The following is a 63,099-nucleotide window of genomic DNA, read 5'->3' on the forward strand; positions in this document are numbered from 1 at the left end:
TTCATTTGGTTTGAATTGCCTACACAGACACTCATAATATCTGTAAATAGAGTTACTATCATTTTTTTTTCTTTTTAATCTGCTTAACTTTGTTGTTGTTTTGTTTTATTTGACTCGTGAAGATTTCCAGTATAATGTTAGAGTGGTAAATATGGACATTCTTCTCTTGCTCCCAAATTTAGAATAAACAATTCACTTCTTAATTATTAAGTGTGATGTTAGTTGTAGCATTTTGTAGATGACATTTATCTATAAACTAATCATTTCCTTGTCTTCCCAGTTGCTGAGAGTTTTATCATAAATAGATATTGTATTTTGTGAAATGTCTTTTATGTATCAATTGATATAATCTTTTTTTTTCTTTTTAGACTTTATTATACAATATTAAATTGGCTGCTTTTCTTATATTCAATCGTCACTGTATATCTGAGGTAAACTCCATTTGAATATGGTATATTCTTGTCTGTATATATTGTTACATTTTATTTGTTTCCATATTTTAGGGGTTTTTGGGTATAATAATTTGGGACATTTGTTTGTAGTTGGCTTTTTCGTATTGTTTTCATCTTGTTATTGAATTAGTGTTGTAATGGCCTCATAAAATGACTTGGCAAATGGTTCTGCCCCTTTTCTGAAATTGTGCAGAATTGATGTTATTTTACTTTTGAATCTTTGTACCTGATATGCAGCTGTTGAGCCAGAAGCCAGATCATGTATGGCATTGCGAACCTTGGTGAGAAGTTTAAAGACTAAGTAATGGAAAAGTTGAGAACAAAGAGTGAAATATTCTGATTTGCATTTAATTCCCTTAGCTCCCATCTCCTTATTAAAAATTTAAGCTATTATCATGACTTAGAGACTACATAGAAAAAATAAATAAAAGTAAATGCTTGAATTCTTGCTGCTTGTTGAGGGATGCAAAATAGCAGCTTCCCTGAATCAGGCCAACTTTACTCTGTGATCTTTGAAAGCATGTAACGGCCTGAGGCTAACACTATAATATATTCGAGATATGGGTAAGTTCAGGTTCCTTAATGACCTACCCAGGAGCAAACTTGTTGAAAATTATTACTTTATAACCTCTTTTAAAATCATTGATAATAACCAACTTGTTACTTCACATCATTTATCGGATGATGGTGGAGGCAAAGTTCTAGCTCCAATAGTTTCTAGCTCCTTTATCCCTCTTTTCCTGACTATCGCCATAGATTTGTTTCTCTACTAAAAGATGTATGAAGGTTCCAGTCACATCGAAAATCTATCACCAAACTCGAAAGCACCTTATCCTGATAGGCAGCGAGATAAAATTACAATTCAAAAGAAATGGAACAATGGCATAAAAATAATGAAACCAATAGCTTCCAAAAGGGGCTATTAGGTTTGGTACAAAAGTAATTGTGTTTTTTGCCATTACTTTTAAAGGAAATTAAAATTATAGAGTTCCTATTACCATCAGTCTGCATGACAGTCACTTACATAATTATTGTTAGAGTAATTATAAGTATTATTAGCCACCAATTACCATGTTCATTATATTAATACATCCAGTGGAGAGGGAAAACAAAGCCATTACCTTGCCAATTTAGTGAGAGATTCTGGTCTGACATGCTGATTGCTGTATAAGAAATAGTCAGAAATGGGGGAAAAAAGCATCTTTGCTTCACTACAGGCTGAAAAGCTGCAGTATTTGGGATGTGGTAGAAAAATCTGTCATAATATCTGTGTAGTATAATGAGGAACATTGGAACACGGAACATTTGCCTCACGAGGTAGATTTCATATAAGAGAAGAATTGGACAGCTATAGATGTTAATAGTAGTTATATAAGCAGTAAGTCAGGCATTCTTCAGAGCTTTTAAACCTAAGTTTGTGTAGGTTCATCTTAATTCTTATAAAAAGTAGACTCCTTTGATCCAATATGAGAAAATCTGTTTTAGTGATTCTAGCGCATGGTCCAGGAACTCTATTGTTGTTATCCTAACCCTGCTAAGATAAGGTTCAGGGTATACATTAAACACTAGATGAGTAAGGATGCACTGTCTTCCAAATTTGTATCCCAGTTCTGGTATCATGTACTTTGGATAAGTCACCTAAAGTATTGGGGTGATTGCATTCTTAATCTGGCAAACCAATCTACTGTAAAAATGAATTTATTTTGCTAAAAGTTGCCATGTCATTATATATGACGTAATGCCACAAAGTAATTTTAAACAAAGTAAGGGCAGAGTGGTGGGGATAATGGTGCCATTTTAAATAATCAAGAATAATCCTTCTTATGCAGTGACATTTCAGTAGAGAACAGAGAAGGGTAAGCTGCATAAATATTTAAAGAAACAGCATCCCAGTCAGTGTGCAAGTACTAAGACCCTGAAATAAGAGCTTTTCAGCAAATGTAAGGTACAGCAAGGAGGCCAGTGTACTTAGAGGAAAATAAACCATTGGGAGAGTGGCAGAAAATGAGGCCGAGAGAGAAGTCAAGCACAGTATGGCCTGGTAGGCCATGATGAGGATTTCATTATTTTAAGCATAGTTCTCATGAGATTAGAAACCATTTGATAATTTTAAACAGTGGATTGTCATGATGTAACTTTTTTTTTTTTTTTTGAATCAGTATGGACACCATGTGGTGAATAGACTGCATGGACAAAGGTGTCACAGAGTGACAGTTGAGCAGAATATTAGGGTAGTTCAAAAGTGTAAAAACTTTGTATTTAAAAAGTATATTGGATATATAAATCTCAAACTTTCTGGGGGCTTTCAGTTCCACAAAGACCTCATCTCATTTACACTCTCAAAAAGAATTTCCGGGCATATCCGGAAGAAGTCTTTTCACACATTTTTCTTTAATAAAGAAAAAATGGGAAAAAGGGAAAGCATAAAGAAGTCCATGAGGCTTTGAAGTAGGGATGAAGAAAAATTGAAAAGGAAAATTGATGCTTCTATTTCCCTATTGAGAATCAGAATCTCATTTCAAAAAGTAATGAATGTGTGTAAAATTATTTCCACCATAAAACCTGAAATGAAGCTTGGTTTTGATTAATGTTTTATTAGTGTTTTAAAGGTCTCTGTAGAATTAGTACTAGACCAATGCATGTTTAAAACTTGGAAAGCAAAAAAACAATTTGGAATTTTCTATTCAATAAAAATATCATTAAATCTTATAACATTTTTATTTCTATATCTACTCAATTTCTAGAATGAACTGTTGCAAATCACTTTAGATTATAGCCTATACTACATCTTACTAAAATTATATCATTGCAAATAAGGATAAATCAATTTGTCATTTTTCCACAGATGTTATTTATTATCACTTAAGATTAGATAAGAAAACAAAATTTAGAAAATAATTTATGCCGGAAGGTAAAGGAAATGAAACATTCTTATAAAATCTTGGGAAAGAAGTAAACAGAATTCTGTTCTCCTAATTAGTATTTGTGACTCACAACAGGAGACAAAATTAGATGTTTTTAGAAGAAAAAAAAAGTGTGACAATATTGAGTATATAAGATGGAGAGTCACTTCATGCTACTACTCAGGGATTTTAAGAAGATTATCATCATATCTTAGCTCTTTACTCTTAAGAAATATGAGTTCAACATAAGTATAACTAGATAACTCCAGTCTTTTACTTTAGATAATAAACATTAATATAATTTCTTTAGAAATAAGACACATCATATCTCCTGCTCACTACATATAGACACCCTCCAACACACACACACACACACACACACACACACAGACTGAACACATATCCAATTCCAAATGCATGATAATTTTCTTATTATGCATTTGCAAATGCATTCCTATATGTGTAAATACCCTTAAAACATAAATAATGATCATTTATTAAATGTTTACTGCGTGTCTTATTCATATAATCTCATTTAATATTTAAATGAAATAGTTACTATCTTGAGGTATGCTATCTTATTATTCCCAATCTACTGATGGAAGCACTGAAACACACAGAGATTAGCTAATTGAGAATACAAACATAAAAAACTGATTTAAAAATGTAATGCTAACAGTCTACCTCCAAAGCATTTGCTTATAAACATATTTTACCACTTCTATGGACAGTTATGTGTACACTCCTCAAGGTTGAGACATATGTATGCAGCAAAGTAACCTTTAGAAAATCTGGCCTAAAATAGTGTATTTCAAGACACAGAATTGAGAGCCAAGTTCAAGAAGTCTTCTGAGTATTTCATTTAAAAGTCTACCACCACAATATCCACTCTAGCCTTTGGCCTAAGTACATGCATCAACCTTTAGAAAAAATAATTTGTGAGTTTGCATTGTTTATTCATATTTCATGGACTAGTAGGAGATATTAAATCTTACGATGTGTTGGAAAAAAAGAATTATGTACCAGGTCACCTGGTAAAGTTGAAGTTGATAGAAACTAGATAATTTGAATCAAACAGACATATCTATCTTCTGTTTATCTGTGAAAATAAAATTATATAAAGCACATCACATCTTAAGTAAAAGCCCATTAACCTTAGCAATTCCACCATGGATTAATTAGTGTTTTATTCTGTACATTATAAACATGGATTTTATTGTAATTCACCCAAATTTCAAATAAAACACAGAAAACAAAGTAACATAATTTTATTTTTTATAAAGACAATAAGACAAAACCTTAGCAATGTATTTCCTCATAAACAGACATTTTCAAAAGTGTATTGATTTCAGGGTAAGCTATGCCTAGAAACTTCTACAGCAAATACCTGTCATTAGAACATTCTCTTCTTATCAGTTAAGATAAATAAAATACCTCTCTTTCCTGGATCTTATGATTACATTCTTTTTTTTCTCTATCAGAATACCTTTGTTCCAGTATAGTCACAGTGGATATTATCTAGTGTAAATACTTGCAAAATTTTCCTCAAATAAAAAATGTTTTGGTAACAATGAAGATCATCTACAAAATCCATTTGAGGTTACATGCATGCAGAATCATGCCAAAAGGAATCCCCCGCTTTAGTGCATCCAGCAAATAGCTCCAAATATAACTCTCTGGTCTAGGTCTAAGTGTAGATGAATGAGAAAACATAAAGAGGCATATGAACCAAGCCTTTGTACTTGAGAACTGAGGATGGCTACCCTATCAAGTAACTGAAGTGGTATGCTAATTTAGTGTGTTCACTTCCACAGCATGAATTAGCACAGTGTGCTCACTGCAACAGCATTGGACTCTCACTTAACTATAAATATGCAGTTACCTACTATGCTCTTAGAATTCCTATGTTCAAATACTATGAAACATGTAAATGGAATCAGGGTATAAAAAGGTACTCAACTGATCTATATATGAAATGTATTCAACACATATAACATATCATAAATATACATATAGTGTATGTGTATTTTGATGAATTAATATTAATGAACATCATGAAGGCATGTACATCCATGTGGAGAGATGTGAACATATGAGGTTAGTTATATGCTAAATTTACCCATCCACAAATAAGAATGTGTACAAATGCCAGAGAGCACAAATGTGTATGGAATTCCTATAATAATGCCTACAACAGGCCTATGCAAACAAGAATATGCACAAGCACAAACAATGCACATATTTGTCCATAGGAACATACATGAAAAGTTATTAGGTTTCAGTTAATAGATGTCATGTCAATGGGTAAAACAAATGCATCATAGGAATATCTAAAACTTATTTGGAGACTCAAATACCAAAAAGCCTTTAGGTGCAAACTCCCTAAATGAAGTGATAATGAAAGAGGAAATGACAGAGTGTTTTTTTGTTGTTGTTGTTGTTGTTGTTGTTTTTTAATGTTGTAGAGAAAGATCTGCTCTAATTCCTCATTCAAAAACCAGTCTATGTATTCATCGTGGAAAAAGTGAGGGTATCTCAGTGTTTATACTGCCCCAAACCTCAACCACCTTCTTATTCCCTTACTCATATTAAGTCGAATACTTACAAACAGGCTGTTTTTCCTCCAAAGAGAATAAAACGTGAGAAGGCGTATTCTCTTTCAAGGGTATTAGAATTAATTATGTCAACTTAATAATCTAATTTACTTTTTGGACACACCTAGCTGATCTCAAGTTCTGATGATTTGAAGAACATTTATCATCTATCACATACTTTTTCAAACTTGTAGTTATTAATTCGGCTAATATTCATTAAAGCACCTACATGGTCAATGAGTAATGACTGGAAACACATCTAGTAAATAATTCATTTTTATTTATGACCCATCTACTTCAGCAAGATCTGTCAAAATCACCCAGACTTGTCATTCTTAGTGACTCTTATGTCCCGAGTGTCAGCATCACATTTTACTCATGACCCACTACAGGGTGCCTTCTCTTGTTCTCATCCTGGATAGAGATGTGGCCCAGGAAGGCATGCTCATTCCGCAGTTAACCAGGTATAGAGGTCAACCGCTTCTTCCAGGAGCTTCTTTCAAATCATCCTGGATTTTCTGTGAACAAATATATTCTGTTTTTTCCCAAGATTCTATTGTGTCTACAAGCCAAGAAAGGAAATGGTGTTCTCAAAATAATTAAGGAATTTACGAGTGGGAGAGAAAAGAAAGGGAGAAAAGGGAAATGCATTCACACCACACTGATTGATGATGCAAATGCTATAACCACTCTACAGACAACTTCAATCAATAATTTTAATATTAAACTCAGGGCTTTTCAAAGAGAGGGAGAGAGAGAGAATACTACAAGTTTAAGCCCTAGAAATTAAGGTTTATGGAAGAATCCTACATTTCAGGATCATTTATACCTAATAGAGCCAGATATTATAGCTTGCAGGAAATAGGAAGCAATGATTCTACCATATGATGCTTTCCTTTTTTTGCACAGCCCTAATTAGCAAATATCTAATTATGCGAATTCAAGTTTGCACTTTCAAATATTGTTAGCTAGTATCTCATACCAGAAAATTTCCTTTTTGAAGGTTTGAACATCCATACAAACATCATATTTTTATTAAAATTAGCTTAATATCATTTTCTCCATCAAGCCTGTGCACAGCTAAGACATTCAGATATTCCTGACTCTATGCTATGGTATGCTATAAAGAGAACTCACATTTGTATTTGTTGCGGTAATGCATTTATCTGTATGCTTCCTTCATTAATCATTGTCTCTCTTTTTTAAAACTTGAAATTCCATCAGGGCAGGGCCCCAGTCTTTGCAGGAGAGCCTGCATGTTGAAGTTGTTAAATGCATGGATTCCAGTAACTCATTTCCAGGTCCATATCTCCCCTCTTCCTCTTACTAGCTGTATGATTTGGGGTAATTTAATTGCTACTTCTCTATCTCAATTTCCTCAACTGTGAAATAATGATAACTGTAATGTCTATTTCAAAGAATCCTGAGAATATTTAATACATTTTTTTAAATCACCTAAAAGAATGAATGGTGTAACTGAAACATACTGGTATTCATAACTATTACTTTTGCTTACATTTGGATCCTCAGTAACAAGTAGAATGCCAGGCACATATCAGAATCTCAAAGAATATTTATTGAATGATTGAATGGCTGACTGAATGAACAAATAGGAAGGAGGGATCATAGAGATCCTCTTGATCTGTGACTTTCAAATTACTTTAGACTTGGACACCCTTTCTCCAATAAAAGTATATGCACATTATATAAGCCCAACAAATAAATTATGTAAAATAATAAATATTTTAGTTGAAGATGAAGGGATTATAGAATCCATAGTCCTGGGCTGGGTGCGGTGGCTCACGCCTGTAATCTCAGCACTTCGAAAGGCCGAGATGGGCAGATCACCAGGTCAGGAGATCGAGACCATCCTGGCTAACAAGGTGAAACCCTGTCTCTACTAAAAATACAAAAAATGGGCATGGTGGCAGGCGCCTGTAGTCCCAGCTACTTGGGGGGCTGAGGCAGGAGAATGGCGTGAACCCGGGAGGCAGAGCTTGTGGTGAGCCGAGATCGCGCCACTGCACTCCAGTCTGGGCGACAGAGTGAGACTCTGTCTCAAAAAAAAAAAAAAAAAAAAATCCAGAGTCCTATCCTCTTGATATTCATTTACCTCTCGGCAGCCCTAGAGTTATTTCTACTAAAGAGTTAGGGCTAGGTCTCTTCAGAAAGTAGAAGAAAATCTCTGTTTTAAGCCAACTGCTTAAGACCCAATAGGTTAGGAAACGAATGCTAAAAGAAGTAACCTGTGCATGTCCAAGTGTGTGTCAGAAGTGGGTGTCAATTAAAGACTCATAAAGTCCACGTGAAATATTTTGATTGCATTGACCTACATTTCAAAATTTACCCAGGAGTGCCTTATCTACTCTGCTTAGAAAGTCCCAGCCATAGGCCTATTGCTAAATCTTTCAGGAAAAAAAAAAAAAAAGTTAAAAAAAAAGATAGTCTAAGAACAAAACAACACAGCAAACAAAACAAAATGCTTATTTTTGGTTCTTATGGTTCTCTGTCCTCATGCCAATACATGCTCCCTTGCTGCTCCCCTGCTTGTTCCCTTGCTGTTTCAGCATCTAAATTAATTTATTCAACAAATGTTTGAGCATCTTCTATGAGGCAGCTAGCTCTAAGCACTTGAGATTAATTTGTGAGGTGATGGATATGTTAATTAACTTGATATAATCATTCCACTACTTGTGTGTTCATATATAGAGATACATCACATTGTACCTATTACATATCACAATAATAATTCATAAATTAAAAATAAAAATTTAAATTAAAAAAAGACAAAATCCCTGTCACCATGGAACTCTATATTTTTTAAAGAAAGCACATGCAAAATAAAAGATTTTGGGGGCACCGGCAAAGAAGGATTAAAGAAAATTTCAAGATGCTATTTAAGAAAAGTTCTTAGATCCTGATACACAGAAGCAAGTACCATTTTTAATGTTCATATCTGCTTTTTCAATTAGTTTATGTAAGATAATATACATTGTATTCTTGTAACAATCTTTATTGAACAAAAATAGGCCATCTTTCAGCATCTTTTATTCTTCATCATTCGACTGTTAATATTATATAACACAATCCAAATGAACACATAGTTTGGGGAAGTTTAGGACTATACACACGACTAAGAAAATGTCTCCTAAGTAAACAGTATATGTTTTCTTCACTCTCTAGGTCTGGCCAGTTCAACCTATTCTATGGTACGCTATGGTGTCAATAATTATTTCAGCCTCTGCTGCAATTAGTGCTAATTACAATACCTGAGCTATAAAAATAAAAGATTTCATTATAGCAAAGTTCACAAATATTGTTTTAGTTCGGTTATCCACATTGCTCATCTAAAATAGTACATTTTCTTTACATATAACTGTCTTAGACTTGTAATTGAGGACATTTTATGAAACAGATCTGTATCTGAAACAGCACTATGATGCTAAACATCTGCATAAGGAATGAAAAAAAGTTAGCAACCTAGTTTTTTCAATATTCAGATACTTGAGATTACACAGAAAACCACATCCAGATGAATGACTGAATTATTCACTTTTCTTCTGAGAATTTTGGCATTGGATAGACACAGCACTCATTTAAATTTAATGCATTTTAGGAACAGGTTCAGTTTACATATTTAATGCACATAAAAGAAAACACAAAGCTAAAAGAAATTTCTAATTTGGAAACAAATACATCAAATACATAGCATTGATTACTATTTTAAAATAACTATAGAGAAATACAATTGTTGGTTCTGGTTGCATCTCTATTAAAACAAGTTATTCCATTGGAAAATATCTTTTTTCTTAATAAGAATCAATTACATATTTTTCAAAATGTAAGTAATCTTTCACTGCTTATCATTACAGGTACATAATAGAATTATACTCTCTATAATCAACATTTAGGTTGATATTTTATTCCATATAAGGACGGTTGGGATTTAAGTGTTAATTCCTTTAAAACAATATCTGTTTATTTAGTTGTTAATTAAAAGATGTAAGAAATGGCCCCTTTCTCATACACAAATTCACAAATGTAAGAGAAACATTTTTAACTTATCTGATTATATTTTAAAGCAATTAGAAACTGAGATAAATAAAATGTATTCATTAAGGTACAGTCATAGAATATACTAAAAAAGAATCTCAAACTTAGCTATTAAAAGGAACTCCTAAAAATATTTTTAAAGGTCTCCTGCTACAAGTTTCTTTTTGTTTTTTAAAACAAATGATGCAATGAATATAACATAGTAAACTTTGCTGGATGTATAATGCCATATATATTTAAAGGAAAAAAATACATTGGCCGGGTGCGGTGGCTCACACCTATAATCCCAGCACTTTGGGAGGAGGTTGAGGCAGGTGGATCGCCTGAGGTCAGGTGTTCAAGACCAGCCTGGCCAACGTGGTGAAACTCCGTCTCTACTAAAAACATAAAAATTAGCCGGGCATGGTGGCAGGTACCTGTAATCCCAGCTACTCGGGAGGCTGAGGCAGGAGAATCACTTGAACCCGGGAGGCAGAGTTTGCAGTGAGCCGAGATCGCACCATTGCGGTCCAGCCTGGGTAACAAGAGTGAGACTTCATTTCAAAAAAAAAAAAAAAAAAAAATCATATGGATCCAAAGCCCACTTGATCAAGCCAGGAATTAATAAAAGAAATTTAGAACATAGAGAAAATAAACAACTTTAAAATGAAGCTTGATAAAAACGTGATTAATATCAACCTGAGTTCTTACCGTTCAACATGTTATCTCTCATGACAATTTCAGAAAATAACAGCCTGATTCTCCTTTTTTTTCATTCCAAAGATGCTTCAAAACATGCTGTGCTAGATGACATGGTGAATAACTTTCCATAGGACCCACAGGGCCTACAAGGGAAGTTGGGCCCCAGGGTGGAGGTGGGAGACTGAATATAAATTAAAAATAAATGATCTGCTTCCCTGTCATGAAACTATGGAGATGGTTAGGGCCACTGAGCACAGTGGGAAAATTCCAAGGAACAGGACTTGCTAGACTAGCAGTATTCTAGTTTCTATAATTAAATTATTTTTAGAAATATGAAGGAGTCAGCAGAAACTTCAGACCTTGATCTTTTATTTTATCCTGGTGACTTCATCTGAAAGCTCTATAGATCATCCATAAAGCTAATTATCTTTTTTTCTTGGGTAGCTGGTTTTATGAAAAATGCAAATGCCCCTTGATTTACAATAGGGTTACATACAGATAAACAAATCCAAAGTTGAAAACATTGTAAGTCTAAAATGCATTTAAGATACCTAACCTATGGAAAATCATAGCCCACCCTAACTTAAACCTGCTTAAATGTGCTCAGAACATATACCTCATCCTGCAGTTGGGCAAATTGTCTAACACAAACCCTATTTTATAATAAAATGTTGAATATCTCATGGACCATGTATCACTAGCCCTCCAAAAAAACAAAAAACAAAAATTCAAAATTTAAAGTATGTAGAAATTATGAAGTTTTCACGGAATCATCAAAAAATCATTAAGTTGAACCACTGTGGTTGGCATCTGTCTGTGCTAATAAATGACACTGAACCATTCTGAAAATAGAATTGCTACATAAATACATGATAATGTTACTTTTACAGCTAATGATATTTTCCAATTCTCCAAAACTTTAAATCTATTTCAATATGCCATTTTGATCAGAGGTATGCCATTAAATCTCAGAATCTAAGTTCATCTATTGATTACACATTTCCTTTAATATATTTTTATTAATTATCTTCTAGGATACACTGATCCAAATGTATATATTGTGGTTTGACAGATCCATCCTGTAAAACCAATGGTTTAATATGCATTCTACAGTTGCAAAAAGGTTTTAAACAAAAGAAATGATTTTTCAGTTTAGACAACTTAACTGTAGTCGTTAACTGAGTCTGCAACTTTGAATGTCCTATGAAACCTATTAACCAGATAATTATTCAAGGGTCAATTCCACTTGCTTGTGAGCTACTTTCCAATTATTCATGAGTGCAATTATTTGATTAGTGATATTCCTATAGAAAATCAGAACTCTTAAGGATTAACACTGCCATTGATTTATTTCAATAACACATTTGTTTTCAAAAAATATGCAACTGGGTTTATTGAATCAACATGGCTATTGTACTTTCATCAAACCCCTGCTTTGTAATAGGTATTACCTGCTTTCATATTTGTATTTTAGAACTCACTCTTCATTCCCTACTCCGCTACCCAACTTCATACCAAAAATCCTGCCAAGTATTTCAGACAATTTGGTTATTAACTTGGAGTAATTGCAGTAGACATACATAAGAGATGTGTCTATAGAATGCCAAAATATTTAATCTTGTCAGAAATTTAGTCATTCATCCAAATATTTTGTCTATATGATGCCAAAAATACTTAATGAATTATGTTAGCTGACAAAATTCTTGACCCAGAATTATCTTAGCATTGTTTAGACAAAATGATTGTTAGTAATTCAAAATAATACCAATAGCAATAAACACCATCAAAGAAACAACGTATTTAGGTTGGCACAAATTCCAACCTTGAGGAAAGTGACTTCAGTTGGCTCATGTGGACTAAACCCTTATAGATATGATTGTAATTTGGATTCTAAGAATGCTGAGAACCCACAATATTTTATTATCCTCCAGTTGATTTTGGTAACTACATCATAGAAGTACTAGATATCCAAACGAACCAGGAGAATTACATGTTAGATAGCATTTGAGTTAAACCAGACCAATTTATATGGGGCAATTTACCGATGACAACAAAATTTTTATGACTGTGGATATTCATTTCAATTAGGTTATTGCTTAAGGATCATAATTGGTCTGGAATCTTTGAAAATTTGTAGACTACTTTATAAAGTTACATAAAATTGTGAAAAAGTTGCATGCTTTAGAAACTTAGTATTTCCATCAAGCTTGTGGTCTAAAAAGAGTATGAAGACAATAGCAAATGGACGTTTTTAACACAGTTTCTTAGTATTTACAGTATTTTTTCTTCTCTAGCTGCCATCCCTTCAAAGCTGGTCAATGGTTTTTCTGGGGCTTTTTTCACCTCACATTCAGAACAAGGAGGCATTTGCAATTTCTGTTAAACAATACAGAAAAGACAATTAAAAGAATCAAAATAAATACATGTTAAGGTAAAAATTGAAAAGTCTAACAGAATAAGAATGAAAATTCATAGATCTCAACAAATACCTTAGAGAAAATGAACACTGGACAGAAATGAAACAAATGTAAAGATGTTAATTATATTCCATAAAACTACAAAACAATATTTTGTCTAAAAAGAGCAAAATGTTTCAAAAACTATTTTGAGAAAACTTTGCCCAAACCATTCAATTCTGTTTTAATCTAATTCAAAGTTTGAGAATAAGTTATATCTAACTCAACATTTTAGTATTAAGTGAAATAAATATTAAGAATGTCAATGATACAATATTTTTGGTCAAGTATAATAAATTACAAATAAAAATTCAGAATTAAGCTCTCGACTTGTGTTTATTTTGTTTGCTTTTGTAAGCAATATGTACTTCTTTTCACCTCGTCTGCTTCCTCAAATCCTCTTTAATCTACTTTGTCCAAAAAGAAATATAGGCCTGTTTGATCATCCTTGTTTATTTTTGTTTTATTTCCTGGTCTGTGAGAGGGAGGGTGCAAGTGAGGGAGAACTCCCTTCTCCCTTGACCTTCTGAAGGCCTCACATAGTCAAGCCAAAAGCTTAGTAGAAAGCAGAGCAGCCTTGGAAAAGCCCAGGGGCACCAGGTGAAGACACTATATAGTATATAGTATTAGCTATATAGTATTAGCAAGTACAACATCCTGCCCCAGCTAGAGCAAGAGAGAAGAATGTTAAATACAATGGATTCAAGAAGTGCTTTTTGACATAATCAAAATAAAACAAACACATACCTGTGGGATAGGCTCAGTTTCTGCAGTGGCATTACTTGGAGGACTTTCTTTGTGCGTCATTGAACAGGTTCTGCCTTCCTACAAAAATAGTAATTGAAAATACATCAGTGAAGTTAAATAAAGAAAGCGGGGGGGTAAAAACACTCTCTTGAATTCTTCCTGTTGAGAAGATTCTATCACTTTGATCCATACTGAAAAATCAAAAGCTTCGGACAAAAATCTTCACCACAGCAGTGGGATTTCAAGGAGAGATCAAACATTCCTGGCTGGTGTGGGGATCACAGTGGTGCTTATGGCAGTCAGCTACTACAAAGAAGTACGATTCCAGTGGAAAATTATTTCCCTGGAAAACATTTAAAAAGAAGTAAAAGATTATAAAACTACTATATCTGCAATGAATCCAGACTCTGTGATTCATACATGTCAATTATTTGAGTGCCTGTAGGAACATCAATATTGCAAGCTAGGAAGCAATGTAACTAATATGACCACCAATCTGTCTTGCATAAAATCCTCATCATCTTTTTTGAAAGATAATATTTCTGGAACTAAGATCCCAGGAATTTTACTGGCCAGAATATCTGATCTTACTTATTAGCTTCAACAGTTTAAAGGAAGATGAAGTGTTAGCAATGAAAAAAAAAAAAAAAAAAGATCCACTTGGGCTTCACTTCCATTTTAACCAGGGTTAAAATATTCAATCCTCCCTCCCTCCCCTCTCCCTCCCTCCTCTCTTCCTTCCTTTTTTCACTTACTGATAATTTTCCTCCTTCCTCTCTTCCTGTCTTTCTTCTTCTTTATTATATACATACTTTTAAATTAACAGCAACATACGTGGTGTAAGAATCTGCATTTGTGTGTGTGTGTGTGTGTTAGATTTCTCATAATCTTTTCCATGTGCAAGACAGAGCCTAACAGTTTAATAATTTGTGAACACTAGGCCAGGTGAAATGGTTCACACTTGTAATTGCAGCACTTTGCAAGGCTGAGGTGGGTGGATTGCTTAAGCCCGGGAGTTTGAGACCAGCCTGGGCAACATGGTGAAACATCCTCTTTCCAAAAACAAAAGCAAAAGCAGCTGGGTGTGGTGGTGGCACATGCCTGTGGTCCCAGCTACCTGGGAGGCTGAAGGGGGAAGATCACCTCTGCCTGGGAGGTTGAGGCTGCAATGAGCTGTGATCATGCCACTGCACTCCAACCTGGGCTACAGAATGAGATCCTGTATCAAAAAAGAATATATATATATAAAATTATATATAAAATTCAAGACCACTGGCCCACTGATATCAAAAAAATAAGTTTCTTTCCAAGCAATGAACCAGGGGATAGAGAGCTAAATTGACTTTAAACTCTGAAAATTCTGAGTAGAAGATAAAAAGGCCTACAGAAGATTAAACCTACTCTAATTCAGATTTTAAAGGTTATTTTACATGCTCCCTCTATTCTCATATTATATTGCTCTTAATTGAACACAAACCATGTATCTGTACATTTCTTTGCCCATGTGTGTGCTACCCCACTTCCTTCACTGCAGGCCCCTGAAAACCAACTACTCATTTCTGCCATATTTCATCTTTTCTACTGCTAGACAGACTCAGTCACCCTTCTGGGCTGTAAAAGTAATGCTTATAACAACTTTAGCACTTACCGTTGTTTTTATATATGTAATCATGCCTGCCTCCCCAATATATTGTGAATAACTTTAAGACAGAGACAACATTTATCGCCACTAGATCACAGCTAGATGCCTACCAAAAAGTGGTCGATATGTAATCTCTAAATAAATAATAAATAATTTTAAAATATTGGCCATGTAATAGTTCAATACTTTAGAATTTTTTTTTTATTATACTTTATGTTCTACGGTACATGTGCACAACATGCAGGTTTGTTACATATGTATACATGTGCCATGTTGGTGTGCTGCAGCAATTTTCACAAATGCCTGCTTTCTTTGGCCATATTTAGGCACATTTTATACACAATTGGTTCTTCTAAATAAGCCTACAGTATACAGAAAAAGTGAGATTGTCACTATAAGACTAAAAATAGCTGAATTCTTAACTAGCTTATTCTAAATACTTTTAAACTACCTAATTCTAAATATTTTTTAAGTATTCTAAATATTATGTATTCCTTTATATACATAGAGGAGTCTTCTACCCTGCCTAAGGAAAAATATTTTTATTTTTTCTTGTGGTATAATTTATAATTGGAACCTCACATTTCTCTAGGAATATTATAATTACTCTGTTTTGCTGTAATAAACCAACTGGCTGTTGTTTTTATTATTCTTGCATTTACCCTTTGGAAAATTAACTAATTGTAAAAAATCAAGCTCAAAAAATGTAGTTCATAGAGAAAGTCATTTGAATAGTGTAGGATTTCCCAAAATGCACTTGGTAAGAGTGGAGTTCATGTCATTTAAGTTTAGGGAAAAATTGATTTCAACATTAAACAGTTGTATTTATTGTAGTTCTTCTCAGAAACCTCAACATACAATATCTTAAAGTTTTGATCTTGAATGATCTGATCACATAATCACAGGAGATGACTGCTAAAAAACCACTCCAGGGTGATAATTCTGTCCTACAAATATGGGGTTTGCATTTTTAATCGGCATGCTAGCAATTCAAATGTACCTATGAAATTTGATATTCACTTCATAATGCACAATATGTTATAAATCTCTAAGAAGGAGATATAATGTACATATTTCTTGAATATCTTTGACTTAAAACTCTTTATGAATAAAGCTTCACTGAGGTCATTGTCATGAGGAAGACACTATGGGATTTGCTATGGAATATATTTCATTAATGTTAGCACAACCAACTATTTGAGATAAGTCTTTGATCATCTGAACAATGAAAACCTACTACATTTCAACATTAAAGAAAATATTTTGTGGCTAGAAGACAGCTGTAGCTTTTTTGATACTTTTATCTCATAATGAATAGTATCTTTAAATTTACTCTTTCTGTGCTTCACAGGCATTGTGGAAATTTCATAAGATGGTTCATAAAATTGTTAGTGAGTCTCAGAGACACACCAGAGATAAGGCCACAGTACTATACTGCATAGGTTTTGTGCTTTAATAAAGCCTTTTACTACACTTAAACCTTTGCTGAAATAGAGCTCAATTTGGTGAGACACAAAGGGTGGGTTTCTCATAGAGTTCCCTCACTCTGTTGCAAATAGGCCCTGGAATATCAAAAATTCCAGAGAACTGTTGTGAAGGAAGGCAGGACAAATTTGGCCCATTACCAACACTGTAGTATAAAAGTAGTTTTGACTATTGGTTAAAAGTGCTTTGGAGTGAAGTAGACTTTGGTTTATGTTTTAGCTCTGATACTTATCCATTGATGACCAAGTTATTTTTCTCTGGGCTTCAGGTTCTTTGGCTGTAAAATGGATCTATTTCTTTATGGAGTTGATTTAAGGGTAAAATAAGAAAACATAAACAAGTATTCAGCATAGATTAACAAATAGTAATCACTCCTTTTCTTTCTCCTCATTTGATTATTGTTATCACTATCATTAATGATTACAAAACAATACTTATGATCAGTTGATACTGACATTATTTTATGTCACAGAATCAACAGCGATGCAATTACCAAATATAGAAAAATAAGAGGAAAGGTAGAGAGAAGAGAAGGAAAGGAAATAAAGAAAGTGCTGAGTAGAGGTACTGCAAAACATTTCTTACTAATGCTTCTCTTTAACAATGAAGGTAAAATATAACAAAAAAAAATTAGGTGGGAAATTAAAGAAAGAAAAAAAAAACAAAATTAAAAAGAGAAATAAGCTTTCCTGTATTAGGCTAACTTGTTTGAGACACAGCAACAGGCACAGCCCAGACCCAGGGAACGTCTTGATAATACTATCTAAGAAGCCAGGACACAAAGGAATGTGCTCTGGAGACTCTCCCAGCACTCTCTCAACATAGCGAGAAAAAAAACAAATTTTCCTTTGTTTTATAATATGAGTTTATAGATTCTTGTTCTCTGTAACTAGTAACTTCAAGTATTTTGTTTATGTAAAAAGTACAGAGAATGTCACATGAAGCCTGAGCAGGCCTGAACTACAGCTGTCTAGGCACCATAGTGAAGGTTATAAGATAAACCAGTGCAAGGCTCTTTAAAGCAAAACCAAGATAACAGACATCTGGTTTGCTTGGCAATGGTCATGTGTAATCCTAAGTTATGAACTTGTCACAATTTAATTAATTGTTCTGCCTCTGTATCCTTGTTTTTGCTCAACTGTAACTGTAAGCTTGCTTCAAGTTAGCCCACCCTCTTTTTAAAGTGTGTATAAAAGTCAAGTGCTGTCGTTGTTCTGGGCCTAGTGTTTGTATGTTAAATCTACTGGGTCTGAGTGCACTCAATAAAGATCCTGCTGTATCCCAAGGTCTCTCTGATCCTCCTGATTCTGCAACAAATTTTTGATACTAATGTTTTGCTTTGGAAAGAAAAAATGTTTGAGAAAATATAGGTTTCAAGATGATACCAAATTGTGTTTATATATTTAAAGATTTATCCAATAAAACATGGGTTTAGAGTTATAATGTGAATCACTGAATATAGAATTAAACCAATGGACTTACTTCTAGGGAAGTTCCCTTGGAAACAACAGAATTTAATTCTTAAAAGAAAACCTCTTCATTCAAAAAAGCTACGCTACATTACACAGTAAGAGGTGGGGTCACTGAGAGAAAACAGGCATTTACTGCAACTATAGCTAAGATCTAAAGAGAGTAGCCAATGTTATCTAAAGAGTAAATATAATTTTTTAGACAACTATTGCAATAACTTTTGCTTATGCAAATATAATTTTGTTTTTCCCTTTATGGCCACACAAATGAAACCTAGACAATCTAATAAATTATCTTTGTTATCCTTAAATTGCCTCAACACTGACAGTCAAATTGAGCTTCTAAAATGGTTCTATACTTTAATCATTCATTCCACAAACATTTACTGAGTTTCTATTATGAGTCAGGCACTGACAGAAAATAGAACAATAAAAACAGTCAAGGACTTTGATGTCAGTGGAGGTTATATTCTAGTGGAGAAAGCATAAATACATACATAAACAAGAACATATAAAAGAGAGTATCAGAGAGATTTAAGTATAATGTTGGAAGATGCCTGCAGGTAACCTCTGTAAGATGAGAGCACAGGCTTTGAGGTCAGGCATATCTATGTTCAAGCTCCAGTTCTTTCACCTACTAATTATCTATCAGGGGAAGTTCTGCAACCTCTTTGGACTTTAATTTCATCAACTGAAAATAGGGATATTAATATACATCACACACAATTTCTATACATTTTAAACATAAATTCAATATGTTAGTGTATTTGCGTGACATATTTTAGATGCATAAGAATCATTTGTTTAATTATTTCAGGTGCCTAAAACCAGTTACATTTTTTTTCTTTCCATTGCTTTTAAGTTTATATGCTTTTCCATCATGTGTGATTTAACATGTAAAATAGACACATAAATATATGTGAAGTAAATTAAGGATGATAATTCTGTTTCAACTTAATTGCTGTTTACATATTTACTATAGATTATAACTGTGTCAAGTGATATCAGGATACAAAAGAGGTATGTTTCATAAAACACATTGATCATACCTCAGTAGGTTCATAACTTATAAAATTGCATGACATGGCCATTGTTAATTGTGCTGAAAATGTAAGATATACACATCTGTTTTACCTGAATGGTTCAGTGTCAGTTTACATGAATAGGGCTCTGTGTTTCATCAGTGGAATTTTTGGACCCTGCCACAAGAAAAAACTTCAAGGTCACAACTAAAGGTGATTCAAAAGAAGGGAAACTTTCCATGATGTGAACTGAAGGGCAATAGGAAAGTTTGAAGGGAAATAGAAAAGTTTGAAGGGCAGTAGGAAAGTTTATTCTTTTTAATTTTGTCAGGCAATTTATAACTTTAGTCTTCAGTAACACACACACACCCACATATACACACACACCATTCATAGTCACTCACAATGCCATTATTATCAAACTTATATATGAAATTACATATCTGAAACATATGATCTTTAAATTGTTTAATCTATGGAAAAAATTATTTTACAACACATATTCTAAAAATTTCAAATGCTAGTTATGGACTTAACTGGGATATTTTGACAGGCAGGATTCTAAGATAGTCCCCATGTTTCTCATCCGCTGGTGTGCAAACATTATATAACACCCTCCTCTTCAAAGGTTCTCACAGGCAGACCCTATGAATATGATGGTATATATAACTCCTGTGATCAGGTAGTTGGTTGGCATTTTAATAGAAATGGAGATTATCTAGATGGACTTGGTTTGTCAGTTGAACCTAGAAAGATAATAAATATCTTATTTTTGCTTTGCCTTTGCTTTGATTATTAAACTGCAGTCTATTTACTGGCTCCACATTTTTTGAAGGTGGACACTGGATAATTTGTAAACAAATACACTTCTGGGAGATAGGTAATATTTAAATAATTTTGTGAACATAATATATAGATAAATTTAGGTGAAAGGATAAGTTAATCTTTTCCTCATTTGTCTTTCTCCTTAACTTCTTTTTGCTACATATACTGCTGGCTCTTTCATTTCTTAAAATTCTGTGTTTCTTAATGCTCTTCTCTTAATGTTTTATTATCTAATCACTTTAGTTCTCATTCAACTGAATCCTTAAGTGAGTAGATTCCCATTTGGATGTTTGCATAGGTATGCAATTTTAGATATTAGATATTAGATATTATTTTAGATTTTAGATATTGACATATAGACATGTATACCATCACTTTTTATTTTCCTTTATTAATTTTTTTCAGAATATATATTTTCTGCTATTTTATGTATATATTAGTTTATACACCTACACACACATACTGCCAGGTGATTTATAATTTATAATTGCCTGACATACTGTGTGTGTGGGTGTACAAACTAATATATACATAAAATACATATATTGTGTATTACCTACTGGGATAACATGCTCAAGTGATCAAAGTTGTTATTATTTCCAGGTGTTGCATGTGTAGCTGGAGTATGAAAATTGAAAATAAATAAATGTTAATTTATGAATTAGTACAGTATAACTTATCAGGTATCTGTTATGTACCAGATGCTGTAATTGATTTGATATATATTTCATGTGATTTAATCCTCATAACAATACTCAGATATTTTTGTCTTTTTTACACATGAGGACAACAAGATTAACAGAGCTACATAACATCCTCAAAGTCATAAAGCTATTGCTGTTACAATTGAGGCAAAGTCTCTTGCTGCAAATTTGGGATCTTGCAAAGATTCATATTTTCTTTCTCCCATTTTATTATTTAACTATACAATATTTTAGATTTTGACAGCACCTCACAGGTTGCAGTCTCAGGTAACAAGACAGTTTGTGACAAAACCAAAAAATGTTTCTCATAATATACTTTTGCAATATTCTACCAAGATCCCTAAGTAAATGGTTGGTACACATTTGGGCCTGATGAATCACTGAGATGTATTATCCAGAAAAGAAGACAATATCACTCATGGCTAATTAGGGCAATCATTGATTTCTTCATGAAGGAGGAACTGAGGCTTGAGTGATGAATAAAGTTTTTTGAGGTAAAGTCATGAGGACAAAAAAGCAGAAGTAAACATTCTGTAAGTGAGGGAGATGCATCAAAGGTAGCAATTTTGAGGTAAGCTGAAATGGGAAATACTGAGAGTAGAGTAGGTACAGTTCAGGAACTCTGAGGTAGCTCAAGCAGCAATGTTTACACTGAATCTGGCAGACATTAAGTGACAATTACATTGTAAATATCCTGCAGTAACATGCCTATGTTTCTAAGAAGTCAATGCTTCCTCTATGTTGGAATCTAAAGAGATTTATGAACAGCACTCTACAGTGATCATTACATACAATACTTGTCCAAACATGTCATCAGTACGACTCTCTTCCTCCAGTGAAAGATTTGTAATCTATATGATTTTTATAAGTATCCCTCTCTGACTTCCAGATCTTGTCAAGGCAGCATCATTTTTCTTCTCCCACATGGCTGACAAGAAGTTGAAACTTGGCTACTTTTGTTAGAAGTTAAGTTTTAATACTCAAATATTTGGAGTTAGAGTTCCAAAGATTATTTCATGACTCTATTACTAAATTAAATTATAAAACTGAAAGAAAAATGCATAAAAGTTCATTTTTTTATTTTATTTTTTATCATACTGTAACTTCTGGGGTACATGTACAGACTGTCCATGTTTGTTAGATAGGTATACACGTGCCATAGTGGTTTGCTGCACCCATAAATTCGTCATCTACATTAGCTATTTCTCCTAATGCTATCCCTCCCATAGATGCCACCCCACAACAGGTCCAAGTGTGTGATGTTCCCCTCCCTGTGTCCATGTGTTCTCATTGCTCAACTTCCACTTATGAGTGAGAACATGTGGTTTTTGATTTTCTGTCCTTGTGATAATTTGCTGAGAATGATAGCTTCCAACTTCATCCATGTTCCTGCAAAGGACATGAACTCATCCTTTTTATGGCTGCATAGTATTCCATGGTGTATATGTGTCACATTTTCTTTATCCAGTCTATCATTGATGGGCACTCGGGTTGGTTCCAATACTTTGCTATTGTGAAGAGTGCTGAAATAAACATACTTGTGCATGTGTCTTTACAGTAGAATGATTTATAATCCTTTGGGGATATACCCAGTAATGAGATTGCTTGGTCAAATTTTATTTCTGGTTCTAGATCCTTAAGGAATCTCCACACTGTCTTTCACAATAGTTGAACTAATTTACAGTCCCACCAACAGTGTAAAATTGTTCCTATTTCTCCATATCCTCTCCAGCATTTGTTGTTTCCTGACTTTCTCATGATCACCGTTCTAACTGGTGTGAGATGGCATCTCATTGTGGTTTTCATTTGCATTTCTCTAATGACCAATGGTGATGAGCTTTTTTTCATATGTTTGTTGGTCACATAAATGTCTTATTGGATTAAAAACTTAAACATAAGACCTAAAACCATAAAAACCCTAGAAGAAAACCAAGGCCATACCATTCGGGACTTAGGCATGGCCAAAGACTTCATGACTAAAACACCAAAAACAATGACAACAAAAGCCAAAATTGACAAATGAGACCTAATTAAACTAAAGAGCTTCTGCACAGCAAAAGAAACTACCATCAGAGTGAACAGGTAACCGACAGAATGGGAGAAAATTTTTGCGATCTATTCATCTGACAAAGGGCTAATATCCAGAATCTAAAAATAACTTAACAAATTTACAAGAAAAAAATAACCTCATCAAAAAGTGGGCAAAGGATATGAACAGACATTTCTCTCAAGTTCCTTTTTAAAATGACTCAGTCTCTCTGTGCCTAAAACTACATGTAATCAGAATATAATTAACTTCCCATACCAAAAATATAATTTTATTACTTAATGATAATGAATCTCAACCCAAAGGATAATAGACGTTCAGAGTTTTCCCTTTACATGTACTCACCAGAAACAACAACAAGGACAATACCTTTTGTACTTTTAATTGCCATATGTAGATTCAGTATCTCAACTCAGAGGATTTGAGGATTATGGTATCTCAGCTTTGAAAATGAAACTTGCAGATGATAGAAACAGACAACCTTTTTGTGGGTAAGCTGTAAACAATTTTTCATGAAAACAAGTCAGCACGTTATAGTCTCCCTTTCTCTTTCAAAGATAATGGCATTTACCCCTTTTATTTCATTGCTGGATTGTTGAATTAGACTTTAAACTCTAACCTCACCTTTTTCCAACCCAAACAAATCAGCCTCCAGAAATGTCTTCCTAAAATGGATTTTATCATTCTAACTCACTGCATAAAAATCAATCAAAACAAACAAGAAAAAATATCTCCCACACACAAATATGTGACTTACCATTGCCTATAGAATAAAGCATGAATTTAGTTAAATAGTACTCAAGATCATTCATAATATGGCTACACTTAGAGCCCCTTAGCAAATGTCATTGTCACAGGTTTTTACTTACTCTTCACACTTGATGAGCAAGTGGATAACTTTAAATCTTTGCTCAGGCTTCTTTTTGCCCCCAAATGATCATAAAATATTATTTTATAAACTCCCAAGTATCATTTAATAAGCAGTTCAAGTTATAAATCCCCGAAGATGATAAATTTTGTGTTGAAAAGCTCTATGCAGTCATTTTATACTCCCAACTCTCCTGCCTCCCCTTTCCACTGAGAACATCACTGGACAATGCCAGAGTGAATGAAAATTTGACTCATCTTCAAATAGCCTTTTGGTGATGCATAACTAATAGGAAGAGCTGGGAGATTTTCCAGTCACAAAATAAAAGAAATAAAATCCCCCAAGAAGACAAAATGTTGTATAACATTCTGAACTAGCTTCCCTAGAAATCCTCCTTCCAACAAATGCTCATTTGGAAATCTGGAAGGTTTTTACGGTTACTATAAAAAATCAGATTCTGCCAAATTTTCATTGTTGTTCCTCTTACTATTTGTGTGCTAAGCATGACAAATGAAGAGGCAGACAGAGAAGATGGATGAAATTAGAAGGCTGGAGACTGTTTTCTTAAACAAATAAGATGTGTCATAGAACGTGGTCAACAGATTAACTTTGATGAATCATAGTGAAGGTGTATGAGTGAGCATGAAAATAATGAATCTTTGCTTGTCACCTTCTCTGACTCATAGATAATCTTTTGACTATGGCTGTCAAATACATACACAAACACAAAAAGTTTTATCACACTGATGTATTCTTTGCCTCATTCCTCTTCCTGGATTAATTATTGAAATTTCGTTCTTTTAATTCTTCCTGGCAAAACCTGAAATGGAATTGTGACTCTTGGAAAGAGACAAATAGTGCTGTTTCACATAAGAGATTTCATGACAAAGAAGAATAAGGTTAAAACCCATGGGTGAAGGAATCTATGTTTAGTCAATATTTAAATTCTTAAATCTACTAGCTTTGTGGCCTTGGATGACTCAATTTTCCTTAATCTCAATTTTCATATTTTTAAAACGAGGAACAAGTTTGCTCATCAATATTTGTAAGGAATAAATGAGGAAATATATTTAAAACACCTATCTCAGTGCCACTCAACCCACTGTGATCTGTATTAGATATTGTAGCAGCAATGATAATGATGAACATAAGGATCAATATATAGGCAATAATGACAGCAGCAGGCATGTTAACAAGGTTCACTCACTTTGCCCTTAATAAAGATGTACCAGGTGATGACTGTGTGCCAGGTGCTTTGTGGGACCCAGGTACATGGTAGAGAACAACCCAGAGACAATGCAGACCAAAATCATCACTGACTACAAGAACATTTGGCTCTTTCAAGCAGCTTTCCCATAGTTTAAGACACATATTTTGATCTCAAATATTTAAGAAAAAATTCACTAAGTGAATTATGTTTTGTAGGAAGTCAGAACATGTTTCTCTTTGTTAGTATGGCTGTCAATGTTATCTCCAAACAAAGCACTGATTTAGAGATTGGTCTGAGTAGTTGGTTATGATTATGGTTTTAAATGCTAACATATTAAATCTCAATATCTAGAGATTTTGAGATTTTTATCTTTCAGATGAACATTAGAAATTTGTGAGGTCATAAATGTCAACAAATGGACAATTAAGATGTACTATCAAATGTTTCAAGGGCTATCATGCAGGGAGAAGGGTTAGGCATATCTATTCCTTGAATGATGTGCCTAGGACAAGAGAGAGGTCAGACTGGGACAATGGAAAGAACAACATGTCTTAAATTGAGAGACAGTCCAAAATAAAATGAACTGGAAATGTTGATATTAAACCAAAACAGCCACAATCTTAGGCTATTTTCATGAAATGGATGGGTTCAGTCACCTCTGAGACCTACACCAAATTTGAAATTCCATGAGATTTTATGAAATAGAGTAGGTATGCCAATTTAGTGTTCAAGTTTCACAAGTTATTTTCTAATGCTTGACAATGATGCTTTATTTTTTAAGTCTACATGAGAAGTTGCTGAAAATTTGAATAACGAAGTTTACATGCTGCTCATGTTTTTTAAGAGTCATCATTAACACATAAAGAGATAATAAAATTAATCACACAGGAAATCTGTATTTAACAAGTAATTATAAAGCAGTAGATACATAATTTAATATACACCATCTATTTAAATGTCAACACAATTCTGTAGGGTGCATAATATTAATGGTGTTTTACATATGAATGCCAATATAGATATTATCAGGAAATAATAATTGTATATGTTTCTTTTTCATCAAGGAAATCAGTACAGGTGGCATGATAAGAAACAATAAAATAAACTATATGGTATGTGAATTGAAAATGTATAACCTAGTGGAAAGAACATGTGCTTTGTAAACAGGGAGACATGGGAGTATATTCAGGCTACATTTTCTTCCTGTTTAAGATATATAAAGTTGAAGTAATAATGTTCATCTTACAAGATATTTGAAGATAAATTGAGTCCCTAGGCAGTGAGAGGTACAGGATCTGCATTAAGAAAGTTTAATATTGAATCTGGTTTCTTCACCTGTTCTTTGTCTGACTGTCCTTCATGTTTATCATTTATTTAATAGGGAAAGGGAATTGTATTCATGGAATTTTTGTGAGGGTTAAATAAAGACAAAGAACCTGGAATAAAGCCCCAGATACACATTACATGTTCAAGAAATCATATGTATTTTTATTATCATGGAACACTCTCTGAAATTAGATATTGAACAAGTGGTGATTGTTTATATAACGATTAATGTGGCCCATTCAGTTTTGGAAGAAATGCTGTTCTACCTTAACTTGCTCAGATGCATTTGCATTAATGCAATGCCATCCACATGACACTGAATAAAATGATATGATCCAATTGTACACAAATATAAATAATAATTAAAATGATAAACTCTTTTTCTTATAAAACATATAAACAAACAATAACTATATATTACTAGTGGCTATAACATGCTGAAGGAGACACCTCTCTCTTCTCTTTCCCTTTCTCTCTTTTACTATGTTGGTGTGAAAATATATTCACATAGATATTTTGGAAAATACTGATAAATGGCTTTAAATATTTTCACAATTTAGTGTACAGTCATCCCTCAATGTATCTGGGGATTTCTTTCATCATCCCAGACAGATACCAACATCCATGGATGCTCAAGTCTCTTAAATAAAAAGATGTTATATTTATATATAATCTACACATGCCTTCCTATATACCTTAAATCATCTCTCGATTAATTATAACATCTAATATAATAGGAATGTGATGTAAATAGTTGGTATACTATATTTTATTTGTTTTATTTTCTGTTGTATGTTTTTCCAAATATTTTTGATTCATGGTTGGTTAAATCCACAGATGTAAAACCCAGGCAAACAGAAGGCCCATTTTATTTTAATTTGGGGTCTTTTCTCTCTGAAAAAAAAAAAAATACAAAATTTAAAACAAAACTAAATGAACAAACAAAAAAAGAAAATAAACTGAGCACAAAGAAGTATTCATTATGGGGATTTGTATAACAGAAATAAAACAAGATATTGGTCAAATAAAAATATGCTGACTAAATAATGATAAAATATTTTGTGGTCATGAAGACAATGTTTTTAGAATGTTTATTAATATAAAACTGCTTAATCTGGTATCATATAATATGAAATTATATAGAAAATATTACACTAATACAAAGCAAGAAATGTATATAAGACTGACAAAAATAAAATACATTAAACTCAGCATTGTCAAATATCATAGCACAATGATAAAGTTGGAGAGGGAAAGGCACACAACTTTATTGGTGTGCTTTGACTTTTTTGTTGGTTTTCTTTTCTTTTCTTTTCTTTCCTTTCTTTCTTTCTTCCTTTTTTTTTTTGTTTGTTTTTTTTTTTGTTTGTTTGTTTGTTTGTTTTAGGTCTTGCTCTGTCACACAGGCTGGAGTGCACTGGTGTGATGATAGCTCACTTTAGCCTCAACCTCCCCGGCTCCAGTAATCCTCCCACCTCAACCCTTCAGGTATCTGAGAGTACTGGCAAATGCCACCATATGCAGATAATTTTTTTTTTTTTTTTTTTTTTTTTGTATTATAGAGGCAATGCTTCAACATGTTTCCCAGGCTGGTCTCAAACTCCTGTACTCAAGTGATCTGCCTACCTAGGCCTCCCAGAGTGCTGGAATTACAGTTATGAGCCACCGTGCTTGGCCCTGGAGGTTGGTTCCAAAATAACACTTAAAGCCTACCTATCTGTTTGGCCATTCTTGTAACTGTCTATGTCTGTCTTTATCATTTCTATATCCACTATTACTACCTCTCCCTCTTTCCCTTCCTCCTCCTCTCCCTTCTTCCCCCTCCTCTCCTTTCTTCCCCCTCCCTTTTTCCCTTCCTTTCTCCTGTCTCCCTCCTTTTTCTTCTCCCATCCCTCTGTTTTTCTTTTTTTTTGTTTTTCCTTTCTTCTTTTTCCCTTTTCTTGAGGGGCATGACTGATATGTCACTTTCCAATGATATATTACCATCTATAGTAATAACTGCATATCTGTGTACAGCTGGCATATGGGGTAATATACAGGTTCATAAAAATATAACATTTAAATTTGAAAAGAGCCTAAAAACTTAAGGTCTTCATTCCATATCCATTTCAAACTCAAATTCTTTTTCTTGAACTAAAGCAAAAGTTCAGATATGATTTCTCTTTATGCATGTATAATTAAAGAATATAATTTTACTTGGGAAAGAATGGATAGAGATGTAATAAGTTGTAGTGAATTATGGATTAATTATTCAAAAGAATCATTTTCTGTCTAAAAAAAGAAAAAAATATCAAATATTAGTCCAGAGAATTATTTAAAACAATACAAAGAGTAGTACAAGTCTTCAACATACCTTCATCATCTCAATTAAGTAAAATTCAACCTAATTAGTAAAGTAGCCAAGATCTGGAAATTCAAGTAATAAAATATGAAAATTAATCAGGAAAGCACGCACAAATTCAACTGCTTCAATATGCAGTTCACCCATTTAATTATACAGGAGAGCTAGGGAGAAACACAGCTGGGTCTGTAAATTATAAAGTGGGATAAGGCACAAATACATCTATTAAAATGATTAAACACTGCCTCTCAGATACACATCTTCACCAACAGCTCTAGAATAACCTGTTTCTGTGATTTCTGGTAATAAACTGCCAACTGACACAATATTATCATATAACCACAAAAGCAATCATTGTAACAACAAAAGTATGTAGTTGAGACAAACCTTGCCAATTACATAATCTCTGTGTGTGAAAACGAACACACAGTCACAACATAGCGCAGGAGACTCTAATCCTGTGATGTCTCTAGTCACAGTAAGGCAGCAAGAATAAGCTTTGGAGTCATGCACAAATGAACTTGAGTCCAAACTCTATTTCCTACTATCTGTGATAATGTGGGTAAGTTCATGAACATTGGTATCTTATTGGAAAATAAAATTAGATACCAATAACAATGAAATAGAAAAAGTCAAATTTTGACATTGCAGAAAATAAATCAACAAAAAATAGATTACTATATTTCAGCAATATTTCAGATAAAAGTTTAATTTGCAAAACAGACAAAACATCCAATGACAAAATAAATCATCCTGTGATAGAGTGAGGGAGAAATAGAAAAAAGAAGAGGAAGAAACAAGAAGAGGAATGGGGAAAAGAGGAGGATGAGGATAAGATAGAAGATAAAAGATTAATGGTAAATCCACTAATATGTTAGTTATTTGGCTTTTTAGTCTATATCATTTTTCTTTTTATTTATACTGTTGAAAACTTCATCACAGAACAGCATTTGCCTATGGCAAAGTGAGAAATACCAATTTAATCTCATTTTATCTCATTTGTTAGATGATGATAATGATAGTTACCTTCAAAATGTTTATATCACAGTGAAATGAGATAATAAAGGTAATCACAGCAATGTGAATAAAGAGATAGTCCATATTAGGTTAAAATTTGCTACTATCTGAATACTTATGTCCCCCCAAAATTTATATGTTGAGATCCTAACTCACAAGGTGACGGGATAAGGCATTGGAGCCCTGGGGAGGTGATTAGGTCATGAGGGTAGAGCCTCATGAAAGGTACTAGCATCCTTACAAAAGAGGCTTCAGAGACATCATCTTACCTCTTCTGCCATGTAAAATTACAGTGAGAAGATGGCTTTCCCTAAGCAAGTGGGCCTTACCGAACACCAAATCTGTCAGTGCCTTGAATGAAAATTTCCTAGCCTCTAGAACTGCGAGAAATAAATTTTCTATTGTTTATAAACCACCCAGTCTATGGTATTTTGTTATAGCAACTCTAATGAATGAAGACAAATTCTTTTTATCTTCATTTGTTGTATGAACTTGGGAAAGTTATTTCGACTTACTGAGGTTCTGATTTTTTATCTGTAAGCTAGACAAAATAATACCCACCTCAATCAGATGCCAGGAGAGTTGATTACATTTTTAAAAAACATGCCAAGGTTCCTAATGGAATATCTTGCATATATTAGGTGCTCAATTTAGGTTCTATCTTTCACCTCCCTTTTTCAGTTTTCCCTTCCTTCAATCAAAATTTCTCTATATTGGCAATAAGTTTGATTCCTATCTTAGAAGGAACTGATATTCACTTAAGTTTACACTTCTGTGGTCAACATATTAATTCTGATCATTACAAAATCTTGATATTGCCAAAGAATTTATTGCTGGAGTTTTCCCCCCCAGTTCTCTGTTTCTCTTCCTCTCCTCCATTTGTGTTTATGATTTAACAGGGTAAGAAAATCGTGTCAGTAACCAAGCATTCATCCTGCCTTGAGTAACTTTTACCTTGAAGGATGACTTTTATTCTTTTTTTCCCCACTGAAAGCAGAAACATCAGCTCAGTCAGCCCATCTAATTTAACTACGGCATTCAAATGCTTCAGAAGGTTTTCATTATGATACATGTATGTGTTTGCCTTCAGTGCAGATATCCCATTTGGGAATTATTTATGGAAATAAAGTAGTATATTTAGAATGACTTTTTCAAAAGGTCATGATGACTGAATTTACAATCACTGAAATGATTACAAAAAGATAATGTTCTCTTTTGCTTTATTTTATTTTTTATTTTTATTTTTAATTATACTCTATTCCTGCCCTCAGAAATAAAGAATAAAACTTTAAGAATTAAAGCAGATGGAATACGTTTTCAGAAATTCATTGTCAAATTTTCATTTACTTTGTATCGCTGACCTTGCCAATTGCTATGACTTTGTTATTGTTATTAAACACTTCTTTTTACTTCACTAAAGAGATTAGTCATATCTCTTATGCTCTTACTCTAAAAGATTAAAATAACTCAGAATAATTAATGCAAATATACAACTGGTAAACTTGAAATTATACCAACAAAAACTATTTTTGACAAATACAAAAATCCAGTTCATTCTCCATATTTAAATAAGAGACGGGACAAGCTATAGGCTAAAAGTAAGCAAAATTTTTATAATATTACAAAAGAGAAAAAAAGTTAAATTGAGTACCATGCTACTCAATATTAGAGACACCAATATGTTTTGGCTGAATTTTTCTGTGATGCCAATTTATGTAGGAAATTGATTTTTTACATTTATTACAGAAAAATATTTTAGTGCTGGTTTAATAAGTTAATATTAAACGGAAAAGCAAGAAGTCAAAAGATTGAGAATGTAACATTAAATCAAGACAATGACTCCACATTCAGTTGATGGAGCCAATGGTAGGAGTGGTCGACTGGAAGCGAGGCAAGTTCTGACATCAATGTCCCCGAAGCAGGTGCCTCTGGGCAAGTCACACTCCCTTTCTGAACCTTAATTTACAATACAAATATTACTATAGCCTTTGCCCTCAAATTACATATTATCTAATTCAAAATGAGAACCTTATACAAATAATCAAAATACAAGGTGTACTGTGATAATGGACAAAATACATTCATCCAGCAAGGATGATTGAAACCCAGAGAAGGAAGTCCTTATGTGTCTCATAGGTAAATGGGAGGGGTAAAATAATTATTTATCAGATTATGCTTTGTGTTTTCACGTTATTGTTTGGCCAGTGATTTTTATAATAAATATTAACATGGTTACTGGGTTATTTTCATTTACCATATTAATAGATTAACCATTTTTCTTAAGCTTTCCATACTATTTATGGAAATATACCAAATTAGGTTAACATGTTTGGATGCTTAAATTAAGGTGTTATAGAAAAGTAAACATGGAGATTTATATGAATAAAATATAACATTTTTCCAAAGACCATTGGAAGCTATCTATCATTCCTACATTATTTGGAGGGATTCCTGCTTCTTCTTGAAAAAAATAGCACAGTAGGACAATAAAAAATGCTTTTAAAGAAGCCAACTTCTTCAGATGGTCTGATGGAATGTAGCCCAGAATAACAATGGTGTGTGGTCTCTAAGTCCAATTACAGCAGGGCATGACCTGCCTAGAAAATTATGTTAACCAAGCATTGGATCCACCAACAACTCATCCAGACCATCAAATGCCGCAAAATGCATGTTGGATATAATAACGAACTAGATTTCTTATATCTCAGCCAAAATTGTTTTAACATGAAAAAGCTGGCATAATTTTCTACTTGCAGCTCTAGAATTTATTTTCTGCACATTTTCTCCTCTCATTTCCCTAGGCAATATTTTTCTGTTGAATAGACTCCCTTTGGTAAGGGACTTGCAAGCAGATGTAACGGCAGGAAATTGAGCTAGTGCTCCCAGTGCTAAACATAAGCCATCCTTGTTTTTCATTTCCTCAGCACAGTAAGAAAAATTAAATGTTTGCTACTTATAGAAGTCAGAAATATTGCAAAACACATTTACATTGAGTATTAACTCTTAATTCCTAAATGAAAATTAAAATACAATGTTCAATGTCTTTAATTCTTGATATGCTATTAAACAATATGAGGCACATTTGCAAGCTGCAGGAAAATGGGATGGAGTAGATACATCCTTTGCTTTCTCAATGTGACTCCAATATTATAATTTAAATAAAGCAGCTTTTAGAGTAACTTGTACATACCCCAAACTGATAGTCAAATACGCTGCTAAGAATTTAGCGATCCATTTCAAGTTTCTTAAGTCTTCTTTAAAAAGGAACAAGGAATCTGAGGGCCATTTCCTAAGTGACCCTGCCTGGTTTACATAAGGCATAGGCAGGAAGTGGAACAAAGCAACAAAGATATCTAAAAATAAGCATGTTTTATCATTTCAAGTTTGATTCTTTGGCCACAGAATATTTTGAGACTTTGAGTATTAAAACTTCAGAGCTACTTCTTAAAAGGAACTAATAAGGATATCTATGATGTGGTTGAACATGACATATTTAATATCTATATATTTATATAATAATCATAATAAACCTGTAATAAATGAATAACAAAATTTCTCAAATTACAGTATCACAATCTCAGCTGACTGCAACCTCTGCCTCCCAGGTTCAAGCGATTGCCCTGCCTCAGCCTCCCGAGTAGCTGGGATTACAGGCGCCTGCCACCACGGCCAGCTAATTTTTTGTATTTTTACAAAAATACAAAAAGAGACGGGGTTTCACCATATTAGCCAGGATGGTCTCTATCCTGACCTTGTGATCCGCTCGCCTTGGCTTCCCAAAGCACCGGAATTACAGGCATGAGCCATGGTGCCTGGCAATTTCTCAAAGTGTTTAACATTAAAAAATATTGACAGAAGAAAATCTATGTGGGATTATTACAATAATATACATTCCTGGGCTCTTTCCCTGACCAATGGATTAATAATACATGGGAATAATACATAAGCAGTTTTCCCAGTTGACTTGGTGATTCTTAGTATGCTAAAATTTGAAAAATCTTCCTCTACCTTATATTGATAAAGGGATCTGAATACAAAGTCCCTTCCCAGAGCAACAATGTTAGGAAACAGCAAAGTCAGTATCCACATCTAGATTTTATGTAGTTCCCATGCCTTATCTTCTATGTTATTCAGTCTCAGGTATGACCAACAGGAATCAAAATGCGTAATCTTTCTTATCTATTTACTGAGAGACTGCATGGGGTCCTATCAGCTGTCAGGGAAGTGAGGTTGTTGATAATTATAGAATCCTGAAATTGAAAGAGATGCTAACATGATCAGTCTATTCTTCCACACTAATGCCTCAATTCCTGACTATATTCCAGAATGGCTGTTTTTCATTATTCTATCACGTATTATGGTACTTCTGCCAACTGCTAATTCTAGTTTCAGATACTTTTCATAAAGAGTTCATTTTTATATTTGACTAAAATATTATTCTTCCTATAGCTGTTCCTACTAACTGCATCTGGTTCTGCTGTGTAAAGTAGCACTGCATAAGGCTACTCATTACAAATACATTGCAAATACAATTACAGTATTTAAGCTTGCTTTGGTCATATTTTAAGTTTTTTCATTTGATAAATTAATTAAAGTACATAATTCAAAATATTTATTGAGGTTTTGTGTGAGAGGTATAGCTTTGCATAAAGGAATGGAAAGTAGTAATTATTGAGAGCTTGCTATGCTAGTCATATGCTAATTGTTAAGCTGTGCTATCTCACTGGATCCTTTGGACGAGCTATATTAAGCAACAGATATTCATCTCTCTTTTTCAGAGGAGAAAAAGCAGTCTTAAAAGGGTTAAATATTCATGATTACACTGCTGGAAACTGGTTGAAACATAAATTAACACAAACCTTCAATTCTAATTTTTTTCTTCAGCCTTCTACCTCAAGCGTTAGAAAACACTTTCCATTCATCATTATTGAACCTCAAAGTGTTACTTCTAAAATGAGACAGAATTTATCAGCGTAGATTGATAAGCAAAATTTGATAAGAGATTTGTCTCCTTTATTCTGGATGTAGCATCATAACTGCTTAAAATCAGCACTGCAACTACCTATAGGTGATGTGCAAATCTCATCACGGTTTTACTCAGAGCTCACAGTCACTTAAAACTCCTCATTCTGATGGATCAATAAACAAAAAATACTTGCATTTATATATACTAGCAGTTAACAATCTGGAAATGCAATTAAAATATTACATTTGCAATAGTATGAAAAAGAGAAAAGTACTTCAGAAAAATAAAGACAAAAGAAATGCAAGACTTACACCCTGAAAAACTATCAAACATTGCTGAAAGAAATTTTAAAAGATTAGAGTAGGCCAGGCACAGTGGCTTACGCCTGTAATCCCAGCACTTTGGGAGGCCAAGGCGGGTGGATCACGAGGTCAAGAGATCGAGACCATCCTGGTCAACATGGTGAAATGTTGTGGTCAGTTATTTTTGGACAAAGATGCTAGAGAAGTTCAATTTTAAAAAAGGTATTCCTTAAAAACATGTTATAAAGACGGGGACAACTGAATAACAACATGCAAATAATAAATGCAAAACCTTACCTAACACCATCCACACACACACACACACACACAAAATTGAAGTAGAATATTGATCTAAATGTAAGAAATAAAAGCAAACACATTATAAAAGAAACCATGAGAAAACAAAACAAAACAAAAACTGTATGCTTAAACAGGTAAATATTTCTTTAGATATATCAAAAGCATGAAGAACAAAATGACGAATTGAACTTTATTGAAATTAAAAGCTTCTGTGTTTCAGAAGACACGAATTAGGACTTCAGGTACTGCTCTGACACATAAAGGTCTTAGAAGTCTCCACTTGCACCTTCACAACAAGCAAAAGCTTGAAGGGTCTGATAATTAATAACTTTTCTTAGATGTATCAAAGAGTTAATGTTGCAGAAAAACTACCACCCCAAAAACTGGGGACACCGTGAATACACAGAACACAGACAAGCTACCTGAGTGAAAGCTGCTGGAGCCAGTAGTTGATGGGAACATTGTTGTAATACGTTTAATACATTTCTGGAGGCCAAGTATGGACTACCATGAAATATAAAAACTCCTAGAGGCTTAGTTTAAGGTAGGGTGAGCCCTCACTACTGAGAATTTTACCTTTCAGAGAACCATGAGGTTTTAATAGTGAAGATGTGAGAATAGAGAAGCACCACTTGTGTTTGTTCAAAGGGGGAAAGAATGTACCCATTTTTCAGTATAAGCATAAACTTATAATCAAATCCAGCAATTCTACATCTAGGTGTCTACTCAACAGAGATTAAAACATATACAAAGTGGTTTATGCAAATGTTCATAGCATCATTTTTTCATAATAGCTACAAATTTAAAATAAGCCAAAATACATCAACTGGTGAATGGATAAAGAACTGTGGTACACCATACAATAAAATGTTTTCCAGCAATAAAAAGGTACAAACAAATACAAAAAGAAACTGTGTTTGTGGTTGCCTGAGGCTTAGTAGGGACAGGGACTCATTGTAAAAAAAAAAAAAAAAAAAAAAAAAAAGCATGTGGGATCATATTAGGGAGATGAAAATGTTCTGAAACTGGATTACAGTCCTGGACTCAGCAAATCTGATGAATGATTGAAACATGCACTTATATGGGTGAATTTTTATGGTATGTAAGTTATATCTCAATAAAGCTATTTTAAAAATTATATTTTTCAAAAACAATTAGCTTCATTGTGCCTTTTACCCATTCTAATTATTAACAGAGTACCCATCTCTTCTGTTCAGAAGTAAATAGAAAAATGTTAACCAAAAATATCACCTACTCTAGTTTTCTTTCTTGATAATGATGATGCAATTATTTCAGTCAATAAAACATATATTTGGGGCTCATGTTACCTATATCTTCATTTGATCACAGAATCCTGTGGCTCTCTCTTTGAAATAGACTTTTCATTGCTTGCTCCCAGTTGTTCCCTTGATTGTCTAAATTCAGGTTCCTATTTAATCTCACTTTAATTATTTTTAAAATTTGCTAATTCAGTGGTTTTTGGATTTCTGAATTCATTACAACTGAAAATCAAATTAAAACAAGAAATAGGAATAAAGCTACTATCAATTAATTATTAAGTAAGGACATTAAAAACAAAGTAAAACTACATTATATCCTACTTTTTGTCTTTGTATAAAACTAAATAGCATTCATTCAATATCTGATTAAAGGAAAATCATATAAAGGCATAGGCTAAGATTCCAAACACACCCAAAATAAAATATAAAGGTAGGAATGTGATAAATAATTTTATTTTGTGATTTTGAAAAATGAAATTAAATTCTGCTTTCTTATTCAATTTGGGCATTCAATAAAGCAACCCAAATTGGAGCTTAAGTCTCTAGGTTGGTAGAGTCAGTATTTTTATATTGCTACATTAAATGGAAGCAATACATTTCACGATATTTAATACAAATCAGAATATTATGGCTAAATTTAGACAAGGTAAAAAATAAAGTCTCTCTAGTTTTATTTATTTAAAATGTCCAGATTAATTGCTCAGAATCTGACTTTCTAAAAGCTCCCCAGATGGTTCTTATGAATGGGTAAATCTATTATTAGTGAAAAATAACCTATATCTTTGAATCATCTGGAGGAATGACACAACTAATGTCTAGACCTTACCCACTGAGGTGCTGAGGTAATTTTTCTGCAATGGGTCGTGGGCATTAGTATTTTGTAAGTACTCTTCACTTGATACTATTCTGGAGACAGAGCTAAGAAGTACTGGTCTAGAACTTGAAAACTGATGCTCATGCATGTCCCACTAATTCCTATTACTCACACCTGGTTTATGTCACTCATTGTATTACTTTCTTCATTATTATCTATAATTGAATCTGCAGGCTCTGAATACTGAACACTCTATGTACTAAAAGGTGTAGCTTCTTAGGAGTAGAGACTCCAATAACACAAGTCTAGAGGACAGAAGTCAGGTTAGTGAAAGAACATTTATGTTTGTGTTGGTGGAGGCAGCTTTTCGAAGAGCCCCAGATCCAGACTGAGACCAGAACAAGACAGTAGCTGCTTCTGGAACTTACTGAGGACAGAAGAATTATCACTGACAAAGGAGAACAACAAAAGTAGAAGAGAGAAACAAATAATGTATGAATAAAACAATTTATGATTTGAAGCAGGCTTCAATAAGAAAAGTAGACCAGAATGTTGCTTTGGGGAATCCTAGCAAACCACACATAAATTTTCCATTTTGCCTCCAGTGAGAACATGTTTTTATGGAGTTTCAAAAATATATATCAAGAAATAAAAATACCATCCTTAAAATTAACATCATGGTCTTATCACTCGATTGAATACAAGCATTTGAAAACCTGAACTAGCTCCCTAGTCCAAACCAATCTCAGCTTGGGAATCCAAGGCCCCTCACTCTCTAGTCTTCAGTGATTGTTGTAGGCACATATCCCACCATTTTGGGTACTATGTATTTTTAGCCATACTGCTGTGATAGTCTCCTACCTCTGCAAATTTGCTCACTGTCAAAGACCTATCCATGCTTCAAACTACAGTAAAAATCTTCCTTCCTGCCCAAAGCCTTTTTGACTCTCTCCTCCTTTGGAAGTAAAATTCAAGCATTTTGTTTATACTTCTTATTAACTTTATCTTCTAAATTGTACAGTTTGGATACATGTTTAAATAAACAAAGAATTGAAGGTAAAACTGTTGAGTAATTCATTTTTCTTAATCCACTTTGGCAGCCAGAAGAGAAAAAAGAGATCACTTGTTTAACTTACTTTTCTGTTCCTCCTTATCATTATCATATATTTTTAGCTGCAGCCTGATTTCTTTCAAGCATAAATAGTTTCATCAGACACTTTTCAAGTTGGATTGAAGCCTAATTTTGAATCTGTTCAACACAATTGCTGTCATTTGCTGGTTCTCAAATCTAAATATAATAGATCCATTAGCTTAATTTTGCCAAAGTTCAAAACAAATAAAATTCCATCGCACTTTTAATGAGTGAAAAGACTCATTGAACAAATTCCATATTTCCTATCATTTGAAGGAAATGAATCTCCCTTCCTCTACCATGATGTCTCTGTATGCTGAGTGTATTTGCTTTACATGGAGAAATACATCCTATAAGTTTTTTTTGTTGGTTTTTGTTTTTTACATTTTAACAGCTTTCTATCATGTAACTGTGGGAATGACCACCTTGCTTAGCCTGTGGTCATCCTCTTACCTCTCTAACAACTCATATTCATAGTTGTCCTAAGAATCTGGTTGCAATGCTTACTGGAACACCTACTTGATTCAGACCAAAAGAACATTTACTTTCTTATATTTAAAAGTACAATCCTTAGATAGTAGATATTACATATAAGTAGTAAGTTTCATGGTAGCATGGATTAGAATTCTTAAAATGCTTATGCTTTGTTCTCATGTCTAATACTGTAAAAACCATCTTAAGTTTTTCTTACATCTTGAGAGTCACAGGCAGTGGTACGTGGATTTCTTTCCTTTGTTGACTCAACTTGAGAGCTCTCATTGTTTCCAGAAGCACTTTGTTGAGGCTTAGAAGAGACGAAAGGAGATAGAAAGAGATCATTAAATACAAGAGAAATAGTTTGAACAAATAGATCCAAATCATTATTGTAACACATGATATAATATTGTAGTAACATTGCAATCAAAATAAAACAATAAAATGGAAATTTGTATATATCAGAGACCATAAAATCTACCTTGAAAAATTCTCAACTTTGAAATTAAATAAATTATATTTAATTTTACATTAGTGATGTCCATTGGGATTATTTTCTTACTGAAAATATTTATTTCTTCCATAGTAAGATTTTATTTTAAGGATTCTAGTCCCTCACAAAGTATATATCCTGTCCTTTCTTTTTATTTTAACCCCCAGGATACGTAGAAATAATACATGAGAATGAAAATAACCTGTTTTTCTCGATAGGAAGAAAATGACTCGTAACACTTCATAATTTACATAGTTGATTATATTAACTCAAATTCTTTACTAACTAATCAAACTCTGCTTTATATTTCTGGAAACCCTAAATATTATTGTGGAATTCATCTCTCTAGAAACACAATTGAGAAGAAAAGAAGAAAAGAAAATTAAAGAAAAGAAAAGAAAAAGCTGTTTCCTACTTCTGGTCAGAGAAGGGTATACCATAATTGCTGGATATAAGTACCACTATAGGTAGGTTTAAGATTAGCCATTCAAACGTGCATGTGTTTCTTGGGAAGAGCTGATTTGAATATTAGCGTTACACTCAGCTCCTCAATCCACGAGGGTACTGTTTTAGGGCACAAAAAATAAACTAGTAAATGCTAATTTGCCTGCGTCTGAGACTTTGATCACAATACATCACAGGAGAGGAAGAAATTGGGTTTCTAACCATCAGGAGTGAAGGAAAACTAAGACACGGTCGGGAGAGAGTACTCAAATTTCACCCAGGTGTTTTTACCTGTACTACTTTCTACACAGCACTCTCTTGGTTTTTCACAGGCAAGTACATTCTTTAGCAGGAGAACATTTTTACAAAAACAATATCTTTATAAAACTAAAATCCAAGAATAGTTAATAAAGCTGATAGAATATTAAATGTAAAAAAAGAACATGAACAAAGCAAATAGAATATTAGAAAAACAGTAGAAAATAAAGTAACTAAGTTCACTAAAATTGATCCTATATAAAGTCACCCAAATGCTGGGCTCTGAGTATAACAATAAATAAATAGATAAAAAGTAAATACATTCTTCTTTATTTATACCTAAAGAAGTTTAACTTCATTGGGTGAAATCCAGAAGGCATTTAGTGTTTTCCACCTCCCATACTCCCTTTTTCTTTCCTGTCTTTCCTTTGTTTAGGAATCCTACATCTGACTTCCCCTCTAACTTCTCTAGGAAAAAAAAAAAAAAAAAAAAATTAAACAGGAAAACAAAAGTTCTTCTTTCTAATCCTATTAAATTTATTCAATAAGCTTTGGAGTTGCCCTTTAAATCAAGCCAATGAACAAGCCAGTGTTCTGTGTCAGATGCCTTTAGTAAATACAAAGATGACAAAGGGAGCATTTGGGTCTTCATAGAATTCACCTAATCTGATTGTTAGTCACATAAGTAACTCTAATATAAAACTTATTAAATACAAGGAGGCAGAACAGACTTGTATATATTTTAAAAGACTGATGGTCAATTCCATTTGGGGTAATAAGAAAAGTTCTAGTGAAGAGGGTTATTTTTGAAGTGGGTTGCTGAATAACTACGGCAAGAATGACGGAGGACATCCAGGTGAAGGAAAAAATTTAAGCAAACAAACAGAATGAGACTCAGTTGTTTATTTGTTGTTCTATAGGGCAGAAGGGGCAATAAGCATGATTAAAAATACTAAAAAGTAGAGAGGAGATCACAAAATTGAGCTACAAAGTTTATACTTAATTTAGCAGCCAAAGGAGGGCTGGGCACAGTGTCTCAGGCCTGTATTTCCAGCACATTGCGAGACAGAGGCAGGAGGATCTCTTGAGGTCAGGAGTGCAAGACCAGCGTGGAGAACATCATGAGTCTCCTGTCTCTACAGTTTTTTTTAATGTGGTAGTTTACACCTATAATCCTAGTTAATGAGGAGGCTGAGGCTGGAAGATGGCTTGAGTCCGGAAATTCTAGGCTACAGTGAGCTGTAATTGTGTCACTGCATTCTTGCTTGGCATAGACTCCAACTTAAAAAAAAAAAAAAAAAAAAAACCCAAAGTGGGGGTGGGGGGGTCCCTTGGATATTTCAAATCAGAGGTATGATGTGGCTAGAGCCCCTGTCAGAATGATATGGCAACAGTACATAGGCAAAAATGAAACAGAAGAACATGAGAGTGGGGAAACTAATACAGAAGCAATTAAAATGACCAGGTATATGGCAACAACAGCTGAACCGAGATGTCAATCCTGGTGATACAAGAGATTGAATAGTAATCATATGTTCTGAACAAGGGTTAGAACATATGCCATTTGAAGAATTCTATGTAATACAGAATTCTGAAATATAGAAACTGAAGAAAATGTATGTCTTTAGCAAGAAGGGCGATTTTATATTCCTAATCAAGAGTTTAAAGCACTTGCAACTCCTAAATAGGTAAGTGTTATTGGATATCAGTGTTAAAAACAATACTATCCTTAACAAGAGTCAAAACAGCTATTTATTCTAGCTAAGATACACAGAACATCCACCACCTGTCTTCCCATAACCACCAACTTGCAGATGCTTTGAGGAAACAGGTTAAAAAGAACAAGAGTAATAAATAATAATACTGGAAGTCTCCCCTGGCAGTCACAGCCAGAACCACAGCTGCAAAATCATGAAGAATGGATTGAATCACACTAACAGGCAGGGGACATTTTCAATGTATTTTGTTTCTAAACAATCAGATGACAGAAGAAATAGTCCCATAATTTCCTTGTAAATTTCCTTTCACATATAGTGGCATTAAAGGAAATTAAAAAATAAAACACATCCATTATTCTAGCAAATCTACTTTTATTCCTGTAACCCTCCCAGAGTTGTTAATATCCACATGCATGAATATCTTACACAGTCACAATTGGGTCCATGCCATTTTTATTCTGCTGTGACATATAACATGAAATGATAGTATATATGATTTGTAGCTCTACTTTACAGGTCTAAAAAATTATAAGGTTTTTTTTTTTTTAATGTGTATTATAGTTGAAGATTTTTGAAATGTTCTGTTTGGAGTTTTATAGATAATATTTTGGTGAACATTAACCTTCCTGGTACCAGCCTGCATAACTCCTATCATTCTAATCACTGATCCAAACATCAGGCTATCCTAGGCTTCGGGCTCCTTAAAGGAAGATATCATGTGTTATTCATTGTTTCATCTTGGGAGTTAGTACATATTTTTTATTCATAATTTTTTGTTTCCTTCTTTTTCCTTTTCACCATTTATTTACGATTTCTTTTAGGATTAAGAGAAGGTAAAAATTAGGGTCAGTACTGAAGCAAGGGTAGTGGGCATGTTTATTGTGAGAGAAATCTTTCTAAAAGGTAGCAATTTAAATTGTGTTTCCCAATATGAATAAACAAACATGTATTATGCATCCGCTGTACAACAGTATTATGTTTAGAATGGAATCAAATATTTGAAACAGCTCTGTATCTCAAAGAGCTCCCATTTGCTCCTCAGTAGCTGCTCATCTTTCCTTCTATTTTCCTAATAATCCTTGACTCATTTTTTTTTTTTTTTTTTGGAGGATTACTTTTCTCTCATGGTATGGTACATACCAAGCATTGTTTCATGCATCTAATTTCCTGACCAATTCAAGATATGGGCACATACATAATCCAAGTTAGGTCATTAGAAGCCTTGAAACTTAGCTGACCAGATTGAAGGCAGGCTACCAATGGTTAGATATGTTAATTTCAGCAGGGTGTCTTCTACAGGTTGTTTCTACAATAAAACCATTTTTGTGATTCATGTGTACCAATCTAAGGAAGCAAAGTTTATTTCTGCCTGTGCCCAGGCTTGTTTCTCCCATCTTCTTGCTAATACTATGAGTTATGATAGTCAACCAAGAAATCCCCTTTATTAAATTGGTAAAGATCAGTATTTTTGTATATAACCACAGAGGCCTGGATGATACAGGGAATCAAATCACTAAAGTGAAACTGACAACACAAGTTCTGAGACAGTGTTTCACCATAAAAACTTCCAGAAGGAAAACCTAAACCAGTTAGGAAAGCTCAAAAGAGTAATAACAGGCTCAACAATGATGGAAATTTTATTTTAGCATAGGTATTCAATAAATTCTTAAAAATAAAACTATGTAGCAGATGGATTCTTTTCATGCTCATTTAATTATGTTTTCTCATGCAAATATTGTGCATTTATTAAAATGTGCCCAGATTCTGAAGGTAAGGCTGAGGCAAATAATATATTGAAAATAAATTAATTATCATCTATCTATAATTTATTCTTGTGGGTCTTTGATATTTTAGATGGAAGACAAAAGGGGCTTCATTCACTATTAAGTTCATAAAGAGCAAGGAGAAAAGAATGACAGTGTAACTTTCCTATTGTATAAATTAATGAAAGGCTGCCCTTGTGTTCATCTATCAGAAAACTGGATTGTCTGGTTTACTACTTTTGTTATAAATACTAATGTTATCTCACTTAATTTTGCTTTAAATCATGTACATACACAAATTACTTTTAACAATAGGAAGAAAATACACATTTCTTCACCAGTGTGAGCACCAAAGCATAAAAGTTAATTTTTTTCATTCAAAAACCTAATATTTAATTAATTAACTGCTTGTTTTCAAAAATGATAAATACCATCCTTCATACATGCCTTTGCCATCAGTGAGATGGCTCCTTGTGGAAAGAAGCTTTATTGAAACTGATTAACACCAGAATGAGAACTGAATTTAGGGAAAGATGATGTATTTTGGAGTCAAAGGAATGTGGATTTCAATTCTGGATCAGTATTTAAATAAAATATGCCTCAGACTATCTATATCTATCGTCTCTATATATAGATATATAGATATCTATCTACAGAGACTATATATAGTACACATACAGCCTCAGACTATATATACAATGTTTATATGTATAGTCTCTCTATATATCTGATATATAAATCAACAGATTATATATTAACAGTCTATATGTATATATGTATAGTCTATATATCCGATCTATAGATTGTTAATCTATATATCAGAGATATATAGACTATACATATAAACATATAGACTGTTAATATATAATCTGTTAATTTCAGCAGGGTGTCTTCTACAGGCTGTTTCTACAATAAAACTATTTTTGTGATTCATGTGTCCCAATCTAACGAAGCAAAGTTTATTTCTGCCTGTGCCCAGGCTTGTTTCTCCCATCTTCTTGCTAATACTGTGAGTTATGATGGTCAACCAAGAAATCCCCTTTACTAAAATTGGTAAAGATCAGTATTTTTTGTATATAACCACAGAGGCCTGGATGATACAGGGAATCAAATCACTAAAGTGAAACTGACAACACAAGTTCTGAGATAGTGTTTCACCATAAAACCTTCCAGAAGGAAAACCTAAACCAGTTAGGAAAGCTCAAAAGAGCAATAATAGGCTCAACAATATATATATTGATACATATATATCCTGGACCCACAGGGGTCTTCAAAGTGATAATAAATTGTGTGTGTGTATAAAACAATACATATTACATATATAAGATATATATCACTTTATATACATATATAATCAATTTGTATATTTCAGCTGATTGGTAAGCACTTTAAATGCAACATTTTATTTAATTGTCTTAAAACAGAATGAGATGGATTTTATCTCTGACCATATATTTTGTCTATATATCTGATATATAGACTATACATATATACATACTCTGAAACCCATTTTACAAAAACAATCAAATGACAACAACAACAAAAGCAAAAAGCACACTGCAATTTATGTACTTTTTACATCATGTGAAAAATATATATACACATGATAAATATTATATACAGTCTGATATATATATATATTTATACATATATACATTGTCTCAGAGAGAGATATATATATATTTGCAGAACCTCTGTTTTCTGCAGCTCTGTCACATGATGTAAAAAGTAGCTAAATTGCAGAGTGCTTTTTGCTTTTGTTGTTATTTGTTTGTTTGTTTTTAGGAAGGGAGAAATTGAATATGAAGTAGTGTCTGGCATCTGTTACACAGCTTTCATTTGAAGATGTACCATTTACTTGACTCTACTCTAGGGAGGTGTGGATAAAAAGAGATTGACCACTGTAGTGGGTTAAATGGTAGAATGTGGAGGCCCCCAAAAGATATGTCAATGTTCTACTTTATATGGCAAAGGATAGATGACATTAAAGCTATTAAGATGAATAGAATACCCTTTGTATTAGTCAGCTTGGTCTACCATACAAAAATCAGACGGGGTGACTTAAAACAACAGAAATCTATTTTCTCCCAGTTCTGAAAGCTAGAAACCCCGAATCGAGGTCCAGCAGGATCAGTTTCTCATGAAGACTCTCCTCCGAGCCTGCAGATGGCCATCTTAGAACTATCCCCACAGCACAGAGGAAATATGTTCTCTGGTTTAGTTTCTTACAAGAACACTAATTCTACCAGATCATGCTCCCACCATTATGACTTCATTTAACATTAATTACTTTCACAAAGGCCCTATACCGTGTTGGTTATCGCTTCACCGTATTAATTTTGGGAGAACAGATTTTACTCCATAGGATTCTGGATTATTATGTTGGCCCTAAATGCTATCACAAGTGTCCTTATAAGACAGAAGAAGAGGGAGATTTCACACAGAAACATGGAATAGAAGGCAAGGTGGTAATGGGGCACATATAGACAGCCACAAGCCCAGGTATCCCCAGACAACCACCAGAAGCTGTGAGAGGCATAGAAGGGATTATCCCCTAGAACCTCTAGAGGAAGTGTAGTCCTGCCAGATTTCACATTTCTAGCCTTTAGATATGTGAGAGAAAATATTTACGTTGTTTTAAGTCAGCAAGTTTGTGGTATTTGTTGCAATAGCAATACAAAACTAAAACAACTACTTCTTCTAGTAATTTCTAATGTACTAGAGACTCATTTTCCTAGCTCTTGATTATATTTCATAATCCTACACAAGGCAAAATACTTTAATATTCCCTCATTAAAATATCCAAACTTTCTCTTACCTTTTCTGATAAAAAGTTTGAAGCCTACATCTTTTAAATGGTACTCAGAATTCACGTTAAACACTATGAAAACTTCAATTAAATTAACTGTTCTGTAAATGGATGAAATAAAAATCCCTAAGAGGATAACTGTAAAATCCAGAATTCCAGAATAAATGAAATATATTAGTCTTTTTCTTGTGCCATTAAAAAAAAAAAATAGCATGCATATTACATAAGTGGCTTTTTTTCTAATTTATCTTGATTTTTTTCTATAGTCTGTGCATATTTTTAATATATAACATGGGGACATTTTTAAAAACTGATATATGAAGTTTTTTTTTCCTTAGCGGTGCAAATATACTCAAGTGGTGGTCCCCAACCATTTGGCACCAGGGACTGGTTTTGTGGAAGACGATTTTTCCATGAACGGGGAGACGATGATTTCGGGATGGAACTGTTCCACTTCACATCATTAGGAATTAGATTTTCATAAAAAGCACATAACCCAGACCCCTTGCATGTACAGTTCACAATAGGGGTTCCCCTCCTGTGAGAATCTAATGCTGCCGCTGATCTGACAGGAGGCAGAGCTCAGGTGGTAATGCTTGCTCACCTGCTGCTCACCTCTTGCTGTGCGGCCAGCTTCCTAACAGGCCACGAAACAGTACTGGTCCATGGCTGGGAACCCCTGCACTGAAGAATACTCAAGGAGAGTAAAAGCGGCTAACAGAGAAAAATTTTTTGATCCTGGACCCACAGGGGTCTTCAAAGTGATAATAAATTGTGAGTGTGTGTGTGTGTGTGTGTGTGTGTGTGTGTATAAAACAATACATATTACATATATAAGATATATATCACTTTATATACATATATAATCAATTTGTATATTTCACCTGATTGGTAAGCACTTTAAATGCAACATTTTATTTAATTGTCTTAAAACAGAATGAGACGGATTCTATTTCTGACCAAGATGAAGTTACAATAATCACATTTACAGTAATACCCTTTATATGTGGTTTCACTTCTTATGATTTCATTTACCTGAGGTCAACCAAGTTTTGAAAATATTAAGATATTTTAAGAGAGAGAGAGAAAGAAGGAGAAAGACCACATTCACTTAACTTTTATTATAGTATATTAATTGTTCTATTTTATTATTAATTATTGCTGTTAATATCTTATTGTGCCTAATTTATAAGTTAAACTTTATCATAAGTATGTATAGAAAAAATACAGTGTATAGAGGATTCAGTACTATCCAGTTTCAGGTATCCAGTTGAGATCTTGGAAAATATCCCCTGCAGATAAGGAGAGACTACTGTTCTGTTTCACCTGAAACCATGAAAAAAATGAACAAAATATAAACGATGGTATTAAGAAAACTGACAACAGGTAAGGAGGAACAGTGGTTCCAGAGAGAAAGGACACAAATGAAGGGCACATAGCCTGTAGCAACTAGATGCCAGAATGAGGGCAGTCAAGAGCTAAAACAGTGAGAAATGATGGGTACCAAAGACCAACTTTGGTAGCAATACAATTCTTCCAAAGTCCACAAATGGAACGGACTCTTCAGAAGTCAAACCATGGGCTATAGTAAGGATCATGCAGATGAATGAAATGATTGGAATAGTCATTTTGTTTAACTGACTTCATTTAATTTCCTGGAGCCCTGACAGAAATGAGATGATGAACTTTTTTAAAGGCAAAGACAATGCCCCTTACATCTCTACAACTCATCACATTGAGCATTAAGGCTGACAAAAAGAAGATGCTTAAAACATCACAGAACTCTTGGGATATTGCAACTGAACTCTATGAGACAGGTATTATTAGCTCCATATTCAGGGTATAAAAACAGACTGAGAGGTCCACCGAGTAAGGAAAATCAAATAGCATTTGGATTATACAGCTAATTATTTAACCCATGCTGTCAGATTCCGATCTATTTGTTCTTTGACTTGCACCTTACCAGGTACTGTGATTTTCTACTTGTCTGAAAGTGGTTGACAGAATTTGTTACTGTTCACCCTAAGTTCCCTCTTGAAATCAGATTTATGTAATGACTTCCCCGGGGTATTCTGTGCTATTAGCAGAAAAAAAAAAAAAAAAAAAAAAAAAATTGGAAAAGAAAGAAAAGTGGCTCTCTACAGAGAACTATGCATATAGAGTACAGTTTGCTAACATATACTTTAATTTTATTAAAGCTTGCTTTATGGCCAAGTAAGTAATTGCTTTGAGAAAATAAAACACACATTTAATGGGCATGAAAAATCAAGTCCTGTGTGGAGAATGCAAATGCTCATATGCATTTATCGAATTAAGTTTGCCAAATATATTATTTGATTCTCCTATAGATTTACTAATTTTGGTCTTCTAGAAATTTCTGTTAGTTTTATATATTTATAGGTTGTTACTAGATAAAATTAAGTCATATAGAGGGGTTATGAATGTGGTCCACCCATGATCCTCCCAAAATCATCCCTTCTTTGACTTTAATTCATGCACATAAAGTGAGAAAAAGTGTGATCAGAGAAAGCATCTGTAGTGATATCTAAAAATATTTTTTTTGGACAAAAATGACCTACAGAGTTTGAAGAAAAAAAAGGGACAATACTTGTCCTTGCTCTACCTGTCTCTCTATTCTCAGGGAATAGAGATTTGCTACAATAAAATTTTTTTTAAATTACAAAAAAACAAAAACAAACAAACAAACAAAAAACCAAAAAACTGTTCCAACTCTGAATGGTACCTGGGGAAGATAGGAGTGAAGCAACTGGGGGACTATTCACCTCACTGTGGACCTCTAGGATCTTAATTGCAGGAGTCTCCATACCCCCATGGACATGTGAGCTGGCAGGGGGATCTCCCCAGAGATGAGACAGAGATGGAGCTGCAGCACACATGGATTTGGGGACCTTTCAGTATGGGTCAGCACTGGCAGAGCTGGGCCATAAGTCCCCTCCCACCAGAGCTCCTATCTCCCTCTGAGAGGCTTTAGCCCCAGCTAACTGCCAGGGGTAAAATAGGGCCTGATTCCCTGCAGGACTGGGGCCCATCAGTCCTATAGGCCTACCTGCCTACCAGGACCACCTAGGGCCTCTGCTTGGCTATCCCAAGGTGCATGTACACAGTGCAACCTCAACTGCATACCCTGGGTCCTTTGCTCCACCTGACTGCGTTTTGGCAACCTGAAAGCCCTTTGGATCCCCCAGTACACCCAAAATTCAACCTCAAGTATCCAAAGAAGGGAGCTGCAAACAGATCCTAGAACCCCAGGGCTGTGGCCACCAGCTCAGGTCCAATTCCCAAGGGAGCCCCATGGCCTGAAAAACCTAACAACAACAATAACAAAAATTGCAAGCACATTTCTAGTGACCAGAGGTGTCTTTCTCAAACCTCAAGACCAAGGAGTGGACCTGGTGAGGGGGTCACCTCTCTCCCATTTACACCACAGAACACAGCTGCGAATGCGAGGATATGCAAAGACGCTGTGCAGCTAAGAGCGTATCAACCACCCATTGCTCTCAAGTATCATCTATTTGATTACAGTCCAAATATAACACCAAAAAACACTTTACTAATTCTACTCCCTGCAAAACCAAGAGCAAGAATTCAGCAACAAAGACTCTGTACAGAGCTTTAGCCCTATGAAAGGTTCCAGAAATAAAGCCAACTGACTATATTCAATTTACACCACAGTTAAAGAAATACCAGTTGTTCCAGAAGTGAAATAGTCAGAGCAAGGACTCTGGAAATTCAAAAAGCCAGTGTCCCCTTACCTCCTAATGAGCTCACTAATAGAGTTATTTCTAAATACAACAAATAATTCCCTAAAAGTTGAATAGCTGTCTTGATTCTTAGCAAAATCTTGGATTTTTCTCAATTTTTTCTTTGGTCTAACTTCAGGATAAATAGTGGTATATAGTAAGATAATTACCATCAAAATTATCAAAAATTAATGTATTGTATAAGGCCCCCTTGCAACCAACTATGGGAATTTATGATTTCCTGAATAAACCCTATACCATCCTTTCTGTGCTTTTATTCAATTTGATATTTCTCTTCCAATTTGCTTTCTTTCCTGACTATAATCATGAATTTTATCAATGCTATTTGCCCAGAGCAATCACCACCTTTATCTCTTATGTAATTAAGAACGTGCAACTTAAGACCCAGTGAGCTACCATGTTATAGCAGATCAAAATTAAGCAAAATTTAAGGCTTAAAATAACAAGTATTGTTGAGCATGTGGAATGGAATAAGAGTGATCATCCACAATATTTATATAGATAAATTTTAAATATTTTTGGAAAAAAATTGACAATTTTCTTAACATTGATAGACACATGGTCTTTGATCTTACAACTCACTTCTAGTTATATATTCTAGGCTATCTCTGTAGAGATATGAAATATAACACTTTTAGCTCCTTTGTAAATAAGAGCAAAAGCTGAATTATCCTTTCTATCAATAGGAGAATAGAGAGAAATAAATTATAGTATTATCTCATACTTGAATTTGTCAATGAGACTTAATTGAACTACAACTACAAGTAACAAAGATATCCTTGAAATAAATATTCAGTGAAAAATGTGAGTTCCAAAAATTAGAGAATATTACTGATTCTATAAAATTCAGGATAATCAATACTAGCTATATTTCTTAAAGACAAACGTACATGGGAGAAAATGCACACAAATACACAAACACACAAGGGTTGGGAATGATAAACACAAAATTTAGGACAAGCATTTCGCATGAATTCCCAACTAATGTCAGTAATCTTGGTAATGCCCCAACGGGGTTGTGTTGGTTGGTAAATCTATGTGTGCTTGTTTTATTATTGTATTATGTACACACCTTACATAAAAACAACAAAAAAAATAAATACTTTGTAGTTACAAAATGGCAATTATTTATACTTCTATAAAATAAAATGTATCACAAAACAACATACACAATAGTATCCTGTAAAAATGTGTGTATGTAAAGCAAATTTTATGAGAGAAAAAATGAAATATAAGATACTTTTTTCCTTCTTGAAATAATTATACTTCTTTTTTTTTTTTTTTTTTTTTTTTTTTAACAGAGTCTCTCTCTGTCATCCAGGTTGGAAGGCAGTGGCTAAATCTTGGCTCACTGCAACCTCTGCCTCCCGGGTTCAAATGATTCTCCTGCCTCAGCCTCCCAAGTAGGTGGGATTACAGGTACCCGGCACCATGCAAGGCTAATTTTTGTAATTTTAGTACAGATGGGCTTTCACCATATTGGCCAGGCTGGTTTCGAACTACTGATCTCTAGTGATCTGCCTGCCTCTCCTCCCAAAGTGCTGGGATTACACGTGTGAGCCTCTGCACCCAGCCGATTATACATTCTTTATTTCTTTTTATTTTAAGCGTTCATATTTGAAGTATTGTTTTTTATTTCTTCTTAATTTATTTTTTAAAATTGTGTGAGTACATAGTAGGTGTACACATTTATGGGGTAGATGAGATGTTTTGATTCAGGTATGCAATGTGTACTAAGCACATCATGACAAATGCGGTTTCCATCTCCTCAAGCATTTATCTTTTGAATAACAAAGAATCCCCTTACACTCTTTAAGTTATTATTTAAAGATGTACAATTAAGTTATGATTGAGTATTGTCACCATCTTGTGCTATCAAATACAAGGTCTTATTTATTTTTTCTATTTTCTTTTTGTAGCCATTAACCGTCTCCAACTACTCCCCAAGTCCCCATTACCCTTCCCAGCCTCTGGTAACCATTTTTCTACTCTTATGTCCATGAGTTCAATTGTTTCATTTTTAGATCCCACAAATATGTGAGAACATGTGATCTTTGTCTTTCCTTGCCTGGCTTATTTCACTTAATGATCTTTTAAGTTCTTTGTTGCCTTTTGTTTAGTTTTTGCCTGATATGGTATAGTTTGTTTCCAAATAAGAAAAATGATTTAAAAAATATAAAATACTGTGTGTAAGAACAAGACTAATTCTAGTCAAGAAAAAATTTAGGAATATGACAGAGGAATTGAGGCTAGAAACTAGACCCTAGGACTATCTTATGGATGAACTGGATTTTCAAATGAGACAGATCTCACTTAATATAAAATGGAGAGAAAGTGGAAAAAAAAAAAAAAGAAAATCATGTAAATTAAAAATGGTACATAACTCTACTGAAATTAAAAAAAATGGTACATGATTCTACTTTTTAATTAAAAATAGCACATAGAGTTCAATTATTTTAATTATTAGCTCCCAGAAATAAATGAGAACATGCAAAGTTTGTCTTTCTGTGCCCAGCTTATTTCACTTAATATAATATTCTTCAGTTCTATGTTGTTACAGATGAAAAAAATCTCATTCTTTTTTATGGCTGAATGATCCTTCATTATTATATACACCACATTGTCTTTATCCATTTGTCTGTTGATGGACACTCAGAATGATGGTTACCATAAGGAGGGAAGGGTAATGGACAGAGGGAGCGGGGAAGAGTAATGGGTACAACAATATAGTCAGATATAATGAATAAGAGCTAGTAATTGACAGCACAACAGGGTAATTATGGTCGACAATAATTTATTGGACATTTAAAAATAAATGAAAGAGTATAACTTGAATGTTAATAACACTAAGAAATGATAAATGCTTGAAATGATGAATACTCCATTTACCCTGATGTGATTATTAAGCATTGTATGCTTGTATCAAAATGTCTCATATAACCTGTAAGTATACACACCTACTAGAACCCAAAAATTTAAAAAATAATTAAAAATAAGTTAAAAATTAAAACTAGGATATGAATATTCTCCAAGTAGCAAGTTCCAATAGAAGGAAAGTATATTATATCAAACACTAGTTGATAGATTTGACCTCCAAACTGAGGAACTTAGATTTTATCCACTAACCAATGGAAAACACTGATAGTACCTAAATCTAAACACTTTTTTTTTTTTTTGAGACGGAATTTTGTTCTATCGCCCAGGCTGGAGTGAGTGGCGTGATCTCAGCTCACTACAACCTCTGCCTCCTGGGTTCAAGCAATTCTCTGCCTCAGCCTCCCGAGTCGCTGGGATTGCAGGCACCCACCACCATGCCCAGCTAATTTTTTGTATTTTTTAGTAGAGATGGGCTTTCACCGTCTTGGTCAGGCTGATCTTGAACTCCTGACCTCGGGATCCACCTGCCTTGGCTTTCCAAAGTGCTGGGATTACAGGCATAAGCCACTGCGCCCAGCCTAAATGCTAATTTTTAACTTTGCAACAGCTATAGAAATAATAACTTATAGAGTTAATACTGATAACTTCAGTAATTGCCAGATGATTCAGTTAAAATTTTATATAGACTAAAAATAAAAACTATGAAGACAGAGAAAAGAACAATGAAGAACTTCATGGGTGCTTCTAAACTTAATTTTTAACTAACATAAAGTTGATAATAAATAAAGTATAAGTAATGTAACTGATGACACATATTATTTATTCAAGAGGAGAATTATTCTAAATTAATCATGAGAAATAGAATATTAGCACTCCCAAAGTGTTTTGAAGATAAATATCACTATATTAAGCTGTATTAATAATTACCCTATTATTAATAAATGTATATATTAATATTTCAAAATAACATAAATCCTTGCTTACATTACAGGAGCTAATTTAGCAATAATTTATTTTCTTTTGCTAATAATCTCTGAGAAATGATCAGTAAATATATTGCTTGTATACAATGGTATTGTTAAAAAACTTAAGATCCTATAATAATTAAGGAACTCAGTTGATAGTATGTTTGTGGATAGTTGTGATCTGTATTCATAGGTGAATTATTTGCAAATGGAAGAACACAGGCAAATGTTTAATTAAAATCTGGGACAGTGAATTTAATTTAGGAGAGGGTCAAAATTTTACTGGTTTAAAAAGGTGAAATAGTACAAAAAATCCTCTGAATTACTTTTTCTCCTTTTCTCGGGGGATAGGGCAGATGGCAATGATAGCTGTTACATACAGAACTCTTGTCATGTGTCAGAAACATATAAGTTCATTATGTACACTGTATCATAGCAACCAATCATGCTACCTTTTAAAAATGAGGGAACTACAACCCAGAGTTTAAGAAATTTGTCCAAATTTAACAAAGCAAGTAAATAGTAGAGCCCATTCAAATAATCACCCCTTAATTAGTCAATGTTAACATTGGACATTGGTAAAAATTAATTAGAAAAAAAAATCACATTTTAAGGCAATAAGGTTCTTTTAACCTACATTTCTTACACTCTACTTTCCAAACACAGCATCTATGAAGCGTATAAGAAAGAACAGTATTCACAATGTAATAATTTATCTCTAGAGGATAGTTTGTAAATACCAAATGTTAAGCATTCAATTTTCATACATATTCTAAAATGTTCTGTTATAACTTCAAGTGATTGCCTCTCATCTTATTTAACTTTACTTTTATTTTTTATTATACTTTAAGTTCTAGGGCACACGTACACAACGTGCAGGTTTGTTACATATGTAACACCCATTAACTTGTCATTTACATTAGATATATCTCCTAATGCTATCCCTCCCCCCTCCTCCCAAACCATGACAGGCCCTGGTGTGTGATGTTCACCCTGTGTCCAAGTGTTCTCATTTTTCAGTTCCCACCTATGCGTGAGAACATGCGGTGTTTGGTTTTCTGTCCTTCCAAAAGTTTGCTCTGAAAGATGGTTTCCAGCTTCATCCATGTCCCTGCAAAAGTCACGAACTTATCCTTTTTTATGGCTGCATAGTATTCCATGGTGTATATGTCCCAGATTGTCTTAAGCCAGTCCATCATTGATGGACATTTGGATTGGTTCCAAGTCTTTGCTATTGTGAATAGTGCCGCAATAAATATATGTGTTCATGTGTGTTTATAGCAGCATGATTTAAAATCCTTTCAGTATATACTCAGTAATGGGATGGCTGGATCAAATGGTATTTCTAGTTCTAGATCCTTGAGGAATCGCAACACTGTCTTCCACAATGGTTGAACTAGTTTACAGTTCCACCAACAGTGTAAAAGTGTTTCTATTTCTCCACATCTTCTCCAGCACCTGTTGTTTCCTGACTTTTTAATGATTGCCATCTAATTGGTGTGAGATGGTATCTCATTGTGGTTTTGATTTGCATTTCTCTGATGGCCAGTGATGACGAGCATTTTTTCATGTGTCTGTTGGCTGCATAAATGTCTTCTTTTGAGAAGTGTCTGTTCATATCCTTTGCCCACTTTTTGATGGGGTTGTTTGATTTTTTTCTTGTAAATTTGTTTAAATTATTTGTAGATTCTGGATATTAGCCCTTTGTCAGATGGGTAGATTGTAAAAATTTTCTCTCATTCTGTAGGTTGCCTGTTCACTCTGATGGTAGTTACTTTTGCTGTGCAGAAGCTCTTTGGTTTAATTAGATCCCATTTGTCAATTTTGGCTTTTGTTGCCGTTGCTTTTGGTGTTTTAGACATGAAGTCCTTGCCCAAGCCTATGACCTGAATGGTATTGTCTAGGTTTTCTTCTAGGGTTTTTATGGTTTTAGGTCTAACATTTAAGTCTTTAATCCATCTTGATTTAATTTTTGTATAAGGTATAAGGAAGAGATCCAGTTTCAGCTTTCTACATATGGTTAGCCAGTTTTCCCAGCACCATTCATTAAATAGGGAATCCTCTCTCCATTTCTTGTTTTTGTCAGGTTTGTCAAAGATCAGATGGTTGTAGATGTGTGGTATTATTTCTGAGGGCTCTGTTCTGTTCCATTGATCTATATCTCTGTTTTGGTTCCTGTACCAGTACCATCCTGTTTTGGTTACTGTAGCCTTGTAGTATAGTTTGAAGTCAGGTAGCATGATGCCTCCAGCTTTGTTCTTTTGGCTTAGGATTGTATTGGCAATGTGGGCTCTTATTTGGTTCCATGTGAACTTTAAAGTAGTTTTTTTCCGATTCTGTGAAGAAAGACCTTGGTAGCTTGATGGGAATAGCATTGAATCTGTAAATTACCTTGGGCAGTATGGACATTTTCACAATATTGATTTTTCCTATCCATGAGCATGGAATGTTCTTCCATTTGTTTTTGTTCTCTTTTATTTTGTTGAACAGTGGTTTGTAGTTCTCCTTGAAGAGGTCCTTTATATCCCTTGTAAGCTGGATTCCTAGATATTTTATCTCTTTGAAGCAATTGTGAATGGGATTTCACCTATTATTTGGCTCTCTGTCTGTCTGTTATTGGTGTATAAGAATGCTTATGATTTTTGCACATTGATTTTGTATGCTGAGACTTTGCTGAAGTTGCTTATCAGCTTACGGAGATTTTGGGCTGAGACAATGGGGTTTTCTAAATAGACAATCATGTCATATGCAAACAGGGACAATTTGACTTCCTCTTTTCCTAACTGAATATCCTTTGTTTCTTTCTCCTGCCTGATTGCCCTGGCCAGAACTTCCAACAGTATGTTGAATAGGAGTGGTGGGAGAGGGCATCCCTGTCTTGTGCCAGTTTTCAAAGGAAATGCAGATCAACGAGATGGAAAGTTAACAAGGATATCCGGGAATTGAACTCCGCTCTGCACCAAGTGGACCTAATAGGCATTTACAGAAGTCTTCACCCCAAATCAACAGAATATAAATTCTTTTCAGTACCACATCACACTTATTCCAAAATTGAACACATAGTTGGCAGTAAAACACTCCTCAGCAAATGTAAAAGAACATAAATTTTAACAAACTCTCTCTCAGACCACAGCACAATCAAACTAGAACTCCGGATTAAGAAACTCACTCAAAACCGCTCAACTACATGGAAACTGGACAACCTGCTCCTGAGTGACTACTCGGTACATAATAATAAAATGAAGGCAGAAATAAAGATGTTCTTTGAAACCAGTGAGAACAAAGATACAACATACCAGAATCTCTGGGACACATTTAAAGCAGTGTGTAGAGGGAAATTTATAGCACTAAATTCCCACAAGAGAAAGCTGGAAAGATCTAAAATTGACACCCTAACATCACAATTAAAAGAGCTAGATAAGCAAGAGCAAACACATTCAAAAGCTAGCAGAAGGCAAGACATAACTAAGATCAGAGCAGAACTGAAGGAGACAGAGACACCAAAAACCCTTCAAAAAAATCAATGAATCTAGGAGTTGATTTTTTAAAAGATCAACAAAATTGATAGACCACTAGCAAGATTAATAAAGAAGAAAAGAGAGAAGAATCAAATAGATGCAATAAAAAATGATAAAGGGGATATCACCACCAATCCCACAGAAATACAAATTACTATCAGAGAATACTATAAACACCTCTATGCAAATAAACTAGAGAATCTAGAAGAAATCGATAAATTCCTGGACACATACACCTTCCCAAGACTAAACCAGGAAGAAGCTGAATCCCTGAATAGACCAATAACAGGTTCTGAAATTGAGGCAATAATTAATAGCCTACCAACCAAAAAAAAAAAAAAAATCCAGGACTAGACAGATTCACAGACGAGCTGGTACCATTCCTTCTGAAATTATTCCAATCAATAGAAAAAGAGGGAATCCTCCCTCACTCATTTTATGAGGCCAGCATCATTCTGCTACCAAAGCCTGTCAGAGACACAACAAAAAAAGAGAATTTTAGACCAATATCCCTGTGAACATCGATGCAAATATCTTCAATAAAATACTGGCAAACCGAATCCAGCAGCACATCAAAAAGCTTATCCACCACGATCAAGTGGGCTTCATCCCTGGGATGCAAGCCTGGTTCAACACGTGCAAATCAATAAACGTAATCCATCATGTAAACAGAAACAAAGACAGAAACCACATGATTATCTCAATAGATACAGAAAAGGCCTTCAACAAAATTCAACGGCCCTTCATGCTAAAAACTCTCAATAAACTAGGTATTGATGGGACATATCTCAAAATAATAAGAGCTATTTGTGACAAACCCACAGCCAATATCATACTGAATGGGCCACTCATCTTATTTTAATAGAAATATAGAGAATGTGTAATCCTCTGTCCAGTACTATTTATTTAGGAACACAGATTTCCTAGATAACTTTTATCTTCCTACACTCTAAACATGATTGGATAATTTTCTAATAATAATAGTCTTTAAAATGAGATTTCTTAAACTGATGTTAACTGATACTAAATTACAGATTTTTTTGGTGAAGGGATCGCATTGCTTTTATAAAATTATTAGTCTGCAAAATCCCAAATGATGAAGGACAATGGATGTAAATCACATTCCCTATTTAAGTATTTCCACAACCCTAATGCTTTATACATACTTTTCCATTTCAGGCTAGTAACAAATGTTACATTTATTTGTTTACTTTTTCACAAACTACTTATTGGGTAAGCATGATATGGTCAGAACATGGCAGGTGACAAAACAGACATGGTCCCTGTATTCATGGAATACCCAGTCTAGTGGATGAACTACATGTAAAAGAGGTACGTTCACAAAGCTTTATTTAGATACAACTTGAATAATTCTAATGAAAGAACATTTTACAATACTCTGAGGACACAGAATATTAATACGGTTAGCTGACCCACCTGGGGCCAAGGTTCCCCCAAACAAGGGCATTAAAAATGAGACCCAGTAGATAAGCATTTGTTTCCCAGATAAGGAGTCCAGGGAGAGCATTCCAGGATGAAAGAGAAGAATAGGTTCTGGACTGAGGAGGGGAAACATTTCTAAAGTTAATGACCCAAAAGACGGCAATATGCCTGGAGAAGGATGAAGGGTGGTGAAAAATACAGTTGGAGTGGAAGACATGAATGTCTCATTAATGCCTCCTTAATCATCTCTCCTCACTTTGAATTTTAGTCCTACCCCAGAGTCATTCACATTAGAGAGCAGTAGCTTTATATCTGATCTCCATGGCCTCCAATTCCATCATTCTCTGTCACTGCCATTCACAGACTCTCGATATTCCCCTACATTGCATTCTTCAAACACTGACAGAACAACATAATAAAAGATACAACTAAAGCTGTTCATGATACTCTTCCTATACTGGCTCCCTTCCACATTCAATTAACATGAATGAGTTCCCGGGTCTTGGAACAGAAGCTGTTTCAAAACTTTCTCTTTAATCTCTCTTTCTATCCCTGCCCAGTAGCTCAATTATTCTTCTCACCATTAACACCTCAAACACATGCTAATCATGATCTCAAACACCTACTGTCCCTATGTCTTTGTCTATGTTTCTCTGTGTGTGTTTTTCTACCTCGTCCTCTCCCTCTCATTCTTTCTCACCTGCATGTGTACACAAACACACACACACACACCCCTGTGTGCACATGCATGGACAATATTTTTGTGTCCTGCACTACTTATAACAGTTTCTTCCTGATCTTGTTTTTCTGTGCATGACTATCTCTTCTACTTCCCAAAACATTCTTTTTTTCTGACAAATTCCCAATTATCCCTGAAAACACCATTTGAATATAACCTGCATTAATAAGCCTCTCCTAGAATGCTCGCCCATCAACATTCTCTTCACCTTTTGTGCTTTCATAGATTTTGTCATGGTTATCATTTATTTTTAATCAGTTTAGTTATGTTTTTCCTACTGTGATAAAACATCTCTAACAGGTAGAAACTATTTACCTGCAAGTTGTATCAGCCCCGACTAACAAGAGGTTGAACACAAAGTGTTTATCATCTCACATATAAAATTTTCAAGCAGAGGAGCTCTAGAGTTGTTTAATTTTGCAATTCAACAATGTCACCAGAATGGAGGAACTTTTCATCTTTCTGTTCTGCTGTACTCAGAATGTCCCCTCATAATTATAAAATGTGTGTCATATTTCTAATTTAATAACTTTTCAAATTATTCTGTTGAATATAAATTATCATGTGCCTATTACAACTTTTATCTATCATAGATAGCAGAATACAATCAATAGAATAATTTTAAAAGTTATTAAAATTAGACCCCAAGTAAAATTATTTATTAGAGGACCCTAATATTTTACAGAGATGTATGAGGCATCAAAAAATATCTAAAAATTCAAATTATTCTTAAGAGATAATTTTGTGCTAGAGTAGCAGGAAAGAAAATAATGTTTTCAGGTGATTAAATGTAGAATCAAAGCTGAATAGAATCAATTTATTGCTATATACAATGACACCAAGAATATAACTCTACAAAAATGACAACAGAAAGATGTGACTAGTGAAACATAAGAGGATGCATAGTGCTGCAAGAATGAATGAATGATTCCTCAAATTAAGAAGAATGGAACTTTGTCCTAAAATCTTCATTCAGATGCAGTCCATGCTGCAATAAGCTACAAGTCCAGCTTCACAAAATAGGCTAGGGTGTAGCTGGCCTTTCTGGAAGACAACAGGGTAAATGGGGAGGTGAATGATCACAACTTATTAGTAAATATCTAAATGTATTAGTAAACTCTCATGTAAAATGAAGATAAATTCTATATGTTAGATGACGTATGATATTCTATATGATAGATTCATGTAATAGAATTCTATATGATAGATTCAGTTTACTGTCATGTAAAATGAAGATAAATTCTATACGATGCTATAATGTGGGACATATGTCAAATGGAAAATGGTCTTTCTTAGACTTTTTTTTTTTTTTTTTTTTTTTTTTGAGATGGAGTCTCACACTGTCGCCCAAGCTGGAGTGCAGTGGCACGATCTCGGCTCACTGCAAGCTCCGCCTCCGGGGTTCACGCCATTCTCCTGCCTCAGCCTCCTGAGTAGCTGGGACTACAGGCGCCCGCCACCGCACCCGACTAATTTTTTGTATTTTTTAATAGAGACGGAGTTTCACCGTGGTCTCGATCTCCTGACCTTGTGATCCGCCCGCCTCGGCCTCCCAAAGTGCTGAGATTACAGGCGTGAGCCACCGCGCCCGGCCAGAAATTTCTTATAAAAAAAGGTCTAGCAAATGATATCAGTAGCACTAGACAAAATAATATATGTGGTATTAGACCATAATTTTCCCCAAAGTCAAATCATTCTTTTTTTTTTGTTATTGCTCCTTTCTGTGACTTTCTGAAGGTTACTGTGGAGCTTACTGTGGAGTCATTCTCATTTTTATATGTTAAAATGATAAACTTTAGAAAATATGTTAAATTTTCAAGAGTCTAGAACCTTGATCATGTGTTTATTGCACATGGTTGCTAACGTGGAACCTATAAATTCTCTCAAATTATTAGGAGGCTTTAAATATATTATACCAAAACACAATCCAGGATGTGAAAATCTAGAGTCATTTTTAAGAAGATAAAGTATATGACACAAGATCAAAACAATACGCCATCCTACTCACATTCCTGCCTCTGACAGTGACCTCAAGAAACCTCAGAAGTTAGGCTCCCATAACGACAGCTTAAATAGTGTGCATGACAAAACCTTAAGCTCAATAACATATTAGATAAACATTCATTCATCAAACAATAATCCATCATCTATTCTGCTAGTAAAAGTTCTATATTAAATGCTATTGAGTGGAATGGATCAATGAGGAAGAAAGGAGGACATAAAAATGAAGGAACAGGTTTTCTTTGCAGACTTTATTGTTTTGATGGAGTATCAGACAGATGTTTAAATCAACCAAACTGTACTCATTTAAATAAAAATAATAATAACTAAAAATTCATAAATAAGGAGATAAATTGCTTATAATATATAAGACAATGTTATATGAAATAGTTAAAATCAAATTTATAATTAATTTATAGAAATGCATTATACCATTCACAAAACGTTAATAAACTGTGTCACCTTTTGTGAGCAACTTATTATTTCTATGATTCAGTTTACTCTCATGTAAAATGAAGATAAATTCTATATGTTAGATGATGTATGATATCTATATGATAGATTCATGTGATAGAATTCTATAAGATAGATTCACTTTACTGTCATGTAAAATGAAGATAAATTCTATATGATGCTCTAATGTGGGACACATGTCAAAATTGTCAAAAGTCATAGAATGTACAACACCAAGAGCGAATGCTAATGTGAAATATAGACTTTCATGACCATAGTGATGTGTCAAGGTAGTTCATTGAGTGTAACAAATGTGTCACTCTGGCGCAAGATATTGATAATGTGGGAGGCTGCATGTTGGGAGGAGGGCAGCAAAATTTTGATAACTCTCTTTACTTTTTGCTCAGTTTTTCTGTGAGTCTAAAACTGTTCTAAAAAATAAAGTCATTTAAAGGGAAGATAAAGCCTGACTTACTGGCTTACTTCTGTAATCCCAGCATTTTGGGTGGCCGAGACAGGCGGATCACTTGAGTCCACGAGTTCAAGACAAGCCTGGCCAACATGGCAAAACTCCTCCTCTACTAAAAATACGAAACTTAGCCAGGCATGGCGGCATGCACCTGTAGTCCCAGCTACTTGAGGGGCTGAGGCATGAGAATCACTTGAACTCAGGCCGGGCGCGGTGGCTCAAGCCTGTAATCCCAGCACTTTGGGAGGCCGAGATGG

The 63,099-nt window shown here is 34.0% G+C and overlaps 1 long non-coding RNA gene across 1 annotated transcript; it reads right to left on the reverse strand.

Moving 5' to 3' along the window:
• Positions 1 to 8,946: 8,946 nt before the first annotated feature.
• Positions 8,947 to 39,543, reverse strand: LOC116272929. The gene is made up of 3 exons (XR_004181452.1): positions 39,328 to 39,543; positions 13,887 to 13,964; positions 8,947 to 13,059 (listed from the first exon to the last, which is right to left on the reverse strand). It is a non-coding gene; the product is annotated as an uncharacterized LOC116272929 (long non-coding RNA).
• Positions 39,544 to 63,099: the final 23,556 nt, after the last annotated feature.

Source organism: Papio anubis, unplaced genomic scaffold (genome assembly GCF_008728515.1).
Source record: "Papio anubis isolate 15944 unplaced genomic scaffold, Panubis1.0 scaffold263, whole genome shotgun sequence".
Taxonomy (NCBI): domain Eukaryota; kingdom Metazoa; phylum Chordata; class Mammalia; order Primates; family Cercopithecidae; genus Papio; species Papio anubis.